Source organism: Notolepis coatsorum (assembly GCF_963971535.1).
Source record: "Notolepis coatsorum genome assembly, chromosome: 11".
NCBI classification, from domain to species: Eukaryota; Metazoa; Chordata; class Actinopteri; order Aulopiformes; family Paralepididae; genus Notolepis; species Notolepis coatsorum.
In genome coordinates this window covers 9963158-10035246 of record NC_140175.1, presented here as the reverse complement: position 1 = coordinate 10035246, position 72089 = coordinate 9963158, and positions in this window count along the sequence as shown.

Sequence of the window (72089 nt, the reverse complement as noted above, 5' to 3'; positions counted from 1 at the left end):
GAGGGTGCTGGGTGTGTCAGTGGAGGCTGTGTAGGAGGGTGCTGGGTGTGTCAGTGGAGGCTGTGTAGGAGGGTGCTGGGTGTGTCTCCAGAGGTTGCGGAGAAAGTTGTGAAAGCAACATGCATGCTCCACAACTTCATGAGGTATATATAAATATCTGTATGTCATAAATGTCCTGATGAATTGAAAATGGGGGACCCTGATGTAAACATAACTGTCAGGGAAACCTTTACTGGGTCAGCAGCAGCTGCAGGACAGGTGCCATGGATCATCTGAGGAGCTCCTACTGCTACCTCCTGTATTCACCTGGATCATCTGAGGAGCTCCTATACTGCTACCTCCTGTATTCACCTGGATCATCTGAGGAGCTCCTCCTGCTACCTCCTGTATTCACCTGGATCATCTGAGGAGCTCCTATACTGCTACTTCCTGTATTCACCTGGATCATCTGAGGAGCTCCTACTGCTACCTCCTGTATTCACCAGCTTTTCAGAGCCCCCCACTTTGTTCTGAGAGAGTTGTTCCTATGCAGCTCAACCAAGATGATCCTTGTATCCAACATGCTTGAACGGTGACCACAATAACTATTTATTACCAACAATTTTGTATAAATGTTATTCATAACTAGCATAATGTTTTGGCTATTACGATGCAAATCAAGATTAAACTTTGACCAACGCATATATACAGATTACAATATGGGCACAGGTACATTTAGACATTGAACTGATTATTTAAACAGTGTGTTACATATTTATTTATTTACAGATCATCAAAGGCACAGGTAAATTGTTAAAATTAAATTAAATCATTAAAAACAAGCAAACCTAAAAACAATTGAACTGATTACAATTAAATTAAATCATTAAAAACAAGCAAACCTAAAAACAATTGAACTGATTACAATTAAATTAAATCATTAAAAACAAGTAAACCTAAAAACAATTGAACTGATTACAATTAAATTAAATCATTAAAAACAAGTAAACCTAAAAACAATTGAACTGATTACAATAAAACAAAGAAAACCTAAAACTAAACTGGAAACTGAGCCTCATGCCAAACCTGCTGGATCTTCATTCTGACAAGTGAATTCTTTTCACCGGCAAGTGTGTCCAAAGCTGGCAGCAGGCTCAATAAAAAATGTTCATTGCCGTTGACCGGGACATTCCTGATTACCCCCATCAGTTCCTGCTGGTAGGTAGTCAGGGGGGTCGCGGGTGGTGGTGGTGGAGGAGGAGCCCTGCGGTTATGTCCCAGATGAATGATGGAGGTGCCAGGGACCTCACTCTGTGCAGCAGGTGGTGGAGCAGCTATCCCCATCTCCGCTGGTGGTGCAGAGCGGGGCAGTGTTGTGGATGGACCAGGACCCTCCTCCTCCTCACTGCTCAAACCTTGGGTCGTCTGGGTGACAGACGACAGAATATTTCAGTTTTGGAGATAAATGACTAGAATAGTTTAATTAAGTTTCCACTTTTTCCAGTTTTCCACAAAATGCCAAAGCTATATATATATATAGTTTGCCATTGTGTAAACAAACCTGATTACATAAGTGGTATCTCAAACACATTCTGAGAATGTTTAACAATAAAAACCTTGTGACTGGAAATGTTATCTATGTCCATCTGTGTTAAATCTCTGTACAGCTTTTGACTAGTTAATATATAACTCTTATAAACAACAGCCAAGGTTGAGGAGATATGACATTCTGGTCAGACGCTGGTGTGTCTCTGATGATGAACTGAGCACTTTTCTGTGGGCATGGAAACAGAAATAAACTATGTTCTATATTTGTATACAAATTGACTCGATCTGAATTCCTACAGCTTCACTGTTTGGCTCATTGGAATATTCCACAACAACCTTCATCTCCTACTCCCTGCTTGCACTGAAGTGATCAGGCCCTAAAGTCAATTATTACCTCTGACATATATGATGGAGACATGGAGGCGAGCAAGGAGTCCACAGTCTGCCGGCTCTCCATCTCCCTGAAATTGCTGCTGGTCTCCCTGTCTTGCATGTGTGGCTCTAAAAAAATGAGAATGCTCAAATATTTCCATCTTTTTCTTTCTCCAGCTTCTGCTCCACTCTTCTTCTCTTTGTCAGCCTTTCTATCTTTCCTATATTTGTCCCTCAAGTACTTCCACTTTGATGGCAACGATCACCTATAATCAGATAGCAGACAATTATTATTATTAAATAATGAGATTATGTAAAAGGTATCAGATTGACATCGCTAGCTAATGATAACTATGCTAACAATATAACGACGATATCATTTTGTACAGTGGATGATATAAACAAATAACTCACCAGCAACATTCAGGGTCCTGCCAATCTGGTCCCACAAACGGGCTTTCCTGTCTTTGTTATGATCATTTTTATCGGACATATCATACAGCTCCGGGTAGGTGGAGACGCGTATCTGCCATGCGAGACTAGACGAGAGGCTCTTGTAACCCAGGTTTCAGATGCATACCTATTTAAGTTATAAGAACATAAATAGTTAATGCCATTGGATAAGAACATAAGCAGTTAAAGTATAGTATATAAGAACATATGTGATATTATTGGGTACCAAGTCTTTTGAATTACAACATTGCCCTTTAATCCGCGTCATGACGTGAGTGAGAGATGTTGCGACAGCCACGTTTTGCTTTACGGCGCACGCCTTGCCTTACAATGTCTCAACGTTACAGAGTCTCGTGCTACTGCGCAGATGCAGACACTCATTCCATGGATAAGCCACACTTGAACAGAGCTGATAATGTTGCTGGATAATGAGATAATAGTATGATAAAAACAGTTATCAAACAGTTATAAAAGATTCCCCCAGTTGCACAACCGAAGACGCGTTGCAGTAAAGTAACTGTAGCCTGCGGTTTTGGTGAGTTAAATCAATATTGTGTGCTATTCAATTGTCGAGTGTACAGAATGGTTAGCTTCATGCTACATGCTAATAACGTTAAACGTAGTTTCATTCTGAGTCATACATGAACTGCCCAAGCTCAATTTGGTTAAATGGAAACTGGGAAGGAACCATTTCAGAAGTACTTATAATTGTATTGATGTGCTGTACGATAAGAACATGGTCTATATACGTTTTGAATGTTTTGAGAGTTTTATATGAACGTGAGGAATGTTCCACATGCTAGCGCACTTTAGCCTAAATTAGCATGTGCCATATGATCCCATGTGCAGTGATAAGATAGCCTGCTTTAGCTTAGCATAACTAAAAGCAGCCTGGTTGATTATTCATTCTGAGAGCAATGAAAAGATTTGATAAAGATGGTAAATAGCTTTTATTTTCTGAATGCCTGCTCACAAGCAGGCCAGGTTTTAGGTAACCCCAGCACTCCGTTCTACCCTGGGAGCAGTTCCAGACCACCCATCACCACGTGTGCCCACGAGGGGACGAGGCGGTGTGCTGGATGATACAAGATGGCGAGCCAACCCACTGAACCCCTGATATAACTCAAGGCTAATGCCAGCCTGAATTGAATACTCCTGTTGCTCAACCCCTGTTGCCTCAACGGTCCGGTAGGATGGAACTGATTGAACTTGAATTATAGGAACTTCCACGGATTGAACTGATTGAACGAGAGCACAAGGACATTCCAAGGGCTTCGACCCCGTTCACCTTTTGTTATTTTGATATTGTATTTTGTATTTGATTTGATATATGGGTACTGATATTTCTCCTATAAGAAGGGAGACTTAAAGGGTAATTACACCCAGTAAGCTACTAGAGCCACTGATAAGCTATGAGAACCACTGATAAGCTACTCGAACCACTGATGGTTCTCATGTAAAGAAAGAAGGTTTAAAGGGTAATTTCACCTAAAAGGTATTTGCATTCCCATAACCTAGAATATTGATGACATTGATTATAGTTGAATCACTGATGGTTCTTCTGTAAAGAAAGAAGGTTTAAAGGGTAATTTCACCTAAAAGGTATTTGCATTCCCATAACCTAGAATATTCCAATTGGTACTTTTATTGTGTTACACCTTCCAAGGAAGAGTTTAAAGGAGCATTTCACCTATTAAGGTATTTGCATTCCCTGCACATTTAAAGGTTTAAATGAATATGTAGACATTTACCTGGTGAAATGATAAACTGAAATAGAGTTTACTGATGATAAAAGGATACGTCTAATATCCAATCTTTTTTTAGCTAGAGATAACCTCAGAGACGTCTGAACCAAACCTAATGTGTTGATCTAATCAATCTAGGACTTGATATCGAACTAACCCTGCTTAAAGGGGAGGTTATTGAAAGAACCAAAAAGGGATACTTCAAACCACTGCTACCGTTTACGTCTGTATGTCTAGCTAGCGCGCATTTAATTAATAAACCGGTTATTGTTATAACTCTGTCTCTGGTCCACTATTCTTATATTGTGTATATTACTCCTCTCCTCGTTTCGTACCTAGAACTGTGCCAGTGGCGAACAGCTGTTACAAGTAGGTGACACAAGTGCTACACTCTCGTGAAATTTGAAGTGTCCGACGTTCTGACTCCTCCCCCGGCTGCACTCGGCTACTCTCGTCTATTTTCGAGGCGAGCCAAAATCAATCTCGAACACACCTATTGTGTCGCGAGTCCTACAGATAGCGCCACTGCTGTGATTGGTTGTCTGAATATGCGCTCGGCGCACCGCTCTGGAAAGTTCAGAAAGTTTCAACTCTCTAGTCGAGGCTGTGTGCGGCCGCATAAAAAAGCTGAAAGGCGCTGAAAAAAGAAGCTGACTGCAGCGCATTACCTGTATGCGGCCGCAATCGGCCGCATACGCTCCCTCCCCATTGGAATACATTGAAAAAAGACGCTTGCGCCCAGAAATATGAGGCAGGTGGACCCGGGCCCTTAGACCCCGGGTCAACATTGACCCGCTAACAACGGTCAGTGGTGCCAATTCCTAACACAACATGAGGGTGTAACGGTTCCAGGGAGGACAATGAGAACTTTGCTCACAAAGTGAACATTGACCACAATGGAAACAGTGGTCTCCTACCTCCCTCTAGTGGTCACCATCAGATGGGCCAGATGATGCAAGCCACTATTTTGTGTTTCTTTAAAATAGTTGAGTTAATTTCTTCATTTATGTTGTCCTGGGCTTTTCCTTTCCTTGTTTAATTGTCATCCCCCTGTCTGGTTGTTGTTTGTGATATTGCCTTGGTTGTTGTTGTGAATTGCTTTTGTGTCTAGTTGGTGTTTAATTGTTTCTATGTTTTTGGACTGGCCATGCCAGGTGTTGTCAATTGTAATTAGTCTAGTATTTAAGTGTGTGTCCTTCCTCTGTTCTGTGTGGCGACATACCTCCAGTTTCCCCCCGTTCCTGTCCACGTCATGTTGCACTGTGTTTTCATTCTAAGTAAGTTTTGTTGTTCCGGTTTATTTTCCTTATTCTCAAGTTCGCTGTTTCACTAGTGCCAGCACTGCTGCGCCGTTTATGTTCTTTTTGTTATTTGTAGTTTAACCTTGCTCCCTCGGTTCTAAAATAAATAGAACACCACCTTTTTGTGAAGAGCAACCACCATCTCCGTTCTCTTGTCATTCTGCACCACCGTCTCCGTTATCCTGTCATTCTGTAGTTCTGGGGCTCCTCCATCGTTCTGCATATTGGGTTCCGTTCTTCCCCTAATCCTAACAGAGGGTTAAGGAAATAGGATTTTCTGTGGGTGTGATCATCCAGTCTAAAAACGTTTGCAAGAAATCTGTCAGTGTTTTGTCCTCTGCATCAAGAAATCTGTCAGTGTTTTGTATTCTGCATCAAGAACTATGTCAGTGTTTTGTACTCTGCATCAATAACTATGTCAGTGTTTTGTCCTCTGCATCAAGAACTATGTCAGTGTTTTGTACTCTGCATCAAGAACTATGTCAGTGTTTTGTACTCTGCATCAGACGCTGCAACACTTGATTGACTCATTTTTATTTATTTAAATGTGACTTTACGAGGCTATATTTAATGTCTCTATATCTAACTTTTTTTCACTGGATTCAAAGTCTGTACAATAACAAAAGAAAAGTGTGTGCGATTGTGCCCTCTAGTGGTGAGAAATGTACGATGTCAGCAGGGGTGCATTGCTCATGGGACGGGGTTGCACGCCGTGCAACCGGCTCTGTGAGCAGAAGCACGCGCACGCACGGATGTGCACACAGGAATGCGCTGCACTCGACTGATGCGCCAACTTGTTAAGTACCCACCTGACTACTTTGCATAACAATAGCGCCGATCGTCAGGTGTGTTCAAATACGTTCTGAGATACATTCACAAAACTTGTAAATGAAATGTGTTACATTCCATTCGTATAGGTAATTAGGCATTGTCTTTAGTCTGTGATTATGCGAGGGAACATTTATGGGCATGAGCGGGAGCGCAGGCATGTGGCGTCATTAAAACACCGTGCAACCAGCTTTGAAATCAGCAACGCAACACTGGATGTCAGTGTTGACCTGTTTTGACTTTTTGTTACTGATGAGAGATGAGATGAGAGATGGTCTAGAATCTAGATGTGAAATGCAGAGTGGTGCCCCCACTGCGTGTAGCTTTTCTCCAACGCGTCCGTGTTTCCGTTTTGCGCTCTGATTGGCCAGGTCATGTGACATGTGCGCCAATCGTGGGACGGCAAGTTCTGCGCCTATTTCCGGGTCGAACAGCCTGCAAACTACCTAACGCCTAGTTTATCACTGGTTAAGCTTCGAAGTTGGTTAAGGTTAGAGTTTGGAATCAGGGCAGGCGTTCTATCGCCATGCTCTAAGACAAACTCTAACCTTAACCAACTTCGAAAGAGCGCCTAAGCTTAACCAATGTAAAAACTTGCGGTCCCACGATTGGGCGTACATGTCACATGACCTGGCCAATCAGAGACGCGGAAACACGAACGCGTTGGAGAAAGGCTTCAAGCGTCCCCACTCTCTGGAGCCACATACCCCTTCTGGTCTGGAATCAGATCCTATAGCAGAATTCTCCCTTACCCTGTCTCCAAAATGCTGAGTAGTAGAAATGACCATAATGTGATATATTAGGAGGATAATAGATTATTAGGCGACATGTTAGCGATATATCTGAAGTGTTATCCATTTTGCTCTTATTTTACCCTACATATAATTATATAGCTGCACTATTTTTATAATCGTGATTTTTATCAGGGATGCCCATGTTTTACAACCTGAGATAGACCGGGTTGTTTTTCTTTACCCTTGGGCCTATGTAATGGAATGGTACAGAAAGGGAAACTTCCTCCCACCTGGGACACCCTGTACTGTAAATTAATCATGTGTGCCCTCTGCCTGTCAGCTGGTGAATAGCCATCACCTGCTGCATGACCTCCTACACAGTGTACCCTAACCTAGTAACCTTAACCACTCTCATAACGCCATCCCTAACATGTTTAAATACATGTAAACATATACTGGGCTTGCCGGCCCCATGGGTGCATTTAGTATCCTGATGCTGGGTGATGGGCATGTGGAAGTTGTTGATATCACAAAGAAGATTTTCACCTTTTAGGTGACTATTTGCAGTTGCTGGGATTAGATCAACCCAACCAGTTGCTGGGATTAGATCAGCCGTTCAAGCAGTTGCTCATTTGAAATGATAATAATAATACATTTAATTTTACTCTTTTTACTGTGGTGCTTTAGTCTGTCTCACCATGCTCATTTGATCTAATTCCTTAGCACTAGTTATTTATTGTTGTTTTATTATTTCAATTATTGTGTTGCATTTATTTATTTTATATTTCTATGTTAAGCAATTACTTTAGAGGGCATAATAATCATGATTAACACATTAACTGCCACATAGTTTGCCCGTCTCATACCACTCTCTGCCACCACTCTAAGCCTATGGAGATGTTCACCTTCTTTGCAGGGCTATAACTTTTTAAATTGTATTGCTAAATTGACATTACTATGGCCCATTCAACATCGATTATCTATCGTTCAGGATGTAGGAACGTTATACTTTTTCATTCATAGATTCATACGAAAAAATACCGTCTAGAATATAAATGTTTTTATCGTTTTCTGCAGTAATTCCTAGAACGTGAGTTATAGGCATAAATGCATATATAGATTATCAACTGCCGCTTGTTGCCGATACACGCTATATTAAAAATTTCAACTGTACATGATCCTAAACGTTATGACTCATCATGCGCGGATGAACGGGGGGGGGGGGGGTCGTTTATAATTCCGTGATCGTCAGTAAATGCTTTATGTAGTATGGGTGATATATTGATCAGAGCAGTTTGCATTAATAATAATAAACAATCACGCTGAAAATGACATCAGCGTCCTCTTACCGTTCGCCGATGAGACTGGAGGAAAAAGATCCCACTTATTTGACGTGGATCGACTAGATCCATTTCCGGTTTGTATAATAATAATAAACGCCCAAATCATATCGATTATTGAGTTATGGCAGGGATCCATATACACGGATGTGTGTCTAGAGTCCCGCAACAATATTTGAGTGCCGGACGCATTTCCCCGGTGCACGGAGATCACCAGAGATCCATTTCCGGTTGTAACTCGCCCGATCACCACCAGGCGGCAGTATTGAAGCGTTGCAGAGTTGTGCAGGCTCCCACTGTATCAGCCGAGGCTGGGTGAGGGAATTATGAATACCATGGCGAAAAAATGAAATATGATCTCAATAACGTTGTACGCCGTGGAATGGCGGAATTAGCATGACCTTGAAACCCGTCGTACAACGTGATTGGCGGTCAATGTGTTAAGCACCTATTGAGTAATTTGATGTTAAACTATTGATTATCGTTACTCAAGTCTCAGACCTGATGACCTGAAATCCTTCCACTTCCTAATGACACATTCAGTAAAGACCTGTCCATCTGTTTACCTCCAATTCAGAGTGAAAACCATCAGGTGAATAATATTTGTTCTATCGCGGCATGGTGTAGTAGTGGTTAATACTGTTGCCTCACAGCTAGAAGGTCCAGGGTTCGATTCCCGCTTGGGGACCAGGTTGCCGCGTTGCCAGGTACCCAGTTTGCATGTTCTCACCTCGCTCGCAAGGGTTTCCCTTCCCGATAAGATAAACCCAATGGAAAAACATGCAGAACAGATCACTGTCGCGTCCTTGACAAAGACGGACAGGAGCACTTGGATTGGTCCCCTGCATGTCAATGTGTGCAATGAATAAAGACTTCTTCAAAGTCCAGTTTAATATACTTTAACATTTAGGTCCAAGGTAATTTATTATTTATAAAAGTAAGGCATTACATGCTCCGCTTGATAGGAGTTAACTCAACCTGGAATATAACCTCTCCTGGATATCTGTATACATGGCATTGGACTTTCCCCCAGATCTTAATATTGATAATTGAAAACAGGAAGAATGGCTTCTCGTTTACCTGGGTACACAATTCAATATTAGTACCTGGCTCTACTTTTTCACATGTATATGCGTTAGTATCAGCATATTTAAACAGGGTTTCTGAAACACAAGCTAGTGGTGGTGACTAGTGGTCTCCACTCCCAGAGCGGACAATATTGATGGTTGACTCTTTCTGAACTGCAGTACATTTGATTGCTAAAGATTGAAAATGTTCTGCTAAAGTGCTGTATTGTTTTAAATCAAGAAGTTTCTTCCATTCAATCACATAACACAATATCGTCTATGGCAGTTGTGTCCTGCATGTCTTTCCATCTAAGTGGAACTACAAGATTAGTACCCATATATTCAAGGACTGCTCAATGATGAGAATAAAATGTATAAACATTTATATATTGTTTAATGTCTAAACAAAACGTGAAAAATATATTGTAATATAATAGATTCACTGTATGGTAACATAGAGAGCCATTAAAAGAGATATATCTTGAATGCATAAACATATTACTTCAGAGTTACTTTTTTTATGTGCTCCAATATATTCCACTGCACCATTAATCTATAAATGCAGACATGTAATCATTGTAAATACATCACATATAAACATAACACTGCCTGTTCATGGCACAATCTTGATGTAACTAAGAGATTATTTTCATGCATGAATTACTAGACACACGCATGCACACATAAATGCATGCACACATATACACACACATACACGCATGAACACACACATACACAGTAAATTGAGGGGAAAAGATCTGTAGCATGCTTGTCCCCCCAAAACACACTGAAGCCCCTTTCACACATGCACTGGACTCCCGACAACCTGCACAGTAATCAGAACTGTGAACCGTTTGCTCGTAATCCAAAATGAACCGTTCATGAGAAATAAACATTTTGGATTGTAAAAAATTTTGTTTCACAATGTAATATTTCTTTTTTTGCACTGTTGGTTGCTTATTTCACTGTATTGAATACCATTGATCCTAATTCATTTAATTTCACACCTTTATTTTAACTAGAAAAAAGTTAAGATTGCCCTCATTTGCAGCGATGTCAGGTATAGAAAAGAAGAAATATTTTAACGTTAAATACATACATTTACATTGTCATTTAGCTGACGCTTTTATCCAAAGCGACCTACAAGTTCTGTACGACAAGTCATCAGGAAGGGTACAGCTCTATCAGCTGAGTAACAATGTTCATCAAAGTGTTGCGTGATACCGTGTAGGTTAGTTTATTAGGACAAGTGCATGACAGTAAGGTTAGTTAGGGTTAGACATATTTTATTTATCTTTTTATTTTTAATATCTAGGGACATCTATGGATGTCAGGGAATGTATTCAGGTATATTGTGTCTGTTACTAGGCTTGAGTAAATTGCAACAAAGGACAATATAAATTATGATTTTTCTTAGCATATTTGACGGTGAAAAATACCAGACATGAAAAATGGCCACTGAGCTCGTTCAGCACCTTCTTGAGATCACCTGTACAAATAAATCTAAGGAAATGAATAAAGGGAAGATGATTAAACAGAAGGTTTTGTAGATACAGTACTGAATTCTGCCATCCGGACACAGGCAATTTGAAATATTATTATAGAATATAGAATATCAGGCCTATAAATGACCATATTATAGCCAATTCGCACATCTATGGATTGGCCCAAATCTCTTTCCAGTGGCAAAGTTCAATCTGGATTTAGTATCACCAGGCGTGCAGCAAGAACTGAGAATGAAATTTACTGTAAGTAGAGTTCCATTCTTATAATGGATATCCGCCATTTTGGATCGGATTGGACTCTTTAATTCTCCAGAGGTACTGAAGCTCTTCTCACACTGGTCAGAGTGTTAGGGCTTCTCTCATGTATGAATGCGCTGGTGACTCTTTAATTCTCCAGAGGACTTGACGCTCTTCCCACACTGGTCACAGTGGTAGGGCTTCTCTCCTGTATGAATGCGCTGGTGACTCTTTAATTCTCCAGAGGACTTGACGCTCTTCCCACACTGGTCACAGTGGTAGGGCTTCTCTCCTGTATGAATGCGCTGGTGAATCTTTAATTGTCCAGAGGTCTTGACGCCCTTCCCACACTGGTCACAGTGGTAGGGCTTCTCTCCTGTATGAATGCGCTGGTGAATCATTAAGTCTCCAGATTGACTGAAGCTCTTCTCACACTGGTCACAGTGGTAGGGCTTCTCTCCTGTATGAATGCGCTGGTGACTCTTTAATTCTCCAGAGGACTTGACGCTCTTCCCACACTGGTCACAGTGGTAGGGCTTCTCTCCTGTATGAATGCGCTGGTGAATCCTAAAGTCTCCACATTGACTGAAGCTCTTATCACACAGGTCACAGTGGTAGGGCTTCTCTCCTGTATGAATGCGCTGGTGTCTCTTTAATTTTCCAAATACACTAAAGCTCTTCTCACACTGGTCACAGTGGTAGGGCTTCTCTCCTGTATGAATGCGCTGGTGAATCTGTAAGTGTCCAAATTGACTGAAGCTCTTCTCACACTGGTCACAGTGGTAGGGCTTCTCTCCTCTATGAATGCGCTGGTGAGTCTTTAAGTGTTCAGATCGACTGAAGCACGTTCCACACTGGTCACAGTGGTAGGGCTTCTCTCCTGTATGAATGCGCTGGTGACTCTTTAAGTCTCCAGATTGACTGAAGCTTTTCTCACACTGGTCACAGTGGTAGGGCTTCTCTCCTGTATGAATGCGCTGGTGAATCTTTAATTGTGTAAAGGTACTGAAGCTCTTCTCACACTGGTCACAGTGGCAGGGCTTCTCTCCTGTATGAATACGCTGGTGTTTCTTTAAGTCTCCAGAGTTACGGAAGCGCGTTCCACACTGGTCACAGTGGTAGGGCTTCTCTCCTGTATGAATGCGCTGGTGTTTCTTTAAGTCTCCAGAGTTACGGAAGCTCTTCTCACACTGGCCACAGTGGTAGGGCTTCTCTCCTGTATCAATACGCTGGTGTATTATAAAAGCTGCCTTTTTGATGAAGCGCTTTCCACACTGGTCACAGCAGTGAGGCCTTGACTCATTTATATCTCTGCTTGTTGTTGGGGAGCAATGCAGCAATTGTGCCTGGAGAAGAGAAGTACACCAATTAAGAGTTCATATTTTGTGTGTTTTGCATTAGTTCAGTTTCAGTTCAGTTATTTTTTATTTTGGGCTTTGGACACACAACAACGGTCATTCCTAGATTTGTGCTTATTTTTAGTCATTATGACCACACTGGCAGGGACGTCATACGCCAGTCACTTATTGACCTAAACTCCGGACTTAAAGAGGAGTTTAGAGATACTTTATGCCAAGATTGGCCATCGGAGATCAAGCGGGACAAAGGCGGCGGTAGGACAAAGAGAAAGAGAAGTGGAGTCAGATTAAGGCTAAAAATATCTGCTTACCGACCGGCGATCCCATCCATCTTCCTGGCAAATGCACGTTCGCTGGAGACCAGGATGGACGATTTAAGGGTGCGGGTCCGGTAAGAGCGTCGGCGGGGGTGTCTGCCTCATTACCAACCGCCCCAAGGAGATAAAGATACTCTCCCGTTCATGCTCCCCGGACATGGAACATCTCTCCATTCAATGTCGCCCATTCCACCTCCCCCGAGAGTTTACCGCCATCATTATGACCGCGGTGTACATCCCTCCCCAAGCGAACACCGCCAGGGCTCTGGCAGAGCTGGCGGAGCATCTCAACATCCACCAGATTAAACATCCAGACGCAGCCATGGTCATTGCCGGCGACTTCAATCAGACGAATCTGAAAAAAGTGATGCCATCCTTTTTTCAGCACATCGTCTGCTCCACCAGGGGAGGAAACACGCTCGACCACTGCTACACCCCCGTTCAGAGCCTGGTACAAAGCTGTACCGGCTCCTCCACTAGCGGGAGCCACAAGCACATCGGACCATGACTCCATCTTGCTCATTCCTGTTTACAAGCAGAGATCACGTGACGCCGTCATGTCACGTGAGGTAAAAAGATGGTCCGAGCGACGACGCCTCTCTCGCGGACAAACTCAACTCCTTCTACGCTCGGTTTGGTGCAGACAGTGGCACCGCTAGGTCAACGGCTAGTGACGTCACCGGCGCGCCGGCTGTTGTGGAGGGGGGGGGCAGCGTGTATTCTTTCGGCAACTGGCTTGTCCTTCCGCGTTCCCGTTTGGCGCTCTGATTGGCCAGGTCATGTGACATGTGCGCCCAATAGCGTCTTTGCCCATTTCTGCGTCAAACAGCCTGCAAACTACCTGGCGTTCTATCGCCATGCTCTAAGACAAACTCTAACCTTAACCAACTTCGAAAGAGTGCCTAAGCTTAACCGTGCAAAAACTTGCCGTCCCACGATTGGCGCTCATGTCACATGACCTGGCCAATCAGAGCGCCAAACGGGAACGTGGAAGGACAAGCCAGTTGCCGAAAGGATTCACGCGGGGGGCATCCGCGGGGGGGCGGGGACGCTCTCTCATTGTCGGTACACAGTGTGAGAAGAGCATTTATGCAGGTGAACACCAGAAAGGCTGCTGGCCCAGATGGAATAACAGGACGCATACTTAAGCCCTGTGCCAACCAGCTAGCCCCTGTGTTTACCACCATATTTAATCGATCCCTGGTGGAGTCAGTGGTCCCTGCCTGCTTCAAGATGTCTACCATTATCCCGGTACCAAAGAAACCCTCCCCAACAGGTCTCAATGACTACAGACTGGTGGCACTCACCTCTGTGGCCATGAAATGTTTCGAGAGGCTGGTCAAGGATCACATTTGTGCCTCCCTCATTTGCATACAGGCCCACTGATGATGCGGTCTCCCAAGTACTGCACAGCACCCTCTCTCACCTAGAACGCCAGAAGGGGGGCTATGTGAGACTGTTGTTCATTGACTACAGCTCAGCGTTCAACACCATAGTCCCCACCAGACTGGTGGACAAGCTGATCGAGCTGGGTCTGAGCTCCGCTCTGAGCGCCTGGATACTGGACTTTCTGAGCGAAAGGCCCCAGGCGGTCAGGGTGGGGGGCCAGACCTCCAACACCATCACCCTGAGCATCGGGTCCCCCCAGGGCTGTGTTCTGAGCCCCCTGCTGTACTCACTATACACACATGACTGTGTGGCCAAGTTCAGCTCCAACTCCATAGTGAAGTTTGCGGACGACACAGTGGTGGTGGGGCTGATCTCGGACAACGACGAGAAGGCCTACCAGGAGGAGGTTGAGGTACTGGAACGCTGGTGCCAGGACAACAGCCTGCTCCTGAACATTGGTAAAACCAAGGAGCTGATCGTGGATTTTAGGAGGAGACAGCAGGAGACACACACACCACTGAGGATAAACGGGGCTACCGTGGACAGGGTGAGCAGCTTCAAGTACCTGGGGGTCCACATCTCAGAGGACCTGACAACACACATAGACTCAGTCGTAAAAAAGGCGAAGCAGCGCCTCCAGGGCCGCCTCAGGGGGTGTGCGAGCAGTGCGGTCGCACAGGGCCTCGCGGGAAGGGGGGGCCTCGCAAAAATTTAAATTAAAAAAAATAAAAAATAAATGTTTTTTATTTATTATTTTTTTAATTATTTTTTATTATTATTATTATTATTTTTGCGAGGCCCCCCTTCCCGCGAGGCCCTTTTTCATCACAGACCTAAAATCTAGTTTTGCTTATATGCTTATATATTTCACATTAGACACGTTTGTAGAATGTGTCTGACTTGTTCCTGGCTCTGCAGATACACAATTGGAGCTCTGAGGCTCTGCAGCAGATATACTATTGGTTTCAATGAGGGGAGGGGTTACATCATGTGTACGCCGGCATGCGTCAGCTGCGTTTGACTATTTCGCGCGTGCAGCTTTGGAGGTTATGCTTAGTTATGCCAGCCAAAACGAAGAGGACGGTCATTCGGCAGATGGACTGAAGATGAAAGTTATTGCATGTTAGACAGTTCAGTCAGGCTAGCCATCCCGACTAAAGGCAGGGACAGCTAGTTAGCTTTAGCTACGTTATAATATTGAGTGCTAACGTGTGGTTCAGTCGGGATAGCCATGATGATGTCGGCTAGTAGCTAGCTTAGCTAAAGGCTAACTAGCGTTAGCTAACCTAGAGAGAGCGCGTGCAGCATTGTTATGCCAAGATGAAGAGGACGGTCATTCGGCAGATGAACTTCGTCAACTCCACGAGGTTGTCTCCATCCTCTTGGACGTTTGGTGAGTTTTTAATGCACTCTATTCTATTCCCGCCGTGGATATATCTCTCTCTCTCTCTCTCTCTCTCGGGAGCCAAACGGGCCGGCTAGCTGTTGTAGTAGCTAACGGTGTGTGGCCTGGTGTCAGCACCTGGTGCGAGGGAGGTGAGCTTGGAGTTTCATTATGAGAATATCTCCATGCTCAAGTCAGCTATAGTCCGCGAGGGACTTGTTGCCGGCACCGCTATGGTAAACACCACTCTGTAGTGGGACGTGTATTGCCTTCTTTTTCCCTTCCCTCTTCGGATGAGAAAAGGAAAACACAGCGGCTGTCTGAAGTGTTGGCCTGTATTGCTTTTCTCACGTTGTACAGTTTTTCAGTGGTAGCCGCATAGCTTGCTTCTGCGTTAGCTAGTGGTTAGCGATAGCCGGGTTGAGCTAACTGTTAGCCAGTTAGCTGTTTAGCTACGACGTTAGCTGCTCGTTTTCGCTCGGCTGGGAACGTTAGCTTGATGCTATCAGTTAGCCTAGAGTTAGCTGTTAGCTTGTGCTACGACCATTGACATTAGCCGTGAGAATAGCAGGCCCTGGCACTCTGACTACGACATCATCTTTGACAGAAGATGTAGTCGGGCCTGCACCATGACAAGGCTCCGGCCATAGCTTCTTTTTGTCCCGCCAGCGAGAGGCCTTTCGTCAACGTGGAAACCTGTGTCGCGGCCTTTCGCCCTGCGTTCCTTGGTGCAGGTAAGATGTCCATTGGACATTACCCCACTCTTCCTTCCTTCCCCTCCCGAATGTTTTGTTAATAACGATGTTTTTTTCCAGGCAAAACATATGTTACTTCACAACATTTGGAGATACGACATGTGCTGTGTGTTAATTGTCTTGGTCGTTTGTGTAGCTTGGGTAGCGTTGGCCAAAGCTGTGTGTGGCCTGGTGTCAGTACCTGGCTACTCTATTTGCAGTTAGCCTATTTAGCTGATGTCGGCCATTGGCTCCTTGCTACTTTGTTTTCTCTGGTATAGACCCTCTTCTCTTTGGATTTAAGTGTTGATCTTTGTCCTTTTGGATCTATGTATATTCATGTTGCCTTTGTGAAGTTATCTTTTCCTTCCGTTTTGTTCTTCCATTAAAAGTTGAATATCCTTTAGGGGCTCATCTTTGCTTATCTCTCTCATACATGCTCTCTCTCTAACACACACACACACAGACATGCTCTCTCTCTCTAACACACAAGCTCTCTCTCTCTCTCTTTCTAACACACAGACATGCTCTATATCTCTCTCTAACACACAAAATGACATGCTCTCTCTATATATTTCTCTCTCTTTCTAACACACATATACATGCTCTCTCTCTAACCCACACACACAAACAGACATGCTCTCTCTCTATCTCTCTCTCTGGCCTTGCTCTGGTGGAGGGTCAGGGGTATTACCGGGTCTGTGCAGCGATAACACTGTATATTGACTGTAGAACGGGAGCTCTCTCTCGCTCTCTCTCTTGCTATATGTTGACTGTATCATGCCCAGCCTCGGGCAGCGCTATTATTTAAGAATATGTTGACTGTATGAGAGAGGGAAAAAAAATGACCTCTTAGGGGGGGGGGGGGGCCTCGCGTTTAAATCTCGCACAGGGCCTCGCATTTCTCCCAGGCGGCCCTGAGCGCCTCTACCACCTGAGACAGTTATGGAAGTTCAGAGTATCTGGGAAGATACTCCAGTCCTTCTACTGCGGAGCTTGACTGGAAACATCACTGCCTGGTATGGAAACAGCACGGCACAGGACAAGAAGGCCCTACAGAGAGTGGTGCGCTCAACCGAGCGTACCACGGGTATTGCACTACCAACCCTGCAGGTCTTATACAACAAGAGGTGCAAATCCAGAGCCTGCAGGATAATGAAAGACCCTCACCACCCCAACAACAGCCTGTTCATGCTGCTGCGGTCAGGCAAACGCCTGCGAACACCAGTAACTAGGACAGAGAGACTTCGGCTCAGCTTCTTCCCCCAGGCCATCAGAGCCTTGAACACTGAACTCTCCACGCACAAGCACACATGAGCACACACACAACACACACACTTGTACACGCTCACACACTACAGGGCTCTACGCTAACCTTTTTCACTAGGGGCACAGGTGCTCCTAAATGAAAAAATTTAGGAGCACACAAAGAAATTTAGGAGCACCCAAAAATATTTAGGAGCACAGTGAAAATATTTCAAGTAACAGAGTTTATTTTTTTTTCAAAAATAAATGTATATTTGTACTGTGCGTGCATGTATGTAAATTAGCTCTTGCTACAACCCTGCATGTTTACATTTTGTATTTTGTACTTGATGTTCATTAACATGTGCTGTCCCTATCAAATAAACTATCAAATCAAACTACTGCTACAAAAGGTTCAGTCACTTAACTTTAGCCCCTTTTATGCATACAATGCTTATGTTTTGGCTGTGTTGCTCTTCTAGAAAAATAATCCTTTCAGGGTTGCCTATTGAAATACTGTACACTTTCCTACTGTACACTTTCCTGATTAATTGAAATGGGGGACCCTGATGTAAACAAGACGAAAGTCTTTCTCTGGTCAGCATCCCCTTAACAATTGTGTGTATTGAGCTGTACTGTATTGTACCCATTCTGCAATCTGTTAATAAAGTTTTCAATCAATCAATCAATCACACCTCCAGTACAGAAACATTGTTTGAGTTTGCGTGTCAGGTAGACCATTGATTGACAGTCGAGTCTGCCAATTACATCACATCGCTTGCACTCCGGCGCTGCAGCTGGACCCATTGCCCACCTCTGCTGTTGATAACGCTAGCCAAGTTATTATACACACAGATACACAGTGGGCCAGTGACTTTGGTGTAGGGGTGTAACAATGCATCGATCCTAAGGGGGAAATTCAACTGCATCGATTTGAAAATGTTAGAATAGATTATCGCAATTTTAATGTGTACACGTTATGTTATTGTCATGTCCGTTACAGCCAACACACTGACATACGCTACTGCATCAACGTTATGATTAACAAAGCAAGGCATTCGTTTTGTTGCATTAACGTTATATTACTATTGCTATCGATAAATCTAGGTGTTCTAAAATCTATTGCTATTGGTAAGAGAGAGACTATAATAAGTTGGTGTCTCGGAAAACGAGAGCCCTGATCGCGGAGTTTCAGGAAGTAAACAAGAAAAATGAGAGCTTCCGATTGGTCATTTGCTTTATTTCCCATGAAACCAGTCACTTCACTCTACTGTGATTGGACCGTTGGCTTGAGTGCAATGTGGGACTTGTAGTTTTTTAACGATCTCGCAGCGGAGGAAAAAAAAGACGAGAGAGGCTATAATCTGTATTCGCACAGCGTGCGCGTAATTGATTTTTACCGTTCGCATACAAATATTTTTAGGGGCATATGCGAGCAATTTGGTCGCACTGTAGAGCCCTGCACTAGCAGCCACTTTAACATGAGCACACACACACTCATGCTGCACACGCTCACACTTATGGTCACTTTACAGAAGGAAAGGTCACTTTAAGAATAGTATAGTATAGCTTGAGATTGTAAAATATAGCATTGTATAGCAGTGTACATAAAGACCCAGTACCTCATCCGTAGCTAACAGTGTATTGCACTACCACAGGACCTAGCATGTCCTACCATGCTCTAAATAACTCATGTACAGATACCGATATGCCCTACTTTGTTTACTTGTTATTGCACAATGTCGTTCTATTGGATTCTTATTATATATTACTATTGTATTATGCACATCGTTGCGGGCAAGACCCCCGCATTTCATTGTATACTTGTATGCCGTGACAAATAAAACTCTATCTGTATCTTGTATTTTTTTAGTCTAGATTTGAATTGATTTATGTTTTCACAATATTTTAGTTAATTTAGTTCAGTTTGTATTTGTCAAGTTCTAAAAAAATGTTATGCTCCAAATGTAGTTATTGATGCGATTTAAAAGTAAATCTGCTCCAAGGGCGGTTATTTAAAACTGGCCAACATTAATAAAATACTGAGATAAAACCCAACATGCAGTTGCCTGAATGAAGATGACGGCGTAGAGGAAGGACGTAGTGGAACGGGCTCCTACACAAAACTCTGACGTATCTTTTAGCGTAAGTATATGATAACTCACGCTGGTGAATATTATTAACCACATCGCTAACAAAGAAATGCCACCCAAAAAACCTGAAGCGAAGTAAGATAAATGCAAGAAGCCGACTGCATCGCCCAACGGTGGTGCTAGCATTAGCGTGAAACCACAAGGAGCTAACTCTCTAGCTAACTCTCTGGCTAATATGTTAGCTAACACCGAGGCTAGCAGTGAAACCCCGCCGGCATGGTTTCTTGGGGAACTGGAAAAAGTATTCGACAGAATACAAACCTTGATGGAACTCAAGTTGAATTCTCTAAATGTCTCGGTGCAAAGTCTTATCAGTGACAACCGGGCGCTAGGGCACCGTGTTAAGCAAATAGAAGTGCATGCTAGCTATAGTGATAGACTCAACTCCCTACAACAAGACCTCAGCGAACATAATAAAAATACAGAGGAAGAAGTCAGCGGTCTGAAAGAAAAGCTTGACGATTTGGAAAACAGAGAGAGAAGACGGAACCTTTACCCTCCACACGGAAGGTGTGGAGGGTTAAAACGCTATCGCTGTCGTACAAGTATGGCTCCCGAAAATAGTAGACCTAGACACCGGGCAATCCATTGAGATCGAACAGGCTCACCGTACACTCCAACGCCGACCAGATGAAGGCAGCCTCCCCTGAGCCATAGTGATCCACCTACTCCGTTTTACTGATGTGTCCCGAATCCTTAAAACGTCCCGGGCCGGGTCGGTGGCAGTTAAGATAATGTATATGGTCCAAACCAAGATGACCCTAACTTCTATGTGAACCTTTTTCTTAAAGTGACATGCACCCCCTCGGAGCTTATAATTGGTGGTGATTTTAACCTGGTATTAGACCCCGCAATAGATAAATCCTTCCCCACCATTTAACCTCAGTGGCCAAGGTCCTTAGAAATAACTTATAGATCTTAATTTATTGGATATATGGCGGGAGCGGCATACATCCAGTGTTAATTTTGTCAACGAAAATGATGACTAAATATAGTCTTGCGGCCGCTATTGCACTCCATTTGAAACGATGTAGTTTGTTTTCTCGGCCGAGCTGCAGCGTGCGGGCGGGGTCTAAATACTCCGGCAAGACAAGCGGTCACCACGGATGCCTCGACGAGTTAATCCGCCCGCCCGTTCATGTGCAATGCTGGATAACGTGGGACAGACTACCGCAACCAGTATTTGGAATCGCAATCAGATAATCGGATTATTCTTTTTGCATTACATCAAAGACAAGGACTATATATTACCAATCTTGTGTTGATCCGATATTTTTTTTTCCCGCGATCGAAGCCTCTCTGTGTGAATGTGTATGTGCTGTGTCTCGTTGGTCACATCACGGCACGGATGGGCGCCCCGCTCCAAACCAATTTCTGTCTTTAACGCGACGTGGGCATAAAGGAATGGCGAAGATGCAAAGCACACCACCACCCTGGCAACAAACACCTCATACGGCTGCACTCGGGCAGGCGTTTCAGCGTTATACACACCCGGACTAAGAGACTGAAGTTTAGTTTCTATCCCAGGGCCATATGTGCACTAAACTCAGCTAAACTCAGCTAGAACAAGACTAGGCAAGCCTAGTTAAGCAAGACCCAGTCAAGAACAAGACTAGGCAAGCCTAGTTAAGCAAGACCCAGCCAAGAACGAGACTAGGCAAGCAATTATAATTTTTTTTAAATTAATACAGTATATCTATATTTGTATCATAATTTATAAAGGTTTTTGTCTAAAATCTGCAAATGGATTATGCAAAACAACTCCCAATGTAATATTTTCTTCCCCATCTTACCACTGACAATCTCTTGAGCGGGATTTCCAAGAGTCTCGTCTGTAGTTTAGCTCCACTTTTCTCTCCAAGCTCCTCATAACCTTGGATTACAAACCAGTCTGTGTCCTTTTCTGAAACTGAGAGAACAGTCATATTTTTATTTGTTTATTAAAAAGGATCCCCATTAGCTGATGCCAATGGCACCAGCTAGTCTTCCTGGGGTCCGAAGTCCCACATATCAATATATACATACAAATATACATCCGTGCACATACATATACACAACTATATACATACATACATATTCAGAATGGTCTTTATTGCCATGTACTTTTCACATACAAGGAATTTGCTTTGGACGTTACTGGTGCGACATTAGCGGACAGATATTAACACATCCGGTGCCGTTAACGTAGAACTACGTTTCTGTCGCCTGATCGTCGAGTGCCGGAAACATAGATCTACGTTTTTCTCACTGTATTTCTTTTATTCGCTTTTGTCATTCATAATTCAGCGGGGCACCTTGTGTATGCTGTACTGAATGTGTCTGAGCTGGCAGACGGTCTTATACCGTCCTCTAACGCCTTCGGCCATTATTGCACCCTGTTAGAAACTGGTTCGTTTATTTTCTCGACAAGGCTGCAGCGTGGGGGCAGGTCCTAAACACTCCGGCAAAACACACGCTTGTAGGGATGGTTTTGACTACTGACCCCACCCGCACGTTGAAGTGCAATGCCCAACAACGTCGGAGACAGGATCGCTGTGGATAACTGGAATGGCGATCAGATATTTGGATTCTTTTTAGGCGCGCCGGTCTAAACAACATTGCATGCGTCAGTGCCGTCTGGGAGAAATGCGAGGCCCTGTGCGAGATTTAAACGTGAGCCCCCCCCCTAAAGGTAATAATACAACATTTTTATATAATTATAATTATTTTTCTTTTTAATACATTTTTTTTTGCATACAGTCAACGTATTCTTAAATAATAGCACTGCCCGAGGCTGGGCATACAGTCAACATATTCTTAAATAATAGCGCTGCCCGAGGCTGGGCATATGATACAGTCAACGTATTCTTAAATAATAGCGCTGCCCAAGGCTTAGTGGCAATGCACCTGTACAGTCGTACACCTGGCAGTAACAGGGAAAATGCATAAAACACCCCTGGAACCTGATAAACAAGCTTAAAGCCAGGTACATTTTTCAAGCACGACATGCAGATTTGCCTTATTTGAATCGAACTCTATAAGCTTAGTACACACGTCACAAACTGCACGAGTACAGTGTGAGCAGACCCTGTTGCATGATGCAACACACCGAGTGAGAGAGAGAGACCAAGAGAGCATGCGAGAGAGAGAGAGAGAGAGAGCGCAAGAGAGTGTGCGCGAGAGCGAGAGAGAGAGCGAGCAAGAGAGAGAGAGCAAGAGAGAGAGAGAGATCCACGGCAGGAACAGAATAGATTGCATTAAAAATTCACCAAACGTCCAAGAGGAAGGAGACAACCATGGATGACAAAGTTCACCAGTCCATATTGTCCCCCCCATTGGGATGAACTTGGGAGTCTGTTCCTAGTTTATCTGCCAAACGTTAGCACTCGATAACGTAGCTAATGCTAGTTAGCTGTCCCTGCCTTTAGCTAAGCCGACATGGCTAGCCTGACAACTTTCTAACACGCAACAACTTTCATCTTCAGTCCATCTGCCGAATGTCCTCTTCGTCTTGGCATAACCTAATCACTATACTCGGTATTGATAAGCTTACGGCACGCACCGTTATTTCTTCTGCTCCGATGCTGCACATTTGGTTTTCAGAAGTAGGATGCTCTTGGCCAAGACGCTCCCGTGGATAGCGCCGAATAGTCAGACCCCGTACCTGTAACCCCTCCCCTCGTTGAAACAAATAGTATATCTGCAGAGCCGCAGAGCTCCAATAGTGTACCTGCAGAGCTGCAGAGCTCCAATAGTGTATCTGCAGAGCTGCAGAGCTCCAATAGTATATCTGCAGAGCCGCAGGGCCCATAAGTCAGACACATTCTACAAACGTGTCTAATGTGAAATATATAAGCATGTAAGCAAAACTAGATTTTAGGTCTGTGATGGAAAGTGATTGTTAACATTGTTAACCCTTTATCTGCCACAGATTATTCTGATCTTAATCCACTCTCTGCCACCACTATAAGTCTATGGAGATGTTCCCCTTCTTTGCAGGGCTATAACTTTTTAAATTGTTTAGCTAAATTGACATTACTATGGCCCAATCAACGTCAAGTATCTATCGTTTAGGATGTAGCAACGTTCTACTTTTTCATTCACATATTCATACTAAAATACGGTCTAAAGTATAAATATGTTTTTATCGTTTTCTGCAGCATTCTGCAGAACGCGAGTTATAGCCCTAAATACATATATTAGATCATCAAATGTAGTTAGATACCGATTGACGTCAGATAAAAATTTCAATTGTACATGGTCCTACACGTCATGCCTCATCATCTGCTGGTGACCGGAGGGGGGGTTTATAAGTCTGTGGCCGACATTAAATCATTTATTTAGTATGGGCGATATATATATCAGAGCAGATTACACGTTTAATAATAATCAAACACGCTGAAACTCACCCGCAGCTTCCTCGTAGCATTGGGCGATCAGCGTCGAGCAGAAAGTTCGCTATTATGGGATGTTGATATATGCGATCCATGTCCAGGTTGTATAATGCTATATACGTCCAAATCATGTTGTTTATCGAGTTATTGGCAACGGATCGCTATCCAGTGTGTCGAGCTGGAGTCCCGCTAGCGATAGCGAGTGGCCGGACGAAATATGGTTGAGCACCACTTCCGGCACGTCACTTCCGGTTTTGGCGATTCGCCGATCGACCACCAGATGGCGGTCTTGAACCGTTGGAGAGTTGAGAGGAGATCAACAGCAAGTCTCAAGTCTCCGTGGGTGAAATATGATTGCCATCACAGATTTTTGAAATATTGATCTCAAAGACGCTTTACGGCGTTAATGGCAGATTACACATGGCGAGCAATGACGTGGTAACACGTTCTTGGCGAGAAAAGGGTTAACAAGTATTATTATTATTATAATTTTTATTTTTTCTCTCACGAGGCCCCCTTCCCCGCGAGGCCCTGTGGGACCGCACTGCTCGCACGCCCCTTGAGGGGGCCCTGGCATGCGTGCACGAGGAAGGATAATAATTATGATCTAGCGTTGATTTCAGGAAGAGCCGATAATCAGGCGAAAAATGACGTGTTTATTGAATTACACAAAAACAGTTTTTGCGACTTTTCATTGGAATGACTCAGAAGCACCCAAACTATATTTATATTCAAAACAGTATAAAATGGAAATGTACGGATGAAAAAAGTTTTTTTCACCGATACTCGACCCCGTTATTAGACCCATAGCTATACTATAAAATATAGGTTTAGCTCTACAAACTACAACTATGTTTACATGGGATTAATGGACGGCAAGGAAGGGGTCACTTCCTGGAAGGGGCGTGGCACTCAATGTGTTAACAGTCAGATAATACAATTGATTGATTGAAAACTTTATTAACAGATTGCAGAATGGGTACAATACAGTACAGCTCAATACACACAATTGTTAAGGGGATGCAGACCAGAGAAAGACTTTCGTCTTGTTTACATCAGGGTCCCCCATTTTCAATTCATCAGGACATATATGACATACATGACATACAGATAGACAGTACTGCTACATCTATACATTTATGACATACCAGATTTGCAAATACAGTACTGTTTGTGATACAAAAAGAGTCAAGAAAAGGGAGTATATACATTTGACATAGAAACTGTACATTGGAGGAGGTTGGGTGGGGTTGTGTGGGGGGGGGGGGTTGGGTACATTGGGATATTGACAACCATACTGGGTAATTTACATTAGAGGTGGTTGGGGGGGGGGGGGAAACACTGTATAAACAAGCAAAACTGTACATTGGGGGGGGGGGGACACAGTACAAACAAGCACAATTGTACATTGGGATATTGACAAAACCATACTAGGTAAATTACTGTACATTGGAGGGGGTTGGGTTAGGACATTTACAGGGGCCAGTTTGTAGTGGTGGTGGAGTAAAATAAAATGAAATATGAGCTACGTTAACACGTTGGGCGCCAAACCCGAGATACGTTGGGTTAACTCGCCAGCGGTTGGGCGCCAGACCAGAGATATCTCGGGTGTTGGTTGTTTATTCGATATTTTTATTCATTATTCATCCGGGGACCTTGGCGTTACCATAGGGAATGAGTCCGAGATCGCCAAAGTGCAATACCGGCCGCATCCAGCTAGATGGCGGTATCTAGCACCCTTTGAAAACCTTGTATCTTGGCCTGTGCGTCGGTCAAATGTCTCCGGGTCAGCTTTTTTTTGGGCTAGTGGAGCAGTTATACCGGTCGGATTGAGAAGTGTCAAATGCTCCCGATGCATGATGGATTATGTTGGCGACGATGGACATCAATACTTGGAATCGCGATCAGATAATTGGAATATTCTTTTTGGGGTACATCCTAGTCAAGGTAAGGGCTATATGATATCAATCTTGCATTGATCCAACCATGTCTTCACCTTGATCCGAACATGTGTGTGTAATGTTACTCCACAACGTATGCCGTTGGTGACGATCAAAGCATCAAAAAACGATTTGATTTGAGAATAGTAGCGGGTCCAGGCAAGAAACGGCAACGGTTATAGTATAATAGACGCAGAAGGCTATTCCTGAGCATTTCAGGAATGACCCCAGACCATTGTAAAACCACTTTTATTCACCACGGTATAACACAGGAACGTATGGATGAAAAAATGTATTCTTTTTCACATTGTGAGCGATAGATATTTGATGTCAAATGGGCCATAGTATTGTATCCATAGCTATAATATAGAATATAATATAGCCCTGCAAACAAGGTGACGCACTCCTATCTTTTAAAGCGTTGGCCTAGCTACAACAGGGCCCGTCTAATCCCCGGCGCTGAATGAGTTAAGCACAATCGAATAATATATTTATGAAATCAAATATAGGCCAGGGCTGTATGACTGTATATAAGAGGTTGAATACAATTATATGAGATATAAACTAAATAACTAAATATAGCACAATAGATATAGTATAATTATAAGTAAAATGTAATAGGAATAGGCCAGGGCTGTGCAACTGGGCAGATGTGGTCAATTATACAATTATATACACTAATTAGAAAGAGTAACAATACAGTGAACAAGTAGGGCTGGGCGATAAAACGATAACGATAACTATCGCGATAAATTATTTCCTCGAAATAAACATGAAACGTGGTCGCAAAGTTTCGATATATCGATTTTCCAAGCTTGGATATGAGCACACACACTAACCAATCAGTGAAGGAGATGGCCGATAGCGGAAAGAAACCCGGAAGGAGGCGCGGAGGTAGGACTCAGTAAACAAGGCTGGCTATGGCTAATTAGCTTGCACGGCGCTATTTTACAGTTTACCTGCCGAGTTGGTGTGTGTTTTGAATTCTGAGGGTAACTGTTATAGTAGTGTGGGGTATACGGTGGACTTCGTTGCAATGAATTGGGCGGAACAGAGTATTTTAGGGTCATTTTTGGTACATTGTCTCATGAGATACTCCGCTCGGAAACGAGGCTGGCTATGGCTAATTAGCTTGCACGGCGCTATTTTACAGGTTACCTGCCGAGTTGGTGTGTGTTTTGAATTCTGAGGGTAACTGTTATAGTAGTGTGGGGTATACGGTGGACGTCGTTGCAATGAATTGGGCGGAACAGAGTATTTTAGGGTCATTTTTAGTACATGATTGTCATGAGATACTCTGCTTGCTTTGGCTAACTGCTAACGTGCGCGGACTGATGACGACATCAACTCGACTCTCGAGAAATTCACAGCAGCAAAACAAGTCAGCCCGCGTATCGGCGCCGGGCATAATAAGTTAATTAAACTTGACAGACATTATATCGACGATAATTATCGATATCGAGTTATATGAAAATAATTTTATAATCGCGATAACGTTTTTGGTCATATCGCCCAGCCCTATGAACAAGTATATAGTCCAGTAGGGTGTGTTAATGTAAAACAGTGGGGGGTGTCAGTGAGGGTGGTGTAGTGCAAGTAAGATGTTTGTGGCTACAGGACTTCCATCCCAAGCTGCCTTAAGAGATTGTATGTAGAAATGTATTTGCCAGGTAAATGAGATCATCTTGGTTTTGTCCTTCAACCCCACCAGAGACCGTTGTCTTTATGCAAGACTTATCTTTTAAACTATGTTTTTTATGGTGCTTTTATATGTAATTTATTCTATGTATTGTCTTTTATATGGACCCTGAGTCCGTAATAAAGTGTAGATTGATTGACATCCATGAGGTATTTAGGAATGATAAAAATTAAGAACAAAATTACTTTAAAGACTGTAAAGAATGTAAATGAACAGGCCTGTACGCTGCGACGAGATCGTCGCAAATTGCCCCCTAATTTGGCCGGTGCGAATGAAACATTATATCTACTCGCAAGCTTGCGAATAGTGATTTCACCCCTTCATTCGCATTTCACTACACTAACATTACAGGGTATCTGCAGGTTTAGCCCAGTCAGATTTAAGGCTTTTTAAGACTTTTTAATGCCACTCAGAATTAAATTTAATACCAATTTCACAATAACAAAATGGCAAAAATCATGCAACGACACCAATTAGTTTAAGTTTAGGGACACGTTGGTCCAAAGATGTTTATTAAAAAATAACTTGGAAACTTAAAAATCTTGAACTTAAAGGAGTAACTGGATTGGATGAATTTCAACAAAGGGGTGACCAAACATAAATAGCAAATATAGCTATACAAAATATACCAGGGGCCAAGCAGCAAGTGCAACAGCCACATTTCCGTCAGAACACATACTACCATAGGACTGATACCTGTAAGAACACATGATTATCACCATAGGACTGATACCTGTCAGAACACATAACTATTACCACCCTCCCCAGGGTATCAAAAAAGTCAACCAACAAACTAGATTCTTGTGCCGGATCTCCTCTCTGGTAAACAAGAATACCCTGAAGACTCTAACAGGAGCACTCATTCAAGGGTACTACGACTATGCTTGCACCTCATGGTACCAAAGCACCTCAAAGGCCCTAAAAACAAGATTACAAACATCACAAAACAAACTGGTCAGACTACTGCTTAACCTCACTCCTAAAACCCACTTTACCCCTGCCCACATTCAAAACCGCTCTTAAAGAGCACCTACGGGAGGCTGCAATTAGAAACTGGGCACCGTAAATGTCCAACGCCCCCCCCCCCCCCCCCCCTCCTAATGTACAGTCTCCTCCCCATCATATGTATATATTTTCTGTTAGGATCTCTGGGTAACAGTACTGTATATTTGCATATGTCACAAATGTAACAGTACAGTTACTATGAATTGAAAATGGGGGACCCTGATGTAAACAAGACAAAGTCTCTCTGGTCTGCATCCCCTTAATAATTGTGTGTATTGATCTGTTATCTGTTAATAAAGTTTTTCATTTATTCATCCAGTCGTTTTGTTTTTGTGGTTTGGTTGAATGAATGAAAACTTTGTTTAACAGATTGCAGAATGGGTACAATACAGTACGGCTCAATACACACAATTGTTAAGGGGATGCAGACCAGAGAAAGACGTTTGTCTTGTTTACATCAGGGTCCCCCATTTTCAATTCATAGTGACATTTATGACACTCAACATACATGACATTTATGGCATAGGGACATACAGGTATATAGTACTGTTACATTTGTGACATATAAGATATGCAAATATACAGTACTGTTACCCATAGATCCTAACATACATATGATGGGAGGATACTGTACATTAGGAGGGGGTGGGTGGGAGGAAAAAATACATAGTGGGTGACTCTCATCGAACATAAACACAAACGTGTCCTTGTTTACATCCGTGAATAGATTATTTTCAAGTTAAGACCTCAGCTTCAAGTGTTGGCGTGGAGCCGCATGTTATCCAGACTTCTGTTGGTGCAGATGTTATAGTCCTACCTGAGATGGCGGGGCCGAAAAGAAATTCAAAATAGTAGTTTGCAGGCGCCGTTTTTGCAGAGGTACGCTTAGTGCTGCTCAGCATGTGCGACTCGACTGCTCTTTTTTTGTTGTTGCAGCGAGCCTCGTAATGGTCTTTGACTTTGACTGGGACCAACCATGGCGCAAACAGTGGATTGTCGAGCCAGTTCTCGTTAAATTGGCACTTTCCCATATTAACGAGTGCAAATGCTAAACTAAACGTAACGTTATCGCTTCCGCTTCGCCTTGCTAACGTTAGCTAGACTCCACTGAAATTGTTCCCGGCCAACATAAGGACCCGTGTTGGTTCCGCCCCATTCCGGTCTGCGTGATGCTACAACGCGGCCAATAAAAACTCCCGACTTTATCTCCCGTTAACCGTACTTCCCCAGATTTCATAATAAAACATGACATGGCATTTTATCTTTCCTTTCTATGGCATTTTTAAGACCTCTGAAAATGGATTTAAGACATTTTAAGACAAACTAAGGCCTTAATTATTGATAAACCAATTTAAGACTTTTTAAGACTTTTTAAGGATCCGCGGACACCCTGCATTAGCCTACAACCAGGGCTGTACAGGCGACATAATGTTGCGGTTGTAATTTCATTAGACAGACCAGCGCGGACATTTAATAACATGCAATTTAATTGACACGAGCAATGGGCTAACGTTAGCTGGTGGTCCCGAGTGAAGCAGGGACGGTGGAAAAGTGAGGAAAGGGGGTGGGTTATATTGACAAGTGACAACGCTTGACAACAGAAGTTTAAACATAACTTCATATTTATTAGTTATTCGTTTCTGTATATCATCCACTGTGACTTTCCATCTCCGTGTTAGACTCTTCCTGTTTACATTCGAGTGTGACGTCATCACCTACGGCAGCTTAGACGATCAAAACGCGAACCTAGAACAAAACCCGGGGGGGGGGGGGGGGGGGGGGCTGGCTCTCTTGTGCGTTCTCGCCCCCTCTCTCTCTCTCGCTCTCTCTCTACATTCAATGATTTAAAGTAGCCAAACGTTACAGACAGTATAAATACTAACTGGATAGTTGATGATAAACATTTAATTTCATTATCTGAAATATTCTAAAATCATTAAGTCTGCTATAAGCCATTATCCCTTTGTGTGTAATTATTATTTTCTCACAGTAGTATATATATATATATATATATATATATATATGTGTGTGTGTGTGTGTTTGGCTAAAGTGGATAGAAAACACAGTACTGTGCAAAAAAAGGGCACCCAAGAGTTTTTATATAAATAGTCTTAGATGTAAATAATTTTTTTTATTAGTGTGTCAGTAGACTACTCTTAGTACATTTTCATTAAATAATTTTTTAAAGCATCTTCATGGTTTAATAATGCAAACATATGTTGCAGGGACTTATTATAATCATCATATTGGCGTGACTGTATGCATCAAAGGGTTAAATCAAGCATTTTTAAGTGCTTTAGGAAATGTCAAAATATTGCGATATATATTGTGTATCGTGATATGGCCAAAATATATCGCAATATCATTTAGAGGCCATATCGCCCAGCCCTACTATAATGGTAAAATAGTTATTTAAAAATTTGCCCCTAAAAAATATTCTTTGCCCCTAAATTTCTCATTTAGGGGCAAGTGTGCCCCTAGTGAAAAAGCTTAGCGTACAGCCCTGATGAAGTGGTAAAATTATCACCTCTGGCAAGTTCATCTATGTCCAGCAGCCCATCCTTGTTGCCGCGGGTGATGGGAAGCGTGTGGACGTCTGGACAATCCATCAGGGGTTTCTCTAGATGTCGGCACAAAGATGCACAAAACAAATTAATCATGGTGGACGCAGTGAATTATTTGCCAAAAAACTGAAGGCTAAATTACAGCAGGTGAAGAGAAAAAGATACCTTCATGTCGTGGTTCATAATGTACCGACAATAGCCTACATCTGCCAAACTTCTTTTTGTTGTACTGTACTTGTGCTGTATAATGACAGCTAATCTAATCTACATGAGGGAAACCGCCACTTCCTAACAAGTTGAAATAAAGGTTTAAAATGGAAAAAAAGGAAATGTTAGCTTTAGGCTAGAGCGTAATGTTGCCTCCTAGCTCTCCAAACCATGCAACAGTAAAAAGTACAGACAGGTAGGATAGTTCTAGTATTGATCACAGATATAGGATAGTTCTATGTATTGATCACAGACATGTAGGATAGTTCTATGTATCGATTACAGACATGTAGGATAGTTCTATGTATTGATCACAGACATGTAGGATAGTATTGATCACAGACATGTAGGATAGTTATGTACTGATCACAGACCAGGGCTCCAGACTAACTTTTTACATTGGTTGCAACTTTTTCATTTAGGTGCACCAGCACATAATTTAGGTGAACCCAACATTTTCACTGCGCCTTTTTCCGCTGCAATAATACATTTTAAGTGTTACCTTTACCACAGTGGAGGTTTCTCTATGACAACACGTGAAACACAAATTCACTCATAATTCATAATTATTATTAATTTACATATATATATAATTATATATATTTTTTAAATTATTATTATTATAATTTTCTTTTATTAGAAATGTTTTCCTCTGTAAAAAAAATGCCAGTGAATTTTTTTTTCTTCAAAAATGGCCAAAAGTGACAACTCTGAGCTCTTTGGTCAGGGCTGCAGTCAGTCATGGCTAGCTGTCAATCACTAAGTGAAACTTTCACTGCACAGGCAGTTCTTTTCATTCCATTATCCAATCAAAATAGGCTATTTGAGTCATCTAAGCACTGCCTGTGCAGATTTGCCTCAGCCACCCACGAATGCGGGTTGAATGATTGACAACCTTCAAATCCAATCAGAGATTGCTGCATTGCACAGTCAAAACAGTCCAGCTGCAGTTCCGTAGGTTAGGTTTAGCTGGGGCCAATCTCAAGTTTCTCAAGTTTCTTTATTAGTTGTCATACAGAAGTACAGAATACTTTTATACAAAATGTAACAGAAAGAAGCATTTTGTATAAAAGTATTCTGTACTTCTGTATGACAACTAATAAAGAAACTTGAGAAACTTGAGATTGGCCCCAGCTAAACCTAACCTACGGAACTGCAGCTGGACTGGTTTGACTGTGTGCAAGGCAGCATTGAAAGAGCAAGCTAGTAGTTTAGTAAGCTGTACAGCTATAACAACACAGTAGGGTAAATTAAACTTCGCGCCAACATTAGGACCGAAGTATAAACCAGCAACTGAGCAACATGAAGAAGTGGACTTATGCATCTGGATCAGAAAAAAAGTTGTGGATGAAAAAGTAAGTACAGTGTTTGTAAAAGCTTGTATGCTAACAGTAGCTAGCCAGCTTAGCCTACATCACAATGATGATCACCAAGCTAACTTACTGTACAGTAGGGCTGGGCAATTAATCTAAACAGAATCACGATATCGATTCATAGACCTATGCAATCTCATTTCTAAGTTATGACGATTTTTCTTTTATTAAAAAAAAAGTTATAATTTTTTTATTTATTTTTTAAAACTTTTTAAATTATTTTATCTGGGTTGAACATGATTTGTGGAACTCCCTCTGGTGTTGTGGTCGTGGTATTCACTGACCTTTGGGAAGTATTTTGACATGCACATGGGTATCTTAGTGGTGTAGTGTACAGGCCCATTGCAAGTTGCTGTACTCTGTCGTCTACTCTAAGCCATCCTAGGTTGTCAAAGTGGGCAGGGGTGAGGTGGGTTCTAGGAGTAAGGTCAAGTAGTAGTCTGACCAGTTTGTTTTGTGATGTTTGTAATTTTGTTTTAAGCGCCTTTGAGGTGCTTTGGTACCATGCGGTGCACGCATAGTCGTAGTACCCTTGAATGAGTGCTCCTGCCAGAGTCTTCAGTCTTGATATGAAGAGTCTTGATATGTTTTGGACCCACCGCTAGCTTTTAAGCAGTGCTTGGTGGTGCAAATTAACCTGGCTACTACGGAGGAATAAGTGACTGCGTATTCGAGCCCCTGGCTGGCATCGCAGTCACGAAAGGGGCTAACTGTAAGCCATCCTAGATTGATTGATTGAAAACTTTATTAACAGATTGCAGAATATTTTTTGTTATGCCCAAGGAGATCAATAAAGGAATATCCTGCCCGTGCCCAGTCTAGAGGATAGAATGTTTTCCCCTCTGCATGGGCGAGACGTGTTTGCTGCTATCTCCTCCATCCCAATTGATTGATTGAAAACTTGAATTAACAGATTTCAGAATGGGTAGAGTACAGTACAGCTCAATACACACAATTGTTAACACAATGGCGCCCAAGGACGTATATCTCCGTGTTTCGATTCCACCCGTTGTGGACAGAGGCACGGATAAATCTGTGGCAAGTTGTTATTGCTTTTATTCCATTTTAATAACCTATTCAAGGTCGCCGAGCGGCACTGCAGATCTACCCTACTCTATGAATTCGAGAAGGTGCAATACCGGCCAGATCATCTTAGGGGCGCTATCGCGATAATGCAGTGTTCCCTGTGGCCGAACGGTGGACTCTTTTTTTTTAAGTTTCTAGTAGCAGGATTCTGGATGTGTAGCATAGTAGCTTGGATTACGTTTTGCATCGCAGATTTCACCATGCAATAAGGGGATTTATCATCAGACAATGGACATATCGATCTACCAGATGGCGATCGATAACGGGGAAATGCTCGGGCGATCCCACCGGACCACGGTAAGATCTTTTTCACGTAAAGTACATCCCGATCGGGCCTTGTTTTGATAGCCAACCAGGCGTTCGGCCTATGTAGCTAATGCGGTTATTGGTAATCGATAATTAGAAACGAAGTCCCCTGCCCCCCCCTTTCATGCATACATGCGTGAGGATCGTACCGATCATATGCAGTTTGAGTTTTAACTGGAGCGCATCTATAACCGAAATGCCATTGGATTTAACGTTATTAGCCATTAGCCCTGTATCTCGGCTTCCAGGAACTATACTAGACCCAAATCCGGTATAACGCTTATATTCACGGCGCTATAAAATGAGAACCTATTGATGATTTTTTTTTTCTTTAAGCCATTTTGAAGGGACGGTTTATGGACTCAATTGACAATGAGAATGGACAGATAGCAATACTATAAAGTATAGATTTAGCTGTACAAACAGCCCCACGTTTGTTTACATTCCCCGGTCCTCTTGAGAATAATTAGACTCATCCCAATGGTCCCGAATGTGTTAAGGGGATTCAGACCAGAGAAAGACTTTCGTCTTGTTTACATCAGGGTCCCCCATTTTCAATTCATAATGACATATACAGATATAATAATCTAATCAATCATCTAATTTAATCATGAGTCTGACATATACAGTACTGTTACATTTGTGACATACAAGATATGCAAATATACAGTACTGTTAAACAGATCCTAACAGTAAATATATACATACGAGGGGGAGGGAACTGTACATTAGGAGGGGGTGGGTGGGTGGGAGGGCGGATCAGACATTTACAGGGGCCAGGTTCGAATTGCAGCCTCCCATATGTGCTCAAGAGCGGTTTTGAAGGTGGGTACTGGGTAGTGATTAGGGGTGGACGGTATAAACGGTATACGGTATGGATTTTGACTATACCTTCATACCTTGTGACCGGTAGACTAGAGCAGCTAGTCACAGCAGTAGCAATGACGTTAACGTTACTTGACGATTCACTCGACGTTTGCAGTGGTCGTTGCAGTGTTTAATTGTACTGAGTTTTTCTCCACTTGCTCACGGACCTTGTCATATAGTTTGGGCATTTCAATTTGGCTAAGGAGGCTGAGAGGAGACTTGCTTTAGCGCAGCAACGGGCTAACATTAGCCGCTATGCTAACGTTCTTACGTGACTGTGCGGCACCAGTTTCATTAGTGAGGAAAGGGAGGTTATAGTGACGAGGCTTGACAACAGAGGTTCAAAGATAACTTCGCATTTATTGGCTATTCGTTTCTTTATATCGCTTTATCCATCGGGCTGCTCTCGTTTCCAACTCTGTGTGTTGACATTGACATCCTCAAGTCAAGTCAAGAGTTTTAATTGTCACGGCATACAAGTATACAATGAAATGCGGGTGGTCTTGCCTCTTGACTTGAAGGACTTGAAGGACATCCTGGTGTGACAACTACAACTACAGCAACTTAGGACGCTCAAACCTCAAACGTAAACCTATTGCATCGCGCTCTCTCTCTACGTTGTCAAACACTAAAGTTAAGTTATGTTGGAGTTTTATTGTGTTTGCGTTGTTTGAGGGAAAGAAACCTCGTGTCCTGCAGTAGTTTTTATTTTCACTTTGTGCTGCTTGATTTGATTGTATTTCATGAAAAGTGTTTTTCAGAGATGGAAGTAACTTGGGAAAAGGTTTTGCATTTTTCTATTGCAGTTTTGCACAATAAATGTTCTTAAAATACCTCTGTACTATGTGAAATATGTCCATGGCATTTATATAGACATTTTTAGGGTGGCTAAGTGGCGCAGTGGGCAAGGCGCTCGCCACTAACGCAGGAGATGCTGGGTTCGAGCCCAGCTCTCTGTGTTGCTTCCGGCTTGGCTGGTCGTTCATACTAATACAATTGGCAGTATTAGGGGGTGGGAAAGCCGGTGGGTGGGGATCGGACGTTGTGGACAGCGACTCCTACAGGTCGGTTGGTGCGCCTGTACAGCAGAATCAGGAAGCAACGGGGGCAGCGTGAGCCTCCCACGCGTTACTCCTCGCCGCTGAGAGGTCGTGCTGTGCAGGTGAAAAGATGCGACAGCTGCCTCCTCGTGTACCGGAGGGGACACGTGATGCAAGGCTTCATCCACATTGCAGCCGACCAGTGGGAGGCATGGTCTAACAACGTTCGAGACAGGGGAGAGTAGAATTGGATAATACGAAATTGGGATGGGAGAAAATTAGAAAATGGGGAGAAAAAGTGGATAAAAAAAGACATTTTAAGATTAATTAATATACTGTGATATACCGTTACCGTCTATGCTTCAAATTATACCGTGATATACATTTTAGACCATACCGTCCAGCCCTAGTAGTGATTCACATTTTTTTACGGCTGTGGGTAGGGCGTTCCACATTGATGTGGCATAATTGCGGAACGTGTTTAGTCCCTTGTTTGAGCCGAATCTGGGTTGGACATGATTTGTGGAACTCTATTATTTACAACAGACAATGCTAGTGGACAATGCTAGCAATTATGTCAGTTACGTCTTGTGTCTCTTCCATTCAATTAATAGGGCCACCAGTTTGGTCTACCCGTTTTTAAATACTGGATCAACAGAGCTGTCTTTTCAACACTGGCATGCATGCTTCAACAAGTGCTGATCCAAAAAAAAATAGGTAGAATGGTGGACCTAATTGTAACAATTTAATTGTAATTGTTGACAATACTTTGTGTGAATAATATATTGTAAATGTAGGCTGGACAAATGCAAACCTGTCCTAATATGAATGCATATTTATTTACTACAGATACAAGGGTTATTTCAAAGTGGCAACATATCGAACTGCGTCGGCCGCACAGCCTTTAAAACACCTATTCTCTCGCCTGGGCAAGCGAACGCCAGGCGACCCACCATCGTTGATGAAGAAGTTTCCCCTATATGCATTCAGCAGCGGCGCATTAGGACCGCCACTGCTATGAACTAGACTTGTATTAAAATAAATTATTAAAAAAAAATACGTTTTTTTTTAATAATTTTATTTGGGCTGTGGGGGGTGCTTAATGTAAAAGACTGACCTGAGGAAAAGGCACTGCAGTCTAGTCGATTTTGTGTTTTGAGCACAAAGTTAATCATAGATCTAGCCTCTTTATTTTGCTCTCAAAGTGCACCAGATTGATGCATTTAACTTTAAAATGTAAAAAAAAATAAGCACCGCTGCTGAATTTTTTTTCAGGGGAAACACTGAAAACACAGATCATTACCGATCTGGAGGAGCGGTATAGTGAGGAAAAGAGGGTGTTCATGCTGCTGAACAAAGCTAGTTACTTGGATCCACACTTCCATCGAAGAAGGGAACATAAACAGGAGGTGGCCTTACTGGAGGAGATGAAACAAGTGAACAGAAGCAGGAGGTGCAGATGGCCTTACTGGAGGAGATTAAACAAGTAAACAGAAGCAGGAGGTGCATATGGCCTTACTGGAGGAGATGAAACAAGTGAACAGAAGCAGGAGGTGCAGATGGCCTTACTGGAGGAGATGAAACAAGTGAACAGAAGCAGGATGTGCAGATGGCCTTACTGGAGGAGATGAAACAAGTGAACAGAAGCAGGAGGTGCAGATGGCCTTACTGGAGGAGATGAAACAAGTGAATAGAAGCAGGAGGTGCAGATGGCCGTACTGGAGGCCAATCTCATCCTAGAATGAATGAAAACTTTATTTAACAGATTGCAGAATGGGTACAATACAGTACGGCTCAATAGAAGCATTAGCATAGCCTCTCAAGTAAAGCCGACACAGTGGCTGAAACGCTCAGAGATGTTCGGTCATTATGATTAACGAGCTGAATAAACGCACATTTCTCTCTATACACAGAGTCGCACCAGTTTCTGACCTAACGTCACATATTCTTCTCAGAAACTCAGTAGTAACATTAGCATTAGCTTAGCATTAGCATAGCAGCTTAGCGTGTTAGCTGCTCCAGCTACCTCTGGTCAAGGCCCAGTCTGGTGGAAAAGTGGCAGAAACGCCCAACAGATCAGATGTGCGGTCAGTAGATTAATACAAGCCGATGTTACTGTAACAAAACGGAGAGGTCGACGTGAACCTACCTTTGTTTCCCTTCTCCTGTGTTGTTCTGAACGTGGTAGAGTCCAGCAGCGTTCTGCTAACAACACGAGGTGGTTCTTCTGCAGGGAGTCCGACACAACAACACCGCTCATGTAACCTACTGGTTAGAACTTAGTAGCCGGACTTCGGGCTCATTCCCTCTGGAAGGTGGTGACAGTAAACCAGGAAACAGTTTATTTGGGTTTGCAGGTTTTAGTTAGTACGTTCTTTACACGATCGCTACATTCTAGATCTGTTCAGATTCAGAATCACAAGTTAGCATTAGCCCATTAGCAACATACAACGAGGTGAAGAAGCTACACAAAGCCTGACGTCATTTCCGCTGGGCGGGGACTTCCTCAATGCGCTCCTTGGACCAACTCTAACTTTGCCAGTAGATGGCGCTCGAAGTGCAGTAAGTGTCAAATGAAGTGCAGTCAATGGGAGGTTTACACAAAAACACTGACTAACTAAAGTCATTTTTGGAGGATATGCTTTATTCTCTCTAAACAGACACACTGACTCTCACAACAAACGTCCTAGATCAGATTACATTCAGATTTATTATCATCATACCACACAAATTCAGTAGAATGAAAATAAGTTCTAACCAGAGTGCATGTAACAGATAAAGTATATATACAGTGTGTACAGTGTACAGAATTGTATACAGGTATATATGCAGATATATCCATACTGATATAGATAAATGTATACGGTATACAGTGTTGCAGTCTCTGGCCAGAGGTCCCACCTCTTCTCTGCCAGCGGGATCGACTGCAGAGAAACAGGTGGGGGACCCTGATGTAAACAAGACGGAAGTATTTTTCTGGTCTGCATCCCCTTAACAATTGTTTGTATTGAGCCGTACTGTATTGTACCCATTCTGCAATCTGATAAAGCTTTCAATCAATCAATCAATCAATCAATCAATCAATCAAACATGCAGGAGCTCCACAGCAGTCTGGAGCTGATGAATGAATGAATGAATGACTTTATTTGACAATATAAAAAATAAACATGTGACAGAAGAGCACAGTCGGGATATACTGCCAAGGATGTAACACAAAAAAGCTCAGAGCTTATTTCCATTGTGGTCCTTGTAGGGGGGTGGGGGAATGTGATGCTTAACACATGCATCATACAAAACGTGACATCACAACACATCACATATACCATTTAACATTTATATACATACAGACTCATACAACATGCAAGGGTGCCTTAAGCTAAGTGTCTAGGTATAGTCCCTTTTGAGCCATGTCTTCAGGCTGGACTTGAATCTAACGGCACTGTCTATGGTTTTCAGTTCACTGGGCAGACTATTCCAATAGACAGCTGCTGAATATAAAAATGACTCCTTCCCCATACAGCTCCTGAATCTGACTGGCACAAAGTCAGTTGAGCTGCGCCTTGTTTGGTAAGCATGGGTGTCTCTGATTCGGTTGAAGTAATTGTTAAAGTACACTGGCACTACCCCATGCACTATTCTGTGAACTAGGCACATCCCTATCTGGTTTACTCTGTCTTCCACCTTAAGCCATCTCATGACCTCAAAGTGAGATGAGTCAAGGTGGGTTTGAGCAGGTAGCCTTAGTATTACCCTGATTAGCTTGTTTTGCGGCTACATGTTGATTGATTGAATGATTGAAAATTGTATGAACAGATTGCAGAATGGGTACAATACAGTACGGCTCAATACACACAATGTGAAACAAAAGGTAAGACCTGCCATTTTGCTTGATAGGGTTCCTTCCTTGCTCTAATCATACACATTACTTCACCGCAATTCAGTTTCAGTTTATACTTCATTTGAACAGGGACAGCACACATTAATGAACATAAATGTAAATGTGTGATACAGTGTTAGTCAAAGCAAATGTTCAACTGTTGTCCCTGGTCCTGTTGTTAAAGAGCAGCTAAAAAGACAGCATAACATATATGGCATACAGTTCATTAAGAACAGGTTAAAAACACATCATGCAAGATATGTACAGCAGACATGTACAGACAATGTATGTACAAACAATAATAAGACATATTAGGTACATGTACACGTAGGCAAGCAGACAGGGTTAGGGTAGGGTGCCCAATCGCGGGACAGTCCCGATATTGGGACGTTTGTCCCGCGTCCCGCTACAACAAAACAATGTCCCGCAATTCAAAGATTAAAAAAAATTTATATATATTATTATTATTGTTATTATATTTCTTTTTTCCAAGGTTATTAATTTTTTTTTTTTTAAATGTTGTTAATTTAATGCCTCGTTCCAATACCCTCTTATATTTAAAATAAAAAAATCGGGCGACGTCACAAACCAATGCATTGCGCAGCCGAGGCTGCCGAGCAGCTCACTCGAGTCTCGCGAGACGCGCTGCCTGTCACCTGTCCGAGCGAGGCCGGGGCAGCTGTGTGTGTGACGTCAGTCACTCGAGTAGTCAGAAGAAAGACCGCCAATATTACTGATACAAGTTGTTTAGCTAGCTAAGAAAAACAAGGAAATGGAGGCAAAAAAAGGAGACTTTGCTCATATAACAGAGACTGGGACAAGAAGTATACGCGGCTGAGATCCGTTTCAGATGATCCCCAAAAGGTAGAATGCAGGATCTGCCACAGGAGCTTCACCATCACCCATGGAGGAGAGGGGGACGTCACGTATAGTTGTTCAGAGGAGCGCCTCTTCAGCAAGTCTGGCCCGACTATTATTGAGAACTGAATCAGAGGGTCGGTTTGTTATAATAACAGAATACACGGGGAGTATCGCCGGGACACTGTCCAGAGGGAAGGGGGCAATAGAATCCGGAGGCTAATATCCCCAAAACCGGAGGTGAGTGTCTCAAATGCCTTCATTGTCACCAGTTGGTATCCCGTTATTATTATTATCAGTGTTGGTGGCACAGTGGCTATAGTGTGTCATCTTGTGCTGCACTGATGCTTGTTGTGAAGACACAGACCCTGACACTGTGACTGTGCACTTTCCCGGAGACAGGTTTAGAACTTAAGTCGTACAGTAATAATGGAGCACGTTGTACAGTGCATGGGTGAGACTCCCCTCCTCCTCTGTCACAAAACGCCAATGTTCCCTGGAGAGTGCACATGTTGCTGTTTGCATAGGATTAATGGAGTGATTTTATCAGCTTACCAAGATTGATGGTTACCTGCTTAATGATTAAAGTGTGATTAAATAAAGATGTTGGTGACATAGACAGTAGCGGCTGAGAAGGTGAAGCATCTATACAGTTTAATAAGATTAATAACAAAATGTGCTATATATAGCCTACCGTCTGCGTCGAATATGAAATAAAGGCATTTAAATAATAAATACATTTCTTTAATTTTAATTAGCAATAAAAAAAAAAATCCTTAGTGGAACAGCCAAGTCATCCGGTACAACATTTCTGGTGAACCTGCTGCTCAGAGTGAAAAGAATCGGAAAGTGGGGGCTAGACCACAATGGAACAAATTTGCACGTAGTCACAACAATAACAAGCACACTCTCAGGTAGATAACTCCCAACTCCAACAGATTTTTTGTGGCTTTAAATATATAATATAAATATTATATGAAATATATAGCCCTATTAAATATACATAACACTACAGATATTACCTGAAAAAATACAATCAAGCTCACAATAAACTTAAGTCATCATATTCACCAAGACTGAGAGAAAGAGAGAGAAAGAAGTCTGTGTTTGCAGGTTAAGTATTTAAAGATCACTATTACCTATTACTAGGCCAGGGCCACGTAAACATGGGGAGAACATGCAAACTCCACACAGAAAGGCCCCCTGCTGGGGTTTGAACCAAGGACCTTCTTGCTGTGAGTCAACACTGCTAACCACTGCTGTGGTTTGAACCCAGGACCTTCTTGTTGTGAGTCAACACTGCTAACCACTGCTAGGGTTTGAACCAAGGACCTTCTTGCTGTGAGTCAACACTGCTAACCACTGCTGGGGTTTGAACCCAGGACCTTCTTGCTGTGTGACAACAATGCTAACCACTGCTGGGGACTTGTTCATGTTATTAACGTCTTAAGCCCGATCGGCCCTTCAAATGTATTGAAGTGTGTACTATTTGCTGATAATACTAACATGTTCTGTACAGGGGAGGACATCCAGCAGCTTATGACGGTCTTAACAATAGAAATGAATAAATACAAACTCTGGTTTGATATAAATAAATTATCTTTAAATCTAAATAAAACAATGTATGGTGTTTTGAAACCGCCAGATAAATACAGACATTCAGTTGATAATAGATAATAATAGAATAGAAAGAGTATATGAAAATAAATCCCTGGAAGTGATTTTAGACCATAAACTCTGCTGGAAACCCCATATAGAATATGTGAGGGCTAAGATGTCATAGAGCATCTCAATTATTAGTAAGGTGAGACATGTACTCAATCCCAACTCATTGCACACTCTGTACTGTGCAATGATCTTGCCTTACCTGCATTACTGCACAGAGGTACGGGGCAACACATACAAAACAACCATAAATACATTGACTATCCTACAAAAAAGAGCAATAAGAGTAATAAACAATGCAGGATATCGGGACCACACACACACACTGTTTCTACAATCACACATTTTGAAATTCATTGATATTGTAAACTTTAAAACTCTGCAAGTTATGTACAAAGCAAGAAATAATCAATTACCGGTAAATGTAAGAAGCAAATTTCTGGATAACCATTGAACTTCAAAAAACCTGTGATCAAAACCAACCTGAAAATAATGTGTATCTCCTCTTACGGAGCCACCCTGTGGAATGGGCTAGAGGATGAACTAAAATATTGTGAAAACATAAATCAATTCAAATCTAGACTAAAAAAAATCTATTTTTGAAAGGTACAGAAGGGAAGAAGAGCTTTAATTGCATATTAATAAAAAAATATATACGTATGATACTGTATTGTACGTTATATCATATTACACTCTATTTGCAGTATATGCTATTATATTATGGTACTATATTATATTGTATATATCATGTACTATATATCTCATATCACATTATATATGTGCTGTATACACTATTATGTACTATATACTATTATGCTATTATATACTGCAGGTATACTGTAATGTGTACTATATGTATATGTATGTAAATAAAAAAAACTAAACGTAAGTCTTCAGGGGTAGGGCCCGACAAGCCTAGTGCTTCTCCCTAGCCCTTATCGGACAATTGGACAATGCTGCAATAGCAGCTGGTAAAACGTTGGCGATTTATGGAATGACTTGTTATGTGTCCAAAGCCCGAAATAAAAAATAACTGAACTGAACTGAACTGAAGCCCGATCGGCCCTGATCAGGCCGAGGTTAATTTCACGTCACAAATAGATCAATACAGTCCTTAATTGAGACCCTTAGTATGTGATTGGACAGGGAAGGATACGTCACATTCAGTATTCTAATGCAATACATTTAGCGTTTTGTGTTTATTTGTTTTGTGTCTGGGTTTAGCAAAAAGCCCCTTTCTACAGTGAAAATCTAATTTATTTGTAAGGCCCGACAACACACATTAATGTCCCCATGGGCCGGACACGTCTTCTTTAAACAAGTCAAGAAGAAACATCACAATTAATCCAAAACTAAAAACAACATGAAATCCAAAATATAATGTAAAATAAATAAATGCAACACTGCCAGACATGCCCCACGCGAAGGTAAGGAAAAATTCACAAAAAAGGAAAAAAGCACCACAGGCAACGTGGAGGGGAGAAACTTTAGAAGGGCCATTCAAGGGGGGGGGGGTCTCCCTTCTTAGATGTCGGTGATAGTAGTATCAATGGGTGGAGAATAAAAACGGGTGAAACAGTTGGTATGTATGTAATAAAACACAAATATGTACATGCAATAGCAACTGTGATTAAAAGATTTAAAAAAATTGTATAAGAGACCTGTTTTATTCAAAGTGGACATATTTTAGTCCTTTTCAACAAGTTAATATTCTGTACGTAGTTCTTTGAGGTGAAGAAAAAGCATTCTAGCAGCATCTATACCTCTCTGTTTCAGTCCTGTTCTCAACGGCTGTTTCTGTGCCTGTAACGAGCGAGCTGCGTTTATTGTACAAATACAATAATTATCATACATCTAGCAGTGGTGCGTGACCCTGTACCATAATTATCATACATCTAGCAGTGGTGCGTGACCCTGTACCATAATTATCGTACATCTAGCAGTGGTGCGTGACCCTGTACCATAATTATCGTACATCTAGCAGTGGTGCGTGACCCTGTACCATAATTATCGTACATCTAGCAGTGGTGCGCAGGGCCGGACTGGGGAAATAATTCATACCGGGAGATATAGCGCGAAATATAGCCCCAATCAGGCCACTTTTTAAGCGGGGGGTCTGGGGGTCCCCCACCAGGATTTTTTTTGTTACAAAGACTTAATTTCCTGCATTCTGGTGAATTTTAGTGCATGTGAATCACAAACTAATGAGCCAACAATTGCTTAGTACAATGTACTGTTATGGACCTCAAATAAAACTGTTGTGGCACTAGCAATGCTACTCTCTCCACCTTCAAAAAGAAAAAAGCAAGAGCACAACATATTTTTCTATTTACTATTATAATACAGTTAACCACTCTCTCCTGTAAGGGCCTTTCTTTTTCTTTGTTTTATCCCTCTCTCCTCCACCCTTTCTCTTTCTTCCACTGTCCATCTTGACATCAACGTTAATTGACTTTCGCTCTACTGTATCTCTCCCGAGTCCCTCACTACCTGGCTCATTGCCTGGCTGTTATTCTGCATCTGAGTGCCGTCTGCCATTCCATTCGCCGCCTCCGCTGTCAATCAGTTGTATCGCCTGGTCCCGCCTCCACCAATCACAAGCGGCAGCACGGCTCCATTGTGTGTGTGTGATCCGCGTGAGGGAGAGAGTCAGATAGTTCTCCAACTCTGTCGCAGACAGTGAAATCCTGGTTGTTCCCCACCCATTTAGGTTATCTAACTATCGCGCCGCGGCGCCGCCACAACTAAAAACAATGACCTGGCAAAAAATAAATAAAAAATTATAATACAAAAATAAAATAGTTTTTTTTTTTTTTTTTTATAATTTTTCTTTTTTAATCTGTGCAGGCCAGGCCACCGGGAAAACTCCCGGTGCTCCCGATGGCCAGTCCGGGCCTGGTGGTGCGTGACCCTGTACCATAATTATCATACATCTAGCAGTGGTGCGTGACCCTGTACCGTCAAACGGAATTCAGATCCAACTTTCAGACTAGACTCTGCAGATCAAATATGACTCCAGATCCAGCAATAGCATAGCAATCCTGTCGTTACAAATGTTGTCAGAAACATATTTTAGGTTCAATGCAAATTAGGTTCCATGAAAATAGAAGATTTATGTATCTTGTACATAAGCATCAAGATATCTTCACACGCACATTATTACCCACAGCGTGGCTGGAATTCTGAATGGCTGGTTTCACGAGGGACGGTTCTTGTCACAGCTGAACTGCAGAAAAGCCACAATGCACACATTTAAAGTGTTATTTTCTTTGTTAAAATAAGTGGTCTACATGTTAAAATAATAGCTCTACATTCCAACAGCCATCACTGTGTTTTGGTCAGTAACATGGATTCGATTCGATTCGATTCAAATATATTGTCATCATTATACAGCACAAGTACAGTACAACAAAAATAAGTTTGGCATCCAACCAGAGTGCAAATGTAGCAGTAAAGTGCAACGGCAATATACAATGTACAGGTGGTTAGCTGGGTACACAATATACATATTAGTAGTACTGAGTGTAGTGCTAATCAAATGTATGTACAGAGTTATATTATATATATATGAGAGAGACAGTATGACTACTACTGGCCAGCAGCGTAACTAGTAAGTCAAGAGTAGAATATATATAGATATAGTAAGGGACTGTGCAGGTAAGTACAGACAGGGTAGGTATATATGCGGTTAGAATAAATATATATATACGGTATATACAGAATTATAGTACATGCTATCATATAGAGCTATGGGTTATGTGCAGGTGTACAAGCAAGTATATGAGGGGTTATATGTAGGTATATTCAGACAAATATGGGTACCAGTATATGCTGTGTGTAACTGAGGGGTACAATTCCCTGACTGTATTGAATAAGTATGGTATCATTAAACCACTACTGACTTATGTACATTACTACTGGCCATACAGTACACAGGTATATGAGATGAACACATCCACAATAACACGGCTTCACAACAAATACTTGTTTAGAAGAATATGTATTAGCAGCACGAAGATTATCTTACATTACTTTACTTATCAAGATTGAGAGTTGCGCTTGTAAGGCGAAGAATGTGCATGAATAGGTCAAGAGCGTAAGTCCATGAGCATATTACGCAGGAGATAATGAATACCACCTGTATCATAAGAATTATATTTATGGTACACTAGTAGGGCAGCTGGAGATACTAATAGGGTCCCTCCGGTTGTAGGCCAGCAGGGGAGAGGATTTGTCGGTAGCGAAAGTCTGGGTCAACGAGGAATAAGGAGACTCCAGGTACAGGAGACAGTGCAATAATCTCTTGATCCGCAGACGAACAACAGCTATTCTCCGGTATGCAGTGCAGCATGGAGGAAAGCTAGCCAGCCTCAGGCGTCCTAGAGGCGGGCTCGACGTTGCTCCTCACAGGGTAAATCCCACACAATTGTGGGTGTAGACGATTCTCCGCTCCATCAGCTACAGGACCAAAGCAAATATAATCCAGCCGAAAAGGGCTCTGTAGTCGCCGGTGTAGGTTATCCAGTGTACATATCCACACGGTTCTCGTCTAGGGCTCCTCGGATGACGGCACCAGGTTAAGCCGCCCAGCCTGGATAAGCACACTAGCTCGGTACGAGGAAGCGTTGGTAATGCTGGTCACGGTAGAACGGTAGCCGCACGATACACTATACATAAATAGACTATTACTTAATAATAGAATAGGTCGAACTCGACGGTACAGCGTTAGACTCTGACACTTCAGCTATCAATTCGCACGCGGTCTCAAGGCTCTATTTTGGGGCAAACGGGCCCACTTCACAGCACGTTGTATCGTGGTGTGAGGCTTCAACTTATTGGTTAACATTACTGCTGTATTCACCTGCGCCGTATTTATACGTTAGGTGAACAAACTAGTACCAGCCTTATTTCTGTCTCGTATTCTTGCGCAGAACCGGGCATGTCCAGGCATGTCTTGGCGGTGACTTTGAACTAGACCTTGGGGGTATGGCCGTGGCGCCTAGTGGATCGCTGTCCAATAGGAGAACGAAATATTATGGTCTGTACTAGGTAAAGGGATATTCCGTGTATATGTACAAAGAATATACAAAGGATATCAGACGATATACAAATACTATACAATATATCTCAAGTAATAAATATATATATTCGGTTTAATCTGATCCTTCGTAACAGCCGCCTCCTAATTAGTCCGCACCTAATTAGATAAGCAGAGACAGATTAACCGCACTGTCCACTACTCAATGTCCGTTGTGAGGGTAGGGCAGTTCACAAAGTCAGGGGGTCATGGTCGTCATCAAGAGAGTCGGGGAGCCTTGGCAACTCTATCAGCCTCGCCACGGGTCGGGTGTATGTCCGCCCTTGGACGAGCACTTCTGCCGCTCTGACCTTTCCGTCGGCACCAGTGATCACTTTGCTTACGTGGCCGGCCGGCCACATAGCTCGGGGTAGTGACTGGTCGATAATCATGACGACTGTACCTTCCGTCAAATTGTCTCTTTCTTTTACCCATTTCTGGCGGGTCTGTAGAAACGGTAGATAGTGGAGGAGGAAACTGTTCCAAAACTTGTCAGCCAATACTTGACTGTACCTCCACATTCTTCGGCCGTTCGCTTCTTCAGGTCTGTACACTGTCTGTGGGAGCGCGGGGTCCAGCCGCCCCATCAAGAGAGTGTTGGGGGTGACTGGGTCGACATCTGCTACATCACTTGAGACGTAACCGAGGGGCTTTGAGTTCAATACTCCCTCGATCTCCGTGAGGACTGTCGTGAGGACTTCTTCCGCCACGGTCTGGGCCCCAAGCACGGCGTACAGGGCTGTCTTTATTGAACGTACTTCTCGTTCCCAAGTTCCACCGAAGTGAGGTGCATTCGGGGGGTTAAACTGGAAATCAATCTGGGAGGGAGCAAGGTGGGTCTTAAGTTCGGGGCCCATAGCTTGGAAGCTCTCTCTCAGCTCTCTTTCTCCGCCTTTGAAGTTTGTCCCGTGATCAGACAATAATATAGACGGTTTTCCTTTCCGCGATGTGAATCTCCGGAAGGCCATAAGGAATGAGTCCGTACTCATGGTTGGAAGGAGTTCTATGTGTATCGCTCGGGTGGTCATGCATTTGAATACAATACCCCACCGCTTCTCCGTCCCTCTTCCTTTCTTTACATACAGCGGGCCGAAACAGTCCATACCGGTGGAGTGAAGGGGCTTGTCGCCGAGTCGGAGGCGACAGGGGGGTAGGTCAGCCATCCGGGGTATACTGGGCTGTGCTCGCCATTTGCGACAGTCTAGACAGGTCCGCTGGAAGCGTCGTACTGCTTCTCTTCCTTGCAGTATCCAATAGCGACGTCTGATCTCCGCGAAGACTCTCTCTGCCCCGGCGTGGTGCACGTCCTCATCGTATTTCTTTATGATGAGCTCTGTGACCTTGTGTTGGCTGTTTAAGACTATCGGGTACTTGACGTCATCCGTTAAGTCTGGGGCTCTCCTCAGACGACCACCCACTCTGATGAGATTATGGGCGTCGCTCTCAGGGGCCAAGTGGAGCAGTCTGCTGTCTGACGGGACTGGCTTTGATCCCTGCAGACAATCTAGCTCGTCGGGAAACGAGTCTCTCTGGGCTCGCTGTAGCAGAAGGAGTTCTGCTTCTTCGTAGTTAGCTGCAGTAATGTCAGTAGTGGACGGAACCTCTGGGTGGTGCCACAGGAATGTCTTTAACTGCGCACTCTCAAGGGTGGGGCAGTCGTCTATGTTGGGATCTGTGGGGACGAGTGTGTGTGTCAACCCACAGAACATAGATTTCTTCTTCTCTGCCTCCTCTTCACTCGCCTCCCGTGGGGTGGGTGTAGGCCACTCTTCTTCCGGGAGCTTGAGGAACTCGGGACCGTCACTATAGAGATTGTGACGGGTGAGGTCATCCAGGGACATTCCCCGTGTGATGACGTCAGCTGGGTTCTGTTTTGTGTCCACATACCTCCAGCATGCTGCTTCTGTTAAATCTTGGATCTCTGTGATTCTGACTCCCACGAAGACCTTGTATCTACACGAATCGGACTGGATCCATGTGAGTACGGTCATGGAGTCTGACCACAGGATTGTTCTTTGCACCGGGATGGTGAGTTCACGTTGGATTAACGTGGCGAGTTGCGCTCCTGCTAGGGCTGCGCAGAGCTCTAGACGCGGGATAGATTGTTGCTTGCGGGGGGCTATTCTTGAGCGAGCCAGGATGAAGGCAGTATGTATTTCTCCTCCCTCCTCTCAGGCCCGCAAGTAGGCCACCGAACCGTAGGCTACTTCGAAGGCGTCGCTGAAGACGTGCAGGTCCATCTGACATGTCTCCGGCCTCACTGTGGGTGGGAAGTAGCTGCGGCGTATGTTGACACCTGGGAGCGAGCTGAGTTCTGTCTCCCACTCTCTCCATGTGGAGGCAAGGTGTTCGGGTATGGGATCGTCCCAGCCCTGGTCCTTGTCCCATAGCGCTCGCACAATCATCTTTGCCCTGGTGGTGTAAGGTAGAATACATCCCAACAGGTCATATTGTCTGGCGAGTGTTCTGTATACACTCCGTCTTGTGGTCGGTAGTGAAGTCGACCTTCCCTGCTCCTTGGTCAGGGGTGTGTGTTTATAATGTAGCGAGTCTGTTTTGAAGCGCCAGACTAGTCCTAATGTCATTTCTTGGGCTTCTCCTGGGATGGTCGCCATCCAGGTCTCGCTGCTTGCTGCCTTGTCCTTTGGGGAGAGGCTGCGCAATACTTGAGGGTCGCTGCTGGCCCACTGCCGGAGATCAAAGCCGCCTTTGATCAGGGAGGCGCGGAGCTTGAGTAGGAGGGCCTCGGCTTCTTCTGGCGTCGAGACGCTTTGCAGACAGTTGTCCACGTAGAAACTATTTTCTACACTTTGTCGGACCTCTTCATCAGCTGCTGGGTCCTCTGCGACGTGTTTTTGCAGTGCAAACGTAGCACAGCATGGGCTGCATGTGGTTCCGAAAGGGAGGACTTCCCATTGATAGATGGATGGTGACTCATCCCCGATCCTCTCTCTCCATAAGAACCGCAGCAGGGGCTTGTCCTCTTCCACTAGTCGCACCTGCAGGAACATCCCTTTGATGTCGCCGCTGATGGCCACCTTGTTCTGGCGGAAACGTAGCAACACGCCTAGTAGAGAGGGGCCGAGTGTTGGGCCGGGCAAGAGCTCTTTATTCAGATTTTGTGATCCGATCTGGTAGCTGCAGTTAAACACAATACGATCCTTGCCGTTGTGGTGGACTTTGTGGTGCGGCACGTACCATGATTCGGTCGTCTGATCGGCCTCTTTAATGTCAATTCTCTTTATGTGTCCCGCTGTGATTAGCTTGTCAATCTCAGCGCGGTACACAGTAGCTTGAGCAGGGTCTCTGGCTAGGCGCCGCTCTGTGTTCGATAGATATCGCTCCGTCGCTTCTTTTGGGGCGTGGAAGGTAGGCATACCCTCTCGCCTCAGGAGTGGAGTTGCGTATCTCATCACTCCGTTGACTTTGACTCTCTTTGTCCCCTGCTCGAGGAGGGCTATGGCATAAATGTCTTCCTTGGAACGAATGTGTTTCTTTTTGTTCTTAAAGGGCATTGTCTCTAGTGTCCATAGCCTCTCAACGTGCTGTAGGAGGGTGGTGTCTTCTTCTGTCACTCTGGAGTGGAGGCAGCGAGTGGCTGCTGTTCGGTTGGGAGACCTGGAGAGGGGGCCTTGTAGTGTCCATCCTAAGCGGGTCTCGACTGCTGCTGGACAGCCTCTGGGCCCAGTGTGGACCCGGTCCATCGGGACGATGAGGTGTGCATGGTCGGATCCTATCAGCAGGGTCGGGGTGGCACCGTCTATGAGCGGTATAGGTAGTTGACGCAGGTGCACGTATTTATCCATCAGCTTGGCGATGGGGTAGGTGTACTGCGACAGGCCTATGTCTTGGCTGGTGAAAGCGTTAGTGATCCTATACCGTCTCTCTGGCTGCCCGCTTGCTGCGATAGTGAAGGAGACGTTCTCACCCTTGATCGTCTTCAGGTCTCTTCTTATAGTCCGAATCGTCATCGTTTCTTCGCTCCCCCGCAGCCCCAGCTGGGCCGCAGCGGACGCGAGGAGAAGGGTCTTCTCTGACCCGTCGTCCAGGACGGCGTAGGTGTCCATGACCTTGTCCTCGTAACTCAGTGTTACGCGGACCACCTTAAAGAGCACCCGGGCGCCCCCGCTGCTGGCGGGGTCAATGTACATAACACTTGCCTTTGTGCTGCTTGAGGGTGCAGGCTTTCTTCTGTTACTGTCATGTAAAACATCCAAGTGGGCTCCGTCACACCGACTACACCTCTTCTTTAAGCAGCACTCGGCTGCCATGTGACTTCGCGAACATCGGTAACAGCGGCGGTTGGACTTTATCCATTGACTCACCTCGTCGGCGGTCATCTTCTTGAACGTGTCACAGTGTGACAGCCAGTGTTCCTTTTCGCAGTACGGGCATACAATCTTCCACTTCTCTTTCGTCGAGGGGGTACTGTGGTTCTTGTTGCGCGGTACTGATTCGGCTTGGTGCATGACGGTCACCAGCCTGCGGCCATCGTTTGATCTCCTAGGTCCCTCTCTGGAGCTTGGCGCGCTCCGCACGAACGTATCCAATCGTAGGCTGCTGACTTCTCTCGCCAGGAAGTCGGCTAGGTCTAGGAGGGATGGCTCGGGACCGTTAGGATCACGGTGGTCCCTTTGCCGCCTGAAGCGCTCTTGTCGGGCGGGCGGAAGCTTCTCTAATATTCTCTCAACATTAGAGTTCGCGTACAGTTCGTGCATACCCTTTTCCTTTTGTGCCCCCAGCATCCCTACCAGGGATTGTACCTTGATAGAGAGGTCATCTAATGAGCGATTGTCTGTGGCTGGGGGTAGACGGTCAATATTCCTTATCTCTTGTATTACGTAGTCCCATAACGTTGGTCGAGGGCTTCTAGAGCCGCGGTGTATGGGGTAGTAGAGTTGGAATATGCCAGCGCTATATTGTGCGCTCTGGGCACCTTCAGGTGCTTGAGTAGGATAGCATACTTGTACGGTTCATCTGGTACATCGGACATCATTGTCTCTAAGCACATTCGTAGCTCTGTGTACTGTGCTCTGTTCTCGTGTGTGAAGTCCGGGAACGTCGGTGTGCCAAGGTACGATGCCATGGATGGCTGGCACATCGGTGAGCGTTGGGGGAGAGGCCTCCTAGGCGAGTCTCCTCTTACGTGTCGTGGTGGGCTGGTACCGGTCGGGTACCAAGGCCCGTGTACCCAGGTGCTGTTCCTCGGGGCTGGTCGTGCGTCAAGCTCACCCGTGAATTGAGTCGGGGGTCTGTAGCGCAGAGCCGCGGGGGTAAAGTCTGGGCTGTACTGGACCTCCTGGTCCTGTGGAGTACGATGCTGCTGTTGGGCTTGACTTTCCTCCTCTCCCTCTTCTTCTTCCTCTGCCAGGTCGTCTAGATCCTGTAATCGTCTATTTAGTCTCTCAGCGGCGTAGGCCGGTTCTTCCCTGTTGCTGGGTCTCGCATGGACCGGTCGGGGAGGGGGTTCGGAGAGGTGTATAGGCTCTTTCGGTTGGCCGGGCTCAGGGTTGCTTGATCGGGTAGGGGAGGGTGCCCTAGACCCTTGTCTTGACGAGGCCCTGGAGCTCCGTGCGGAGAGAGGGGGGGTTGCCCTGGCAATCAGTTGCTCCATTATCTGCGCTTGTAATCGGTCGCGCTCGGCTTCGCGCTTGATGTGAGCGAGGTCGCGCTCTGCTTCGCGCTGGGCTTGGGCTGCGTCGCGCTGTGCATTGGCGGCTCCGCGCTGTGCATCGGCGGCGGCGCGCTGGGCTTCGGCGCGGTCTCTTTCCATATTCTCTTCCGCCTGGAGGCGTCTAGTCTCCAGGCGTATGCGGTCGTCGTCACTCCTTTGCTGCGCCTGGAAGCGCTCTCGCTCGATCGCAGAGTGTTCGCGTTCACTAAGGGCTTGCGCTTGGAGTTGCGCGTGGAAGCGTTCTCTTTGGTCTGCAGATTGTTCGCGCTCACTTACTTGTTGAGCCTGCAGGCGGTCTCTTTCCATGGTAGAGTGTTCGCGCTCACTTTGGTGTTGCGCGCGGAGGCGCTCTTGTTCCATGGAAGAATGTTCGCGCTCGCTAAGCGTCTGTGCTTGGAGTCGATCGCGTTCAGTGGAGGCTGCCAGGGTGGCGATAAAGGCCTGCGCCAGCATCTTGTCCGCCTCGCTGGGGGAAGACACTGATGGAGGTGATCGGCTTCTGGCAGTGCTCGTTGGAGATCCATTCTCCTGTCGCGCTCCGAGGAGGTCCATCTCCTGGGTGCGCGTCTCTTCTGGTGGTGGGTCGGGTTCCGTCCCTGGAGGGCTTTCTTTATCCTGGAGCTCTCCGGGGACTGCCTCGTCGACGTTGGCGGGGGGTAAAGTCATGTCAGGTCCCTCCTGGTCCCCCCGTGAGCTTGGTCAGTTACGTTAGAACCCACTAGGGTCTCTACTGGCAGGGTCGCCTGTTCGGTAGGGTTTGACATACTTTTACTATCCGCTTTTTCCGCGTTTAACGTCTGTATAAAGCTAGGTAGTAGACTGGCAGCGTAGTCCTCTAGGTAACGAGGTGGCTGCCGTCTGCGCTCCGGGCGATCTAGCTTAGGAGAACCATTTGTGGAGTGTTCATCATTGGCCATGTTAATATTAATATTATATTAATATTACGCTAATTACCATCCGGCTCGAAGGACCAATTGTAACTGAGGGGTACAATTCCCTGACTGTATTGAATAAGTATGGTATCATTAAACCACTACTGACTTATGTACATTACTACTGGCCATACAGTACACAGGTATATGAGATGAACACATCCACAATAACACGGCTTCACAACAAATACTTGTTTAGAAGAATATTTATTAGCAGCACGAAGATTATCTTACATTACTTTACTTATCAAGATTGAGAGTTGCGCTTGTAAGGCGAAGAATGTGCATGAATAGGTCAAGAGCGTAAGTCCATGAGCATATTACGCAGGAGATAATGAATACCACCTGTATCATAAGATTATATTTATGGTACACTAGTAGGGCAGCTGGAGATACTAATAGGGTCCCTCCGGTTGTAAACCAGCAGGGGAGAGGATTTGTCGGTAGCGAAAGTCTGGGTCAACGAGGAATAAGGAGACTCCAGGTACAGGAGACAGTGCAATAATCTCTTGATCCGCAGACGAACAACAGCTATTCTCCGGTATGCAGTGCAGCATGGAGGAAAGCTAGCCAGCCTCAGGCGTCCTAGAGGCGGGCTCGACGTTGCTCCTCACAGGGTAAATCCCACACAATTGTGGGTGTAGACGATTCTCCGCTCCATCAGCTACAGGACCAAAGCAAATATAATCCAGCCGAAAAGGGCTCTGTAGTCGCCGGTGTAGGTTATCCAGTGTACATATCCACGCGGTTCTCGTCTAGGGCTCCTCGGATGACGGCACCAGGTTAAGCCGCCCAGCCTGGATAAGCACACTAGCTCGGTACGAGGAAGCGTTGGTAATGCTGGTCACGGTAGAACGGTAGCCGCACGATACACTATACATAAATAGACTATTACTTAATAATAGAATAGGTCGAACTCGACGGTACAGCGTTAGACTCTGACACTTCAGCTATCAATTCGCACGCGGTCTCAAGGCTCTATTTTGGGGCAAACGGGCCCACTTCACAGCACGTTGTATCGTGGTGTGAGGCTTCAACTTATTGGTTAACATTACTGCTGTATTCACCTGCGCCGTATTTATACGTTAGGTGAACAAACTAGTACCAGCCTTATTTCTGTCTCGTATTCTTGCGCAGAACCGGGCATGTCCAGGCATGTCTTGGCGGTGACTTTGAACTAGACCTTGGGGGTATGGCCGTGGCGCCTAGTGGATCGCTGTCCAATAGGAGAACGAAATATTATGGTCTGTACTAGGTAAAGGGATATTCCGTGTATATGTACAAAGAATATACAAAGGATATCAGACGATATACAAATACTATACAATATATCTCAAGTAATAAATATATATATTCGGTTTAATCTGATCCTTCGTAACACTGTGATATAAATATATAAGTGTAAATATGTGGTATATTCAGCACTATTGTACATGCTATCATGCAGAGTATATGGGTAGACAGTGAAAGCAGTTGGTAGGTATAAATTGATTATAGGCAACAGAGTTCAGAGTCTTACAGTCTGGGTAACAGAGCCTAGGGTGTAGGCAATGGAGTCAGAGTTTATATGGTGAGGGGGGGGGGGGGGGTCTGTCAACGTGGCTCAGAGTTCAGAGAGATGACCGCTGAGGGAAAGAAGCTGTTCCTGAGTCTGCTGTGAACGTGGTTCAGAGTTCAGAGAGATGACCGCTGAGGGAAAGAAGCTGTTCCTGAGTCTGCTGTGAACGTGGTTCAGAGTTCAGAGAGATGACCGCTGAGGGAAAGAAGCTGTTCCTGAGTCTGCTGTGAACGTGGTTCAGAGTTCAGAGAGATGACCGCTGAGGGAAAGAAGACCAGTGCTGAGGTGTTGAGGTTCCAAGAGAGGTCCTCGGAGATGTGGACGCTGGGTCTGGTCTTCCTGAAGTCCACCATGAGCTCCTTGGTCTTCTTGGTGTTGAGAGCCAGATGGTTGTCGGCACACCACGCCACCAGGTGCTGGACCTCCTCCCTATAGGCCAACTCATGGTTGTTTTTGATGAGGCCCACCACTGTTGTGTCATCTACAAACTTACTTATGGGGTTGGTACCATGTATAGGAGTGCAGTCGTGGGTGAAGAGGGATGAATGAATGCCTTATTTTATTTTGAATGTTTACAAATACAAATAAATAAACATAAACAAATAATTTTTCGAAAATGTTTACAAATAAACAAACGAAAAGGATAGGTTTGAAGCCGAAGGCTTATAGAGCAACCTACCCCTAATTCAAAAACGAATTCAAAACAGTTAAAGGTTTCAAAATATAACAAACAAACAAACAAACAAATATATCAACATCAAAAATCAACAAAAACCGATCCTGATAAGAACAAAAAAAGTTAAAGTTTGCAAGAAAAAACAAACTATCAACTATCAACAAAAAACGTTCCCGAAAAGAAGATAAGCCAACATAGGAAAATCAAAACTTAATCTGCAATACCCAAGTTTCATGGTAGAGAAAAAACGGAGTAGAGAAAGGGGACTCAGCACACAGCCTTGTGGCACGCCGGTGTTCAGGGTGAGGGTGGAGGAGGTGAGATTAACCCAACAAACTGAGGTCTGTTCGTTAGGAAGTCTAGTATCCAGTTGCAGACCGAGGGGTTGATGTCAAGGTCCTTGGTTTCCAGAAGGTCACTACTGGTTTGGAGATTAGTTTGGAGGCGATGGTGGTGTTGAATGCTGAGGTCTATGAACAACATTCTCACATGGCTATTGCTCTCATCCAGGTGGGAGAGTGTAGCGCTGAGGGGATGGCGTCCTTCGTGCTCCCGTTCTCACTGTAGGCAAATTGGAGACTGTCCAGTGAGGGTGAGAGGCCAGATTTGAGGTGAGCCAGGACCAGCCTCTCAAAGCACTTCTTGATGATGGGGGTGAGTGCAACGGGGCGGAAGTCATTAAGGCTCAAGGCAGAGATGTGTTTTGGACAACTGCCTGGGATAGTGACGGGTTGAAGATGTCAGTTAAGACCCTGGACAGTTGCTCAGCGCACTTCCTGAGCACTTTGCTGGGGATGCCATTCAGGGCCAGCTGTGTGGGAGTCCAGGGTGGCCTGAGTGGCAAACATACTCCAGTCCCTGTGGGAGTCCAGGGGGGCCTGAGTGTCAAACATACTCCAGTCCCTGTGGGAGTCCAGGGGGGCCTGAGTGTCAAACATACTCCAGTCCCTGTGGGAGTCCAGGGGGGCCTGAGTGGCAAACATACTCCAGTCCCTGTGGGAGTCCAGGGTGGCCTGAGTGGCAAACATACTCCAGTCCCTGTGGGAGTCCAGGGGGGCCTGAGTGGCAAACATACTCCAGTCCCTGTGGGAGTCCAGGGGGGCCTGAGTGGCAAACATACTCCAGTCCGTGTGGGAGTCCAGGGTGTCCTGAGTGGCAACATTACTCCAGTCTGTGTGGGAGTCCAGGGTGGCCTGAGTGTCAAACATACTCCAGTCCGTGTGGGAGACCAGGGGGGCCTGAGTGTCAAACATACTCCAGTCCGTGTGTTGGAACAGCTGCTGCAGCTCAGAGTCTGTCCTCTCAGGCCATATTATGACTGTTCTGACTGACTGAGGGCTTCACACGTTTGATGGGTGGGGTGTACTTTGGGAGCATCAACGAAGAGAGGTGGTCAGATGGTCCCAGGTGGAGGAGGGGAATAGATTTGTATGCATCAGCCTATTGGTGTGACATGGTCTACTGTCCTGTCTCCTCAAAGGTTTTTATAGTTTTTTCCTCCACAGATATGGTCCTGGCAGTCCAAAATGTGGGACAGCATGGAATTGAAATCCCATTACTCATGTAAACATAATCATGCAGATCTGTGCCACAAGAAGTGAGATGGAAAAACTGGGTTTGACTTGTCTGAAGGAAAAACTGAAGCACATCACTCGCTCCTCTAGTTAAACTTTATTAAGAGTTTCCTGTTAAAGACGGAAATGACTAGTGCTGTTTTTTATTATTATTATTATTATTAGTAGTAGTAGTATTATATATATATTTCAATGTTCTTCTTATTATAATGTTTTTGACCTGTAGCCCTTTATTTAGTTTTTAACTATAGGAACAAGTGATGGGTGCTGTTAGTGACCCTCTTTGCGCCGCCCCTGTGCCTCAAATAGATTTGCTATCAGCTCTATCTTTAATTTTTCAAAATGTACAGTTGCTATTGCATGCACTCATCTGTGTTTCACTACACACATGAGTGCATGCTTACCAACTGTCCGTCTGCAACACTACTATCACCAACATCTAAGAAGGGAGATCCCCCCTTGAATGGCCCTTCTAAGGTTTCTCTCCTCCACACTGCCTGTGGAGCTTTTTTCCCTATTGTTAGGTTTTCCAAGTCAGTCAGAAGATCCTTAGGAACTTCTACTCATGTACAATAGAGAGCATCCTGACCGGCAACATCACCTCCTGGTTTGGGAATAGCACTGCACAAGACCGTAGCAGACTACAAAGAGTGACACATTCAGCCGAACGCACAATTGGAGGGGGGCTTCCCACCCTCCAGAACATTTACAACAAGCGGTGCAAGGGGAAGGCTAAGAGAATTATTAAGGACTCGAGCCACCCGAACAACTGCCTCTTTGAACTGCTGCGGTCAGGCAAGCGATACCGGAGTCTTAAGGCGAGCACAGAAAGACTCAGAAGAAGCTTCTATCCCCAGGCCATCAGGCTGCTAAACGAACAATAATCGCTAAACGAACAATAATCACTATGCAACAACCATCAAATGCACACAGCACACACACCCACCCACACACTCACTCAAACAAACAACACACTGCAGCACCCACTCTCCACACTTTAGATCACACAAACACACTTACACTTTATATTTATTGATAAAGGATTTGCACTACAACTCGTACACCTACTGTGAATTGTACCTAAATTGCACCTCGTCCCATTTCTCCATTTCTGCCTTGCACTATATAGTATTGTATATTAGTACACTGCACAGTATTGTATATTGTATGGTAACTACGTCTATTCTGCATCGAACATTGTACATATGTCTAAACTGAACACTGTGACCTCTTTTTTTTACTTCTAATTTTACTATGTTTTTATTTCATACTTATCTTGTCTTGCACAGTCTCTGGAGCGCAACAGTAAGAAGCATTTTGTACAAAAGTATTCTGTACTTCTGTATGACAACTATTAAAGAAACTTGAAACTTGAAACTTGTTTTAGTGAGTTTTTCCTTACCTTCGCGTGGGGTATGTCTGGGAGTGCTTGCATTCTTTCATTTATTTGCATTCATCTAAAAATGTTTGGACCTTATGGTGTTCTTGTTCTGTTCTTGACTTATTGTTATGTTTTCTTCTTGACTTGTTTAAAGAAGATCTGTACGGCCCATGGGGACATTAACGTGTGTTGTCGGGCCCTATAAATAAATTTGATTTGATTTGATTTGAGTTAGTGCTGGTTTTTAACTCCCATCCCATTTATCTTCCCAGTCTAGGGACCGGAGGTTGGCTGGAAACCTGGAGGCGGCCAGAAAGCACGGCTCCACCGCCCGCCGCCTCAACACCGCCACCCTGACGGGTTCATCATCATCATCATCATCATCATCATCATCATCAAATATCACTGTTGTGGACGCTCTGAGTGTGTTGTCTCACCGCAATATATATATATATATATATATATATATATATATATATATATATATATATATATATATATATATATATATATATATATATATATATATATATATATATATATATATATGTTAACTTTATGTCTGAAAAGGAGTAGGAAGAAGTATAAACATATTTAATCCTACCCTTTCTCTACTACTAAGTGATTGTAGATATACATCATTCTAAGTCTAAATGCATACATAGATAGATATCTACACATACATGTACTGTTCTTTATACATTTAAATATATGTACCCACAATATTAAAGTCAATAAATAAATAATAATCTATGTAAACACCTGGTGATTGTCCAAGCCCTTCTTCATCCCGGTACCTGGTGAGAATCCTGTCCTTATAGCTCTTTTTAAACTGGTTCATGTTTGTACCTACTGGTGACAATCATGTCGTCAGCTCTTTTTTAAACTGGTTCATGTTTGTACCTACTGGTGACAATCATGTCGTCAGCTCTTTTTTAAACTGGTTCATGTTTGTACCTACTGGTGAGAATCATGTCGTCAGCTCTTTTTTAAACTGGTTCATGTTTGTACCTACTGGTGAGAATCATGTCGTCAGCTCTTTTTAAACTGGTTCATGTTTGTACCTACTGGTGAGAATCCTGTCCTTATAGCTCTTTTTAAACTGGTTCATGTTTGTACCTACTGGTGACAATCATGTCCTTATAGCTCTTTTTAAACTGGCTACCATTAGAGTTAATGGGGGGAAGCTCAGAGAGGGAGGTGCTGTGCTAGCTTAACGGGAGAAACACTGCATTGGAGTGGATGAAGTGATAACACTTGGTACGTGTGGAGAGAGAGATACTATGATCTAGAGTGAACAGAGAGATACTATGATCTAGAGCAGTGGTCACCAACCTTTTTAAGCCCAATATCACTTTTTTTTGGTGAAGGCAAGATCTACCATTGAAGCGTTGAGAGAAAAAGACAGCCAAGATTGTACTTTAAACTAAATGACTTTTATTTGCCTGTATTCTAATTACATGCAATGCTTTGGTCCAACATTAAAACGTCAAAGTAGAACTATTATGTACTTTCTCAGTCAGTGCTAAGTGGGGAACGCTGTCTGCCTCCGCATTCGGCAGGGCCCTATGCGAAGGGACATTGGACCTGCCAGAGGACACCCCTCTCCCAGGTGCAGAGGACCTGGGCCCCGTCCCCCATGTCTTTGTGGCAGATGAGGCCTTCCGTCTGTGAAGGCACATGACGAGGCCCTACGCAGGGCGAACAGAGGGAGAGAAGAGGGTCTTTAACTACAGGTACTATATACCTGTATGTCATGTATGTCCCTATGCCATACATATCATGATGAATTGAAAATGGGGGACCCTGATGATGATGAAGATGATGAATAGTTTTATTTTCTGTCTTTGTTTACAGATAAATCAAAAACACATGTGTGGACTTTCAAAAGGAAAAGAAAAAATCACAAATGTACATATTCAAAGTAAGCTCACACACGAAATCCAAACTCAATGACCGAAAAAAGGAATAGGCTGAAGCACATGCTTATTTTTGCCTATCCTTTACAATTCTTAAAAACTAAATATACTTTAATATAAGAAAGAACATTTAAAATATGCTGCAAGATATAATTTTTTTCTTTAAGAGAAAAAAGAAAAGAGAAAATAAATGTTTGATGTTTTACTCAAAACTGTACTCCTGAATTATTTTATCCTTCAGGGCCTTTTTAAATCTCCCCTGAGAGGTACACAACTTCAACCCGCCACTGAGACTATTCCACTATTTAACTCCCAAAATTGAAACACATCTAGCTTTTACATTAGTTCTTACCTTTTTATATGTTTTAAGAATACACAACACTCTTAAATTATAATTTCCTTCTCTTGGTTGAAAGAGACATTGAATACAAGCTGGTAGGTTCTTACTCTTAGCACGAAAAATGATCTCCAAGGTCTGTTAAATAAAGTTTTCATTCATTCATTCATTCATTCAGGCTCTCCCACGCCAGCAGAATGGTGGAGTGCTCTTTCGGCATCACAGCGGCTCAGTGGAGGCTGTGTAGGAGGGTGCTGGGTGTGTCAGTGGAGGCTGTGTAGGAGGGTGCTGGGTGTGTCAGTGGAGGCTGTGTAGGAGGGTGCTGGGTGTGTCAGTGGAGGCTGTGTAGGAGGGTGCTGGGTGTGTCAGTGGAGGCTGTGTAGGAGGGTGCTGGGTGTGTCAGTGGAGGCTGTGTAGGAGGGTGCTGGGTGTGTCAGTGGAGGCTGTGTAGGAGGGTGCTGGGTGTGTCAGTGGAGGCTGTGTAGGAGGGTGCTGGGTGTGTCAGTGGAGGCTGTGTAGGAGGGTGCTGGGTGTGTCTCCAGAGGTTGCGGAGAAAGTTGTGAAAGCAACATGCATGCTCCACAACTTCATGAGGTATATATAAATATCTGTATGTCATAAATGTCCTGATGAATTGAAAATGGGGGACCCTGATGTAAACATAACTGTCAGGGAAACCTTTACTGGGTACTTCTCAGCAGCAGCTGCAGGACAGGTGCCATGGATCATCTGAGGTGCTCCTACTGCTACCTCCTGTATTCACCTGGATCATCTGAGGAGCTCCTATACTGCTACCTCCTGTATTCACCTGGATCATCTGAGGAGCTCCTATACTGCTACCTCCTGTATTCACCTGGATCACCTGAGGAGCTCCTATACTGCTACTTCCTGTATTCACCTGGATCATCTGAGGAGCTCCTATACTGCTACTTCCTGTATTCACCTGGATCATCTGAGGAGCTCCTCCTGCTACCTCCTGTATTCACCTGGATCACCTGAGGAGCTCCTATACTGCTACTTCCTGTATTCACCTGGATCATCTGAGGAGCTCCTCCTGCTACCTCCTGTATTCACCTGGATCACCTGAGGAGCTCCTATACTGCTACTTCCTGTATTCACCTGGATCATCTGAGGAGCTCCTACTGCTACCTCCTGTATTCACCTGGATCATCTGAGGAGCTCCTACCTCCTGTATTCACCTGGATCATCCGAGGAGCTCCTATACTGCTACTTCCTGTATTCACCTGGATCATCTGAGGAGCTCCTACTGCTACCTCCTGTATTCACCTGGATCATCTGAGGAGCTCCTACCTCCTGTATTCACCTGGATCACCTGAGGAGCTCCTATACTGCTACCTCCTGTATTCACCTGGATCATCTGAGGAGCTCCTACTGCTACCTCCTGTATTCACCTGGATCATCTGAGGAGCTCCTACCTCCTGTATTCACCTGGATCATCCGAGGAGCTCCTATACTGCTACCTCCTGTATTCACCTGGATCATCTGAGGAGCTCCTACCTCCTGTATTCACCTGGATCATCTGAGGAGCTCCTATACTGCTACTTCCTGTATTCACCTGGATCATTTGAGGAGCTCCTATACTGCTACCTGCTGTATTCACCAGCTTTTCAGAGCCCCCCACTTTGTTCTGAGAGAGTTGTTCCTATGCAGCTCAACCAAGATTATCCTTGTATCCAACATGCTTGGACGGTGACCACAATAACTATTTATTACCAACAATTTTGTATAAATGTTATTCATAACTAGCATAATGTTTTGGCTATTACGATGCAAATCAAGATTAAACTTTGACCAATGCATATATACAGATTACAATATGGGCACAGGTGTACATTTAGACATTGAACTGATTATTTAAACAGTGTGTTACATATTTATTTATTTACAGATCATCAAAGGCACAGGTAAATTGAACTGATTACAATTAAATTAAATCATTAAAAACAAGCAAACCTAAAAACAATTGAACTGATTACAATTAAATTAAATCATTAAAAACAAGCAAACCTAAAAACAATTGAACTGATTACAATTAAATTAAATCATTAAAAACAAGTAAACCTAAAAACAATTGAACTGATTACAATAAAACAAAGAAAACCTAAAACTAAACTGAAAAACTGAGCCTCATGCAAAACCTGCTGGATCTTCATTCTGACAAGTGAATTCTTTTCACCGGCAAGTGTGTCCAAAGCTGGCAGCAGGCTCAATAAAAAATGTTCATTGCCGTTGACTGGGACTGGGACTTTCCTGATTACCCCCATCAGTTCCTGCTGGTAGGTAGTCAGGGGGGCTGCGGGTGGTGGTGGTGGAGGAGGAGCCCTGCGGTTATGTCCCCGATGAATGATGGAGGTGCCAGGGACCTCACTCTGTGCAGCAGGTGGTGGAGCAGCTATCCCCATCTCCGCTGGTGGTGCAGAGCGGGGCAGTGTTGTGGATGGACCAGGACCCTCCTCCTCCTCACTGCTCAAACCTTGGGTCGTCTGGGTGACAGACGACAGAATATTTCAGTTTTGGAGATAAATGACTAGAATAGTTCAATTAAGTTTCCACTTTTTCCAGTTTTCCACAAAATGCCAAAGCTATATATATATATATAGTTTGCCATTATGTAAACCTGATTACATCAGCGGTATCTCACACACATTCTGAGAATGTTTAACAATAAAAACCTTGTGACTGGAAATGTTATCTATGTCCATCTGTGTTAAATCTCTGTACAGCTTTTGACTAGTTAATATATAACTCTTATAAACAACAGCCAAGGTTGAGGAGATATGACATTCTGGTCAGACGCTGGTGTGTCTCTGATGATGAACTGAGCACTTTTCTGTGGGCATGAAAACAGAAATAAACTATGTTCTATATTTTTATACAAATTGACTCGATCTGAATTCCTACAGCTTCACTGTTTGGCTCATTGGAATATTCCACAACAACCTTCATCTCCTACTCCCTGCTTGCACTGAAGTGATCAGGCCCTAAAGTCAATTATTACCTCTGACATATATGATGGAGACATGGAGGCAAGCAAGGAGTCCACAGTCTGCCGGCTCTCCATCTCCCTGAAATTGCTGCTGGTCTCCCTGTCTTGCATGTGTGGCTCTAAAAAACTGAGAATGCTCAAATATTTCCATCTTTTTCTTTCTCCAGCTTCTGCTCCACTCTTCTTCTCTTTGTCAGCCTTTCTATCTTTCCTATATTTGTCCCTCAAGTACTTCCACTTTGATTGGCAACGATCACCTATAATCAGATAGCAGACAATTATTATTATTAAATAATGACATTATGTAAAAGGTATCAGATTGACATCGCTAGCTAATGATAACTATGCTAACAATATAACGACGATATCGTTTTGTACAGTGGATGATATAAACAAATAACTCACCAGCAACATTCAGGGTCCTGCCAATCTGGTCCCACAAACGGGCTTTCCTGTCTTTGTTATGATCATTTTTATCGGACATATCATACAGCTCCGGGTAGGTGGAGACGCGTATCTGCCATGCGAGACTAGACGAGAGGCTCTTGTAACCCAGGTTTCAGATGCATACCTATTTAAGTTATAAGAACATAAATAGTTAATGCCATTGGATAAGAACATAAGCAGTTAAAGTATAGTATATAAGAACATATGTGATATTATTGGGTACCAAGTCTTTTGAATTACAACATTGCCCTTTAATCCACGTCATGACGTGAGTGAGATAGATGTTGCGACAGCCACGTTTTGCTTTACGGCGCACGCCTTGCCTTACAATGTCTCAACGTTACAGAGTCTCGTGCTACTGCGCAGATGCAGACACTCATTCCATGGATAAGCCACACTTGAACAGAGCTGATAATGTTGCTGGATAACGAGATAATAGTATGATAAAAACAGTTATCAAACAGTTATAAAAGATTCCCCCAGTTGCAAAACCGAAGAAGCGTTGCAGTAAAGTAACTGTAGCCTGCGGTTTTGGTGAGTTAAATCAATATTGTGTGCTATTCAATTGTCGAGTGTACAGAATGGTTAGCTTCATGCTACAAGCTAATAACGTTAAACGTAGTTTCATTCTGAGTCATACATGAACTGCCCAAGCTCAATTTGGTTAAATGGAAACTGGGAAGGAACCATTTCAGAAGTACTTATAATTGTATTGATGTGCTGTACGATAAGAACAAGGTCTATATACGTTTTGAATGTTTTGAGAGTTTTATATGAACGTGAGGAATGTTCCACATGCTAGCGCACTTTAGCCTAAATTAGCATGTGCCATATGATCCCACGTGCAGTGATAAGATAGCCTGCTTTAGCTTAGCATAACTAAAAGCAACCTGGTTGATTATTCATTCTGAGAGCAATGAAAAGATTTGATAAAGATGGTAAATAGCTTTTATTTTCTGAATGCCTGCTCACAAGCAGGCCAGGTTTTTAGGTAACCCCAGCACTCTGTTCAGTGTCGGCGACATGGGGGGTCATTCGCGGGCCATGCCCCCCCAGATGGGGCACTGTGCCCCTCCAACCGGCATGGTCAATTATTATAAAAAAATAAAATAATTAAACATTTTTTTTTTTTTATTATAGTAAAAGTCAGATGTTTTCCTTTATAAATAGGCTATTTAGCCTATTATTAAACGAAATTAAACAAAAAAAGTCTTAAAGGAAGTGTATGTTTGATCTCACGCCACGGCTCACGCAGTCGCGTTATTATTGGTCACGTTGAGTTGACGGCGGGTAGGGCGTGACTGCATTTGAATTGATTTGATATGGGTAGGGCGTGACTTGAGTGAGGTCAGTGAGCGCGAAAGTCAGACTCAGGTAAAATATAATAATAATCACTTCTTGGAGACGGACATACAAATAAAATGGATATACGAAAATGGTTGGCTGGGGCAGGCGCACCTAAGGCTTCTTCACGGCCTCCTCCAAGAATGCCTCCTCCTGGTGAAGGCCTTCCAACATCTAACGTGGTTGAAGAAGTCTGCCAAGAAGCGCCAGGCCCAGGCGGCCCCCCCGCCGGTGCTGCACTTGGAGGTGCTGCTGCTGCATCTGTTACAGGCACAGCAGAAGCTAACGTGGTGGTTATAGGCCATGATGATGATCATCCACCAGATCCACAACCGTTGGCGGTAACGGTAAATGATCTCGGGACTGAGCATCCAAAACAAATGGTGTTACAACCATACCCTGCCAGCATGTTTAGCGGTAGGAAACGGTCATTTGTAGCGACGTGGTTTCAAAACAGAGACTGGCTCGAGTACAGTGAACATGCTGACGCAGCCTTTTGTTTCTGCTGCCGGAATTTTTGTTCTATTGGCAGTAGCACCAATCGGAGAGTGGATGGTTTTGTGAATCTTGGATACCGTAATTGGAAAAATGCCACAGAGAGGGACAGGGGATTTCATAAACATGAAACATCAAAGGAGCATCTCTCTAGCTACACAATGTGGAAGGAGCGAGTGAGACGTGTCAATACCGGCAAGGAGATTTCGACACTTGTCAACACAGAGCAGCTACGAAGGAACAGGTACTACTTCTCGGCTCTCGTGGATGTTGTCGGGTTTCTGGTAGAAAACCAGTTGCCTTTACGTGGAAAGCTAGATGCTTTTGGTGACATGTCTGAGGGGGGAAGTGGTCTTTTCCTGTCCTTATTGGACTACACAATTAAAAAGGACCCAGAATTGGCTGACATAGTGAAAACTATCCCTCGAAACGCCACATACACTTGTCATGACATGCAAAATGAACTTATAAGTACACTTAGCAGTGTGGTGACTGAGGCTATAGTGGAAGAAGTAGGCGACTCGCATTTCACATTGAAAGTGGACGGAACACGCGATCCCACGGGATGTGAAAATATATCTGTTGTCATTCGTTTTGTAGACCAGTCATTTGAAGTGACAGAGCGCCTGGTAACCATAGCGACAGCTGACGCAGGTGATGCACGGACATTGACAGACACAGTCTTAGCTGAGCTAAAGAATGCTGGTTTGGACTCGTCAAAGATTCTCAGCCAGGTGTATGACGGGGCTTCAGTGATGTCAGGGAGGCACGGTGGCATGCAGAAGCTAATGCAACAGACACTGGATCGCGAGATACCATACGTACACTGCCTGAACCACCAGCTACATTTGGTCGTAGTACATGCGATGTCAGCCGAGCCAGCTGTAGTGGACTTTTTTAATGTGTGTAGCACGTTGTACAAATTCTGCAAGAAGCCCACAGTTGCTGTGCATTACAAGGGTGAGCGTCTTAAACGCCTTCTAGAACAGAGGTGGACAGGGCACCTTGCCACCGTGTCTGTCATTTTAAAATCATTTGACAACATCACATCTCTTCTGACTGAGATCGACGCTGTGCGGGCCCATGGCGCAGAGCTACGAATGGAAGCTGTGGGCCTGCTGCGAGAGATGACTGAGCCCAGATTTGCATTCACTGCAAACGTAGTGCACAGAGTGCTTGCCCTGCTTGACCCAGCAAACCAAATGCTACAAAGAGAGGATGCTGATTTGTTGACAGGTCTGCGTGTTGTGGCTAGTTCAAAAGAATGCGTACGAAAACTACGTTGTGATGAGGAGTTTGACAAGGTGTGGGACATGACCACAGATACCAGTGCATCACTGAGACAAACAGAAACCCCTAAAAGAAAACGCACAACAAACACGAACATGGATGGGTATGTGGTTGAGGGAACAACAGGCCAGAGGGATGCTGACGGCAAAACAGAACTCAAGAGAATGTACATTAGCATTATCGAGTCAGTTATTGGAGAAATGGATCAAAGGTTTAGTGAACGCAACACTCAACTGGCTAGGGCACTTGCTGCACTCGATCCAAAAAGTGACACATTTCTAGATGCTACAGCTGTGAAGCATATCATGGACCTGTCACGATCACCTATAATTGAGGCAGAGTTTGTAGTAGCAAAAGAGTTTTTCAAGACTGAAAAGGAATCACAGCCAATCGAGGAGGGGATCTGGACCACAAAGTACATTTTGTCTCACTACCACACAACTCTTGTGGCAATGCCCAGTGTATTGATTGCGTTCAAGCACGCATTAACTTTCGGCGCCTCCACCGCAATGTGCGAAAACTCGTTCTCAACGCTACGGAACGTTTTTTCGGATCACAGACGGACAATGCTCCACAGACGAAAGGCCCAATTGGTTCAGCTGGCGTTTGAGAAGGACCTCACGCGAAAATGTACCACGGAATGGAAGGACACCGTCCTGAGGAGGTTCAGTGCCACGACTCGCCGCCTACAACTCTTTTAATCGGTAAGTCATATATTGTTATTATTACTAATACTTGAATGTGAAGCCCAGCCTCGGTCGGGCTTATTTCATAGTGTTTAATTTAAGCTGCCTTGCCCCTTGGCCCAATTATTATTATTAATAAGTTGAATGTGAAGCCCAGCCTCGGGCTTATTTCATACTGTTTAATTTAAGTTGCCTTGCCCCTTGGCCCAATTATTATTAATAAGTTGAATGTGAAGCCCAGCCTCGGTCGGGCTTATTTCATACTGTTTAATTTAAGTTGCCTTGCCCCTTGGCCCAATTATTATTATTAATAAGTTGAATGTGAAGCCCAGCCTCGGGCTTATTTCATACTGTTTAATTTAAGTTGCCTTGCCCCTTGGCCCAATTATTATTATTAATAAGTTGAATGTGAAGCCCAGCCTCGGGCTTATTTCATACTGTTTAATTTAAGTTGCCTTGCCCCTTGGCCCAATTATTATTATTAATAAGTTGAATGTGAAGCCCAGCCTCGGGCTTATTTCATACTGTTTAATTTAAGTTGCCTTGCCCCTTGGCCCAATTATTATTATTAATAAGTTGAATGTGAAGCCCAGCCTCGGGCTTATTTCATACTGTTTAATTTAAGTTGCCTTGCCCCTTGGCCCAATTATTATTATTAATAAGTTGAATGTGAAGCCCAGCCTCGGGCTTATTTCATAGTGTTTAATTTAAGCTGCCTTGTTGCCCCTTGGCCCAATTATTATTATTAATAAGTTGAATGTGAAGCCCAGCCTCGGGCTTATTTCATAGTGTTTAATTTAAGCTGCCTTGTTGCCCCTTGGCCCTTGTCAGTATTAATAATACGAAAACGAAATATACGTGATCTTTCACTTTGTGTGTGCGCAAGACGCCAGTGTGTTTGTGACGTGACGTGCGAGAGAGAAAGAGAGAGAGAGACTGTCTTATCTCTTATGCCTGCAGTGCGCTCATGTTTTGAAGAAATGCCTGTTGGTTTGCGGGAAATGCCTTTTCTGAAGCGTATATTTTATGCCCCCCCCACAATTACCTGTGCCCCCCTTGTCAATTCGCTCTGGCGCCGGGACTGACTCTGTTCTACCCTGGAAGCAGTTCCAGACCACCTCCATCACCACGTGTGCCCACGAGGGGACGAGGCGGTGTGCTGGATGATACAAGATGGCGAGCCAACCCACTGAACCCCTGATATAGCTCAAGGCTAATGCCAGCCTGAATTGAATACCCCTGTTGCCTCAACCCCTGTTGCCTCAACGGTTCGGTAGGATTGAACTGATTGAACTTGAATTATAGGAACTTCCACGGATTGAACTGATTGAACGAGAGCACAAGGACATTCCAAGGGCTTCGAACCCATTCACCTTTTGTTATTTTGATATTGTATTTTGTATTTGATTTGATTTAATTTGATATATGGGTACTGATATTTCTCCTATAAGGAGGGAGACTTAAAGGGTAATTACACCCAGTAAGCTACTAGAGCCACTGATAAGCTATGAGAACCACTGATGGTTCTCATGTAAAGAAAGAAGGTTTAAAGGGTAATTTCACCTAAAAGGTATTTGCATTCCCCTAACCTAGAATATGGATGATATTGATTATAGTTGAATCGCTGATGGTTCTCCTGTAAAGAAAGAAGGTTTAAAGGGTCATTTCACCTAAAAGGTATTTGCATTCCCATAACCTAGAATATTGATGACATTGATTATAGTTGAATCACTGATGGTTCTTCTGTAAAGAAAGAAGGTTTAAAGGGTAATTTCACCTAAAAGGTATTTGCATTCCCATAACCTAGAATATGGATGATATTGATTATAGTTGAATCGCTGATGGTTCTCCTGTAAAGAAAGAAGGTTTAAAGGGTCATTTCACCTAAAAGGTATTTGCATTCCCATAACCTAGAATATTGATGACATTGATTATAGTTGAATCACTGATGGTTCTTCTGTAAAGAAAGAAGGTTTAAAGGGTAATTTCACCTAAAAGGTATTTGCATTCCCATAACCTAGAATATTCCAATTGGTACTTTTGTTGTGTTACACCTTCCAAGGAAGAGTTTAAAGGAGCATTTCACCTATTAAGGTATTTGCGTTCCCTGCACATTTAAAGGTTTAAATGAATATGTTTAGACATTTACCTGGTGAAATGATCAACTGAAATAGAGTTTACTGATGATAAAAGGATACGTCTAATATCCAATCTTGAATCTAGCTTTTAGCTAGAGATAACCTCAGAGACGTCTGAACCAAACCTAATGTGTTGATCTAATCAATCTAGGACTTGATATCGAACTAACCCTCCTTAAAGGAGAGGTTATTGAAAGAACCAAAAAGGGATACTTCAAACCACTGCTACCATTTACGTCTGTATGTCTGTATGTCTAGCTAGCGCGTATTTAATTAATAAACCGGTTATTGTTATAACTCTGTCTCTGGTCCACTATTCTTATATTGTGTATATTACTCCTCCTCGTTTCGTACCTAGAACTGTGCCCGTGGCGAACAGCTGTTACAAGTAGGTGACACAAGTGCTACACTCTCGTGAAATTTGAAGTGTCCGACGTTCTGACTCCTCCCCCGGCTGCACTCGGCTACTCTCGTCTATTTTCGAGGCGAGCCAAAATCAATCTCGAACACGCCTATTGTGTCGCAAGCCCTACAGATAGCGCCACTGCTGTGATTGGTTGTCTGAATATGCGCTCGGCGCACCGCTCTGGAAAGTTCAGAAAGTTTCAATTCTCTAGGCTGTGTGCGGCCGCATAAAAAAGCTGAAAGGCGCTGAAAAAAGAAGCTGACTGCAGCACATTACCTGTATGCGGCCGCAATCGGCCGCATACGCTCCCTCCCCATTGGAATACATTGAAAAAAGATGCTTGCGCCCAGAAATATGAGGCAGGTGGACCTGGGCCCTTAGACCCCGGGTCAACATTGACCCGCTAACAACGGTCAGTGGTGCCAATTCCTAACACAACATGAGGGTGTAACGGTTCCAGGGAGGACAATGAGAACTTTGCTCACAAAGTGAACATTGGCCACAATGGAAACAGTGGTCTCCTACCTCCCTCTAGTGGTCACCATCAGATGGGCCAGATGATGCAAGCCACCATTTTGTGTTTCTTTAAAATAGTTGAG